The sequence below is a fragment of the Sus scrofa genome, chromosome 6 (assembly GCF_054392235.1).
Source record: "Sus scrofa isolate SSC_HxYL_T2T_F1_AM1 chromosome 6, Sscrofa_HxYL_maternal_Yorkshire_Landrace_v2.0, whole genome shotgun sequence".
In the NCBI taxonomy this organism is placed as follows: Eukaryota; Metazoa; Chordata; class Mammalia; order Artiodactyla; family Suidae; genus Sus; species Sus scrofa.
In genome coordinates this window covers 77,393,147-77,453,707 of record NC_139388.1, presented here as the reverse complement: position 1 = coordinate 77,453,707, position 60,561 = coordinate 77,393,147, and the positions used below count along the sequence as shown (strand labels likewise).

The 60,561-nt window shown below is 48.0% G+C and overlaps 2 protein-coding genes and 1 pseudogene across 2 annotated transcripts; all 3 read right to left on the bottom strand.

The window, feature by feature from the left end:
• Positions 1-23,377: 23,377 nt before the first annotated feature.
• Positions 23,378-28,460, bottom strand: LOC146402565 (melanoma antigen preferentially expressed in tumors-like). The gene is made up of 4 exons (XM_084965743.1): positions 27,521-28,460; positions 25,737-26,056; positions 24,727-25,281; positions 23,378-24,259 (listed from the first exon to the last, which is right to left on the bottom strand). Exons 2-3 carry the CDS (start codon positions 26,021-26,023, stop codon positions 24,837-24,839), a joined length of 732 nt encoding a protein of 243 aa, XP_084821869.1. The 5' UTR covers positions 26,024-26,056; positions 27,521-28,460; the 3' UTR covers positions 23,378-24,259; positions 24,727-24,836.
• An 11,992-nt stretch (positions 28,461-40,452) lies between these two features.
• Positions 40,453-43,579, bottom strand: LOC100625127 (melanoma antigen preferentially expressed in tumors-like). The gene is made up of 3 exons (XM_003356152.1): positions 43,281-43,579; positions 42,014-42,589; positions 40,453-41,011 (listed from the first exon to the last, which is right to left on the bottom strand). The coding sequence occupies exons 1-3, from the start codon at positions 43,577-43,579 to the stop codon at positions 40,453-40,455; spliced, it is 1,434 nt and encodes a 477-aa protein (XP_003356200.1).
• Positions 43,580-57,013: 13,434 nt separating this feature from the next.
• LOC100517101 (PRAME family member 27 pseudogene) lies at positions 57,014-60,197 on the bottom strand (annotated as a pseudogene).
• Between the last annotated feature and the right edge of the window lie 364 nt (positions 60,198-60,561).

The window sequence follows — 60,561 nt, the reverse complement described above, 5'->3', positions numbered from 1 at the left end:
GACCCAGGGAAGAGCCAGTGTAGCCGTTCAAGTCTGAAGGCGTGTACTGCACCTCCCCTCTTGGGGGAGGGAGTAGTCAGTCTTTTTTTTTTTTTTTTTTTTCTTCTTAGGGCCACACCTGCAGCATATGGAAGTTCTTGGGCCAGGGGTCACATCAGAGCTGCAGCTGCCAGGTTACACCACAATCATGGCCACTCTAGATCCAAGCCACATCTGTGACCCATGCTGCAGCTTGCAACAATGCCAGATCCTTAATCCACTGAGCAAGGCCAGGGATCGAAGCTTCATCTTCAAGGAGACACTGTTGGGTGCTTAACCCACTGAGCCACAATGGGAACTCCAAGTCCTTTGTTCTATGAAGCCTTCAACTTATTAGGTGAGACTCACCCACATGATGGAGGGCTATCTGCTTACTCAAAGTCCACTGATTGAAATGCTGCTTTCATCTAAAAACACTCGCATAGAAACATCCAGAATAATGTGTTTGACCTCAGGCGTGGGTACCATAGTTTAGCCAACTTGACAAGTAAAAATAAACCATCACAGGCAGGTAGCATTGTCAACTCCCCTTTATGGATCCATTGCCTCTGTGTGGTCTTTGAGAACTCTTGATTTGTCCTGGGAATGACTCACTGGTGGATATAGCTGGTAAGTGATGGACTAGGCTTTGGCCACAGTGCTCTGACCACTGCATACCTTCTCTCCATCCAATTGCATTCCCTCCTCAGGCCAGTAGGAGCAGGCCTGGCAGGGGTGGCACAGAGTGGCACATTTCTGGGGCCCGTGTGCTGGGCTCCAGGAAAAAAGTAGCCTGTTCTTGCTGGATGCACCCAGGATGAATTTATTTGGAGCCTCAAATTCAACATTTCAGACCCATTTAGGAGCATCAAAACCACCAAAATACCTTGTTTTACTGGCTCGCTCTCTTTAAGATCTGTTGATAAGAGGGTTCTGGCAGCATCACACATGAATTCATCTCATTGAGAAGACAGAGTATCACCAGTACAGCCCTTGGACTGGGGCAATGGGCCCCTATTTTGGGTCTAGTTTTTTGAGGGGCCCTGTTCCAGCCCTCCTCCAGCTGTGCATTTCCTCTGGGGTGAAGAGTCAGTGGGGTCAAGGGCACACACCAGCCCAGAACCAGTGTCCTCTTCTAGGTACTGAGGACGAGGACCCCAGAATTCCCTGCACAAATGACCCCAGCCTTGGGGATGGGCCCCTTCCCAGCATCTCCCCTGCAGGGTGGACAGAGTGGCCAGGGAGCGGATGATGGCAGCAATCTCAACAGAGGCTGGATTTACAGGCTGGGGCATCCACACACGTGTACACAAGACCCCAGAGGCTCAGGATGGAGCCCGGGCTGGGAAGAGAAGGGGGGGGGGCTCGGATGGCTCAGCTCTCCCCACACTGCCATCTTCTCCTGGTGCAGATTTCTAGCAATTCAAGAATCATCATTTAAACCTGGTCTTCTGAGTCCCTGAGAAGGCATTTTTGTCAAGTCAGCCCGGAACATTTTCTTAGCAGTGTATCTTTATTTATGATCTATGAATGTTTAGATATGGGTGTGAGGAGGCTATCTGTATTCTTGTCCTGGCTTCGAAGATATTACACATAGGCCTGGATATCACAGCCAGACCAAAGAGCAGCCACACACCCTGGCTCTGGCCCTAAAACCAAATGCTACTTCTGCCCTGCAGGGCTGGTCCATAGGAGCCTTTATACAGAAAGGCTGAAAAAATGTAGGCACACTGATTGCCTTCACCAGTGATGGAGAGGCCTTGCATTGAGCATCCGTGCTTCTTCCTCCCCATCCGCCTTCTCCTCCCCCCAAAAATGTTATAGGCTTGAATTCTAGGTGCAGTCAGTGGCTGGATACTGGAGGCGGGTGGTTTTTCTACCTTTATTACATGTAACTGGACCCTGGAGCACATCAAGGTACTAAATTTCCCACCACCACCGACTGAGCTGGCCACAGGCCCTGGGCCTTGGCCATAAAATCCTTTTTAGTGGCCTCTAATGTCCTCGAGGGTTAAGTAATTTATTATTTGTAAAATGGTCTATTCCCGTGGAAACCTCCCCAAAGCAGACCCCCATGGGTTTCATTTGCCTGCAACCAACAAGGTAGGTTTGTTCTTTAAGACTCCAGGCTATAAACGCACATCCAAACTTTGCAAAGTTTTTCCACATAAAAGAATTTTTAAAAAGAAACAAGAACACTGTTCTCTGCTGTTTGCAAATGTGATCCATTTTCTGAAAACACGCCTTCCCAGGGTGTGAGTGAGTTATTATATTTTTGCCTTGGAGAAAGTATAACGTACTTCTCTGGTAAAACATCACGCCTGTGCTCAGGACTGTTAGTCCAGAACTCACTTGCTCTCTGGAGATCATTTGGTACCCAAGCTGGAAGCGCTTTTCCAGAACAGACACGCTATCCTCATTGGAGCCTCTGCCTGTGAATATTTGGAGGGAAGTAACCACTGGTCAGTGGCCCTGAAAGGAGCCCTTGGGGTGGAGGGTAAGACTGCCTGTCCCCATAGCCAATGCCCTGGGCTGTGCCTGGGACCCACCGGGAGCCTCAAGCCCTTCCCTGTGAACAGAGACACACTCACTTGTAGGCAGATTCCATTCGCACAATGAATCAATGGGAGGGGCGCCTCTCCCCTTCCCCAGAACCCTCCTCAAAAACGCTTGAGCTTTCAAAGAAGAGGGTACCATCCCAAGAAAACAGGATCAAAGCTCGAATCCCAGCATCAAATAAGAGATGCTGAGAGCCAGCCGTCTGAAGAGGTACCACGGGAACTCCGTTTCTATTTCTATGTGTTGAAATCAGCCCTGTCCCGCTGTCAGGGGCCTGACAGACCTGCTGCAGCTGAGGCTCGAGTCTACATAAATGTCAGAGGCCACTTTTGCACGCAGGTCCCGGGGCTTCACGCACTGGGAACGTAAATGAGGCCAAATCAATCCTCAGATTACGTTGTCCTGCTGGATCCCACTTGCCTGGCTGCAAGTCAGTCAAATATCTTCCTTCCCCCATCCCCCAACCCACAGACACTAAGTATTTCTGGGAAGGGGGAGTCTCTCTTGGGCTTAAAATCCAGTCTGACTTGGCATCCACCAAGCGTTCATTGTGTCTGCTGAGGGCTCAGGCTTGCCCTGGGCAGGGTGGCCTCCACCAGCCAGGGGCAGCTTCCTAGGGATCCCTCCCTACACCATTCCTGCCCTGTCCCAGGTGTTTGATCCCAGAGGGCTCACACTCGCCCTGCAGAACCACGGTGTGTTTCCCCCAGAAGCAGGGACAACTTCCTATGGTGGGGTCAGAGCAGACCCTGGGCCAGGCTGAGAACCAGACCCCTAAGAGCCTCCCACTTTCCCCATCTCTCCAGCCTCCCCTGACTGGTTTCCACTCAGGTTTATCAACCTGAGCACATAGATTCCCCAGGGCAGGGCTGCCCCCACCTGCAGCCATTGTAACCAGCTAGCTTCCCAACTGGATGAGGCTCAGGTTGGACAAGGATACAGACATCTAAGCCATTGGGCACCTGGGTTCTTTTCTGTTCGAGGGCAGAGGCTGCAGGTTCTGCTGAGGCTGGGAGAAACTCTGGGCTCTCCACCCACCAAGAGCTGCCCAGAGAAGGTGAGAAATGCAGGGGCAGGATGCCCCCCGCCCCCCAGGGGGCTCTGAGCCAGCACCATGGACCTCTCCCCAGAGATGCTTCATGAGGTCAGAGCCAGTGGGTCACCATCACTAAACACCAGCCCTTGACCAGGCCTGGCAGACAGGAGCCCTCAATTGTTGCCTGGACAGGGGAACACACAGACTTTCCCATCTGAAGAGGGTCACACCTGTGGGCTCCCTTAAGGAAGAAGGGAAGGGAGGGAAGAAGCAAAGTCCAAGGGAGTGAGGAGGCAGGCAGAGTCCAGGCTAGAGTCCACGTTGGCTGATGGCACTAAACTCACAGCCACTGAGATGGTCCTAGCAGAGTATTTGGGAGTAGTATTACCAGAGTATTAAAATAGCAGAGTAATAAAACATTCTGGCACGTGAGTACCAGGGTATTCACATTCCAGCTGGGGAGCAACCAAGCTGGCCCTGGCATTGTGGGATGCTGCTGGGAGTGGTCCCAAACTTTGCTGACCTGCTCCCCAGCACCTCCCTGCCCCTTCTCCATCACTCACACCTTTAAGCCATTTTGCACTCCTTCAGTCAAGGGCCCTTGCAGCTGGCTGTCCCCTTAGCCTGGGAGGCTCCTCCACTAGTCTTTGCTCCTTCTTGTCATTCAGGTCTTAGCTCAAAGGCTTATTTCTCAAAAAGGCCTTTCCGCTCATTCCAGCTGAGGAAATCCGCACCTGTCACCCTCCAATGCCTCCTCGCCCTGTTTCATTCTCTTCACAGCACTCATTGTGTGGGCTTCTTGGGTTTTGTCTGCTCTTCTTTAGGGATTGTAAACTGTGAAAGCAAGGTCCATGCTTGTCTTATTTACCTTGTGTGCCCAGGGCCTAGATCTGTTGTGGGCTTGACAGGAACCTTATAAATATTTGTGAAGTAGATGGATGAGGTAGATGGGTATGTGGATGGGTAGATGGATGGATGGATGGATGGATGGATGGATGGATGGATGGATGAATGGATGAGTGGATGAATAGGTGAGCAGATGGTTGGATGGATGGATAGGTGGATGGATGGGTAGGTAGATGGATGGGTAGGTGGATGAATGGGTGGGTGGATTAATGAGTGAGTAGGTGAGCAGATGGATGGATGAGTGGATGGGTGGTGAGCAAATGGATGGTTAGATGAGTAGAATGAAAAACTTCCACCCTTTCTAAAAACTTGAAAATCACTCATAAAATGTGAGGCACACAACCAATGAAGAATGCACAAGTCATAATGGGTATGTTAAAGGGAAGTGCATCTTCACCTTGCAGAGGGCACAGTTCTGAGTCTTGGGCTGCAGTAATGTCAGGAACCCCTCATGGCGTTTCCTTCCTTCGCAGTTGCCCATCCTGGTTGTAACTCTGAAGCCTTCTCCTCTGCCCAGTGTGATCTGCTGATTACAGATGCAAAACTCCAGACTTCACCCCTTGCCTTTCGTCTGAGAGCTGGGAGAACAAGCCCCCCTCAGATCACCATGTCCTGTGGGGCAGAGGCTGCGGCTGCCTCCTCTCCTCTTTGGCCCCTTCCTGGCGTTCTCCTCTCCTTGGCACGGCCAGCCTTGGCATCAGCATCTGGGTACTGAAAGATTTCCATTCATGACCATCTGATCCCTAATTATTTCTGTTAATTACTTGGACAGCTTTCCCAGCAAAAAGGACTCAGGGAGGGGAAGAAGGAGGTGTTATTCACCTGTCCTTGTCCACCACCTGCCTTGAGAGGGAGGAGGCTGTGTACCATTCAGGTTATTCGATTTTCCAGAGATTTGCGCTCAAGGGAGGTCAGCCTGTCACTTTGATGAGTTCCCTCTAAAAGCTTATTCTCTCGCTAATCCTGAATCTTCTAAAGTGCTTGATTGCTTGTTGAGGGGAGCAAGTGTGATGGCAGGAGAGGGTGGGGAGAGGCAGCGCAATGTGGAATTAACCGCCTCAATTATTCTGGTCCCCACCCTCACTCCCACATCCAGGGAAAGGCCTGCACGGAGCCACTCCGCCTGGAAGAGAAGTCCAAGCAGGGCATTAAACGCCTGCAGCTCCCACGCCCCTCAAACCAGCATCAGACACATCGTCAAACCCTGCTCCTCTCTGGTTCTAGGGAGAGTGTAACAGGCTCCCAGGTCATCTGGCTTTGCACTTTCCCTTCATTTCCCCCTACTTGCGCTGCCTAAATCCTCCTTGTCCTAGATGATTCTTAACTGGGACTCACTCATTCATTCAACACTTGTTAAGTGTTTCCTCCGGCCCCCCCGTACAGGACATACAGCAACGCAGGACCAAGAGGCTCTCATCACAGGCAGTTTTCCACTAGATCATAAACACGTGATCGTAACAATGTGATGAGTTAGACCAGGGAGTTTTGGTGCCTGGGGGGCCCAGAGCAGGGACCAACTCAGGGTGAGGGGTCAGGAAAACTCGTGATCATAACAATGTGATGAGTTAGACCAGGGAGTTTTGGTGCCTGGGGGGCCCAGAGCAGGGACCAACTCAGGGTGAGGGGTCAGGAAAACGGTCCTTAGTGAGATCTAACAAGTCTGTCCAAAGCCCCGCACAGGGAGAGGACCAAACCCTAGTGGGCTTCTAGAAGTGTAAGACCATGTCCCTAGGAAGACCCCAGTGGCCCCCCAACCATCAAATGCCTGCCTGGGAAAGCTCTATGCCGGGAGAATTTATCACTGTTCCAGCCAACCCCTGGCTGACATAGACCCCAACCTCCCTTTCTTAGAGATTTATTAAAAAGGGCTTACACTTGCGAACCCTTCCTCTGTCCCTTTGAGGTGTATATGTAGGTGTATCCTACAACCCAGGGATGTCCAAGCCCTTCGCAAGTACAACCTGGCCACCTATCCCCAGTGACAGACTGTGGCACTAAGTGAAGTTTCTCCTGCATCTGTCCAGCCTCCTTCCTTCTGACCATTCAGTTTTGCCCAGCTGGCACTCAGCTTGCCCTGCAAACTCCCTGCTGGGCTGGTTCAGGGCTGCCCAGCCCTTCTTGGGGACCAAGCGCATGCTGCTGCCTCATGGCTTCTTTGTTCCCATTTAAAAGATCAAGATATCAGGAGTTCCTCTCGTGGAGCAGTGGAAACTAGTATCCATGAGATGTGGGTTCAATCCCTGGCCTTGCTCAGTGGGTTGGGAATCTGGCATTGCCATGAGCTGTGGTGTAGGTTCTCCAAGTCTGTTTGAGCTCCAGCCATCACTTCAGCATCCTAGCCAGCAAGGAGAAAGACCAGAGGAGAAGGACACCCCACCCCTCTTGAGATTTTTCCAGAGGTTCCACACAACATTTCTGCTTATTTCTTAGTGGTTTGAAATTGGTCTCCAGGTCATAACTGCTTTAAGGGAAAATGAAGTCATTTAGTCATTCTAGGTAAAACATTGTTTTATTAGTGGCAAAAAAGGGGCAGGGGAATGGGTATTGGGAGGTAACTGGAAGTCTCCTTCTACATGAGTTATATATCTATATATTTGGAAAATCTCTCCACCACCCCCAACAGCTTCAGTCTTGCATGCGACCTGGGCTGAGCAGAAAATGCGTATGTTCAGAAATCTGTATTTTCAGATTTGCCTACTGGCTAAAATGCATTTGTAACCCTGACATCAAGACTCTTGGCACTTCTGCTGTCATTCACAGACGTGCCTGTGCTCAGAGAGAAGAAAACCTTGAGTCACCCAATGTGTGTCCCCGCTCAGGTCAAAGTGACACCCTGTGTTCTCACCTTTGGATGTCTATGTGGTGCCAATTTTTGCACATTTTCTTGGTGATTTCACTGTTTAAAGTGGCGAAGGGCTGTCTGGTGCCCCTGAGCACGCAAAGCCGGTGAGGTGCCTGATGGGGAAAGCACGTGTCAGACCTTTGATCAGGCCCGAGTATCAGTGCTGGCGGCCAAGAGTTCAATGTTAATGAGTCAACTATACGTAGCAAGTAAAGTGTCTTTAGACAGAAACATACATCCAACAAGGTTATGTATTGATTGATTGATAAAAATGTGACCCAAGGCTCAAGAATCCTAACCCTGTGTTTTCCCCCATCTCTCCCCTGTGGCGGGGTGGGGGTGGGGGAGCAGTGGTTCAGTATTGGCCAATTCAGCGTTCAGTGACTGTATAGAATGTTGATTACGGCAAATAACTACACACCCACATCATATAATGCAACATTCCTGTGAAGGGAGGATCATTAAACTAACTCATTGGACAGATGTGAAAACCAGTTCAGAGAGGCTGAGTGACTCCTGCAAAGCGGCACAGCCTGCAAACTTGCCGGAATTCAGTTCTGTCCAACCCCAGTTCTCCCTCTTGCCCCGTCCAGGCTGAATAGAGTTGGAGTACAGCCAAAAACCAAGCTGGAGATGGCAGGGTAGAAAATTATGCTCAGAGAGGTCATGCATCCAGCTCTGCGGAGCACAGGAGCCCAGAGACCCCACCCCATTCCACCCCCACCCCAGGCCCCACAATCTGCAGAGGGGCCTCAGGAAAAGTGAACAGGGGTGCTGCCTGGGGCCTCCAGGGCTGAGCTGTGGAGTGGGCGGGTGTGGACTGTTCTATATAACTGAGGATTGATTGCTGCTGTCTGCCTGCCCTCTGTCTGCCTCACAGACAGACGACGGCCATCCTCCATCCTTACATAAGTCTGCAGCGGGCAGCCTCCCTGCTCCCCGCCACTGCCCTCCACCCCGGGTGCTGGCCAGCAAGTCCCTTCCCATATGGGCCACAGTGGAAGGAAGAGACATTCACCTTTGGAAAAATTTAAAAACTGCAGTCAGTGATGGAGCAGCTTGCATTGTTTCCTGGGGAAAAGAAGACCCAGAGGAAACCTTGAGATAGAAGCAAAATTAGCATGGCTGTGGGACGCTCAGAGGCAAAAAGAAGAAAATAAGTATTTCTAATCCTTGGCATTTTACCCCCCAAGTGGAAAGGGCAGCCTTGCCCACTAGGTTTCCTGCAGGGTTTGATCATCAATGATTGGCGATATGGTGGGGTCCAGGCTGGAGCATCACTAGGAAGGTTTTGCAAGGAAAACCCCATTCCTGGAGTTCCCGTCATGGCACAGTGGTTAACGAATCCGACTAGGAACCATGAGGTTTCGGGTTCGGTCCCTGCCCTTGCTCAGTGGGTTAGGGATCCAGCGTTGCTGTGAGCTGTGGTGTAGGTCGCCGACGCGGCTTGGATCCTGCGTTGCTGTGGCTCTGGCGTAGGCTGGCAGCTACAGCTCTGATTCGACCCCTAGCCTGGGAACCTCCATATGCCGTGGGAGAGGCCCAAGAAATGGCAAAAAAACCAAAAAAACCAACCAACCCACCAAACAAACAAACAAAAAAACCCGTTCCATCGGGGCTCCAATCTAGCTCTGATTGTTAGAAGCCACTCTTGGGGGTGGGGAAGGGCGGGGGAGTAAAGGACTAGGAATTCACAGGACTTTCCTTTCTGTAAAGGCAATCAATACTTGAGGCTTTTTGAGCCACATGCTGCCTCTTGGTATAACTTTCTTGGTTTTCTTTCTTTTGTTTTTATAACTCTTTAGAAATGTAAAAAACCATCCAGGCCAGATCCATGAACAGATGTGGCTTTGATTTGGCCTGTAGGCCATAATTTGCTGACCCCTGGCTTAGAGAATAAAGTGTAGTTGGAGCCTGGCGTTCAAAGTCCCCTGTGAGCATCTCCCAAGCCCTTTTTTAAGCCTTATCCTGTTGCAGCAGCTGCCCAGCAGCCCTGTGCTGCAGTGTATCAGCTCTAGCGACAGCCCTGTGGCTGCAGTGTATCAGCTCTTTTACCCGGCGAGAAACCAAGCAACCACTTGGCGAGTTGGAGAACTCAGGTTTATCACACCAGCAGGCTCAGAGGAGATTGCTCTCTGGAGTCTGAGCTCAGAAGAAGGGTTTCTCAAGGCTTTTATGGGCTACCTCTTCCAGGTCCATGCTTGGCTGGTCGGACCAGAGTGAGGTCAGGCAAGGTAGTAGATGCGGAAACAAGTTTACAGAAGCAAGATGTGTGGTTGAGGGGTGGTTAGGGCAGTTGGCTGGACTTGGCTTCGTCATGATGGCCGGGGTCTCTCCTTTCTACCTTTTTATCAGGACATTTTCTCCTATAATCCTATATTAGTGTCCTTCCCTTTACTAAACGTCAGCAGAACCAGAGCTCTCACCCTGGACCACCCAAGCCCTCTGCCTATGCAGCACCCCCTTACACAGTTCCTTCCTCTGGAAAGCCAGCTACCAGCCTCTTCCACCTGTTGAAATCCTACATCTCAAATGCTGTCTCCTCTACGAGGCTTTCTGGATCCTCCTCTACAGGGTGTGTTGTCTACGTCTGTGAATGCCTTTTCCCAGAGTGGTGCAGTGCACAACCTGTACAACAAAATGTGGCAGCCTGTCTTGCCCGTAGATGCAAATAACCTCTCCCTTCTCTGAACTTAAAATATATATGGAGTTCCCATTGTGTCTCACAGGGCTAAGAACCTGATGTCTCTGTGAGGATGTGGCTTCTATCTCTGGCCTTGCCCAGTGGGTTAAGGATCTGATATTGCCACAAGCTGTGGCATGGTTTGCAGATGTGTCTCAGATCCAGTGTGGCTCTGGCTGTGGCTTAGGCCTCAGCTGCAGTTCTGATTCAACCCATAGCCTTGGAAATTTCATATGTCACTGGCGTGGCAGCAAAAAAATAAAATAAAACATACGTATTATGTTTTATATACATTATATATTATATATGTTTTAAATTATAGATGACATGTGTTTTATTTTATAAATGACATATGTATTTTATTTTATATAAAAACATATTTTATTTTATATATAAAACATACATATGTTTTATTTTTTACATAAAATTTAAAAATATATTTTTTAATGAAACATTGTTTCTATCTAGATTCATAGTTTTCCACACATGGGTGTTCAAATCTCTAGCTTTTCTTTCTTTGACTACACTATATTGTTGAGTTTACCTCCCCCCAAACTAAAAAAAACAAATGTACCTGCAATATGTTCACTTTGTTCTTTTCCACTTTCCATGTGGCAGATAGAAGTTCCCGAAAATGGCTGCAGTGCCATCTCCCACCCTATATGGCCTTCTGCATGATTTTGTCATGCCTCCATCAAGAGGTGGGGTCTGTTATATTTGTGGGGAGAGGGGTCAGAGGGGGGGTGTCTGGAGACAGCTCTGAGGATAGAATATGGGCAAGCAGTCATGCTGGACTAGCTCCTGGAGAGGAGCTTAACTGGTCTGGCAGGTTCTGCTTCCTGCCCCTTTGGAGCAAACCTCATATAGGAAGTTCAGCTCCTCCAGGGCCACTGGTGATCCTGGGCTGGTAGGGAGCTCAGTCACTGGTGGGTGAAGGGCCACATGGAGAGAGAGGACAAGGCCAGGGGCACCAAGGGGCCAGACAGGGGAAACAAGGAGCCACCTGGACCTTCCAACCCCATGGACACCTGGAGATACCAGGCCACAGACACATGGCCTCAGGTGAGCTGATCAAATCTCCCCAAGTGAGACCGGAAAACAGAGACAGCGGTTCCCATGTCACTCACCTGAATTCCTGAACCATGAGCGTTAAAACATGGGCTGTTGATTTTCCATCACTGAGTTTTAGTCTGTTACACAAACACAGCCAGCCAGAACACCCCATCCTAACCTGCGCCAGCATCATCTCTTGGCCTTCCGGAACCGATTAACTGGGCTCCCCTCCAATCCATCCTCCACCCAGGCGCCAGAACCATCTTAATCGGATCACACCTCTTTCCACTTAGGGACCTCAAAACCTTGCAAAGCTTTTCCATTAGTCTTAGAGCACATCTGAACCCTTTCCCGTGGCCTCTGAGGGCTGGTGAGGCTGCTGCCTCACCAACCCACCTGCCTCATGCCAGGAGCTGCCCCAGCCAATCTTAGGTGGGGAATCAGACCTGACTTGCTAGGCGCCACCGAAACTCTAATCAGACTTACACTCTAGAAGGCGGATCCCGCCCCCAACAGTGAGCAGCCTTGGTGGCCAGCTACACAGTTATTTGTTGTGGGATATTTTTTAAAACTTCCCTTCACACCCTATCCCAAACCATTACCCACATTCCTAGAGAGATGGTCTCCCCCTAACCCTTGAATACTGACTTAGCCCAAGAAGGAACCTGTGCTAAAAATAGAAACCACCCCTTTGCCTGTATAACTAATTGCTCCCTAAGCAGCTGGGAGCACGAGTTCTCTCTCAGGGCTCCAGGCCAGTCTGTTGGGCAATAAAACTTCCTTAAAGTCTCAGCGCTCCAGGCTCCTGCCACTTCTTTGATTTTCCTTTCTCACAGCCACATTCTGCTGGGTCCTAGAATATGCCAGCTCTTTCCTGTAGCAAGGCTTCTGTACAAGCTCTGCCCCTGGCTGGCCTGGATTGCTTTTCCCAGGGGTTGAGAGGGCTGGCTTCTCATCAATCAGCTTGAGCAGCACCTCCTCAGAGAGCTTTGCCTTGGCCACCAGATCCAAATTCGGTCCTCCCGCCAGCCCCATCACGGGGGCTCTGCCTTTGTTCCCTATCTCTTCTCCTCTGAGTCCTTGCCCACAACTTGCAAAGGCTTTGATTTTTATTTGCGGATAGTCAGTCTCACTCGCTAGAATGTAAACCCGTGAGCACAGGACCAGCATCTATCTTGACCATCTGCAGCCCCAGGTCCAGCCACAGTGCAGGGCAAAGAGCTCAGTTTGTGGAACGAGTGAATGAATGAACAACAGTCTGCAAGGGCTGGCTCTGCCCTAACGCGTCTCCCAAATCCACAGGACTTGGCAGGTACCGGACTCTCAGCACATATTTGCTGAACAAATGTGGTGATGCCCTCATAGGGGTTCTACGTGTGCCCCTTACGGTGGGAGCTGGGTGGGCCAAGCAAGGGGGAAGTGGAAGATGAGCCCTGTAACCCGAGAGGCCACCCTGCAGTCTTCAGAAGGGTCCTAGGTGAGGGGGCAGAGAACGGAAAGTAGTGATGCCAACAGGGATGGAGAAGACACAGGTAATTGTAGAAATCCCAGTAGCGGATCAAAGACAGAGATGGAAATCTAGGGGACTTTGGGAGATCACTATAAGTTAATAAATTGCTCAAAAAAGCCATCAGAACCAGGCAGGCTTGCTTGACTAGTGGAAGTGTGAGAATTGCCCCAGATTGTTGGGTGGGGGATGGGATGAGGCTTGCTTTCAGATTCAGACCAAGGGCAGGAGTGTAAGGAACGCCCTTCTGCAGATTTGAATATACACCTTACTGGACACCAAGAAGGAGCTGCTACTCCCAGAAAGGAAGAAGCGGGCTTTTGAACCCCCACTCCTCTTGGAAGATAAAACTGTAGCCCACTGGATCCTCAGGGCAGAGCTTCTGGGCCTGCTTGCTTGCATCTCTCACAAGCATCCTATCTTAATAAATCTATTTCTTGCCTATCACTGTCTCTCACTGAATCCCTTCTATGCAGAGGCATAAAGAATCTGAACCTCAGTAAGTCCAGACTTCAGGTGAGTGCTAATTTAAAATGTGGGTTCAAGTCCCAGTCTGAGTTTGGGCTGGGTTCAGGCTGTGAGTGCTGTCAGTTTCAACACTGCCTCCAGCCAATGAGCCCTGAGGGAGATGAGTGAGAGAAGGATGATGTGACCAGCCGAGGCCACTCTCAAAACCCATACGGTGACAAGAGTAAGGCAGGCAAAGGCTTTGGCCCCAGGTCTCAAGCCAAGCATCCACAAATAATTGCTGAATTCAAAGTTCTTGCATCATCCTGGGCTTGGCCATTCAATCAAGGTTGACAGACAAGAGAGAGCCCAGTGGTGGGGGGCCCAGCCCCTCCCAGACCCCCAGGTTTCCTGGGGGAGAATGTGGTCTCTCCGAATCCCTGACCCACACTCCTTCCCCTTTCTCCTTCCTCCTCTACCTTTCCTCTTTTCCTTTCCGCCCCCTCCATCACCTCCACCCTCATCCTCAAAGCCTGCAGCTCAGCCCGGGTGGGTCCATTCACAGGGAGATGGGGCCCTGGAGTGCCCAGCTGTCCAGAGATCCAAGCCACAGTCTCCCGGCCCAGCAGTATCGGAACAAAGCCAACATTTGGACCTGTACTCGCATCTTCTCACTCTGCATCTTCTCACTCTGTTCTGAACGTGGGGGCTGGGAAAGAGGCGTGACCCCTCAAGTTACCACCCCTCAAGCCTCAACAGCAATAGCATCAGCAATATGCATCGGGCATCTGCATGGGCCAGACATGGAGTCACTGCTGTGTCAACATTGATGAATAAGGCAGGTGAGGTCTCATGCGCTCCTGGAGCCAGTCGTCCAGAAGAAACTAGAAGGCACATCATTTCAAATTGTGATGTGTTTGTTCTGTGGAGGAAACCGTCATGGTGAGTGATGGGGGATCAGCAGAGGTGGTCAGGGAGGTGTCTCCGAGGAGGTGACATTGAAGCTGAGACCTAGAGGATAAGAAGGAACAGGTCTAGCAAAAGGAGAAGGGGGAGGAGAGGATTCCAGACTGAGCAGAGAAGTCTCCTTCCACTCCCCCGACCCGCCAGAGCCAAGGTCATACAGCCCATTGAAGCTGCCGGCACCAACTCCCATCCCAGTGTCCGGCAGTGGGAGACTTTACCCCAGAGATGGAACGGCCACCTCTGCCTTGCTTGGAGGTGAGTTAAAGTCCCCTGGCGCTGCTGAGGAAGGTGATAGCATTTTGATTTATCTCTTGCTGACATTCCTCCTGGTCGGTGATGAGGCAGCACCTAAATAGACCTGAAATGCATTTGGAGACGCCAACCTGTTTTCGTATTTACTTGGGAAGCAGAAGCTGCTCTGCACAAAGAAGAAACTATGTGACAGCAAAATGAATTGTTGAGAAGCTGAAAGGCTTGGGCCAAATCTGTCTGCAGAGAATGGATGCCGGACAAGCTGCCGGTTTAATGCCCTTATTTATCACACTGACCAGAGTCTCTTTAAGACAGTCTTGGTGAATAAATCAATTTTGAGCTTATCAGCAAAGCAAAAAACAAAACAAAACAAAACAAAAACCAACAACAAAAAAACAAACAAAAAAAACCACAACAAAAAACCCTCAAACCAAAAAAAAAATCTGCTGTTCATTAGTCCTTTATAATGTTTCTTGATTGTACCAGAATATAAATTTGAACCTCCAGGGGTATCTGAATTAGGCAATATTAGGTGTTTTTCTTTTTCTTTTTTCTTTTTTTAACCTTTCCCTCTGACCTTAGAAATGGCACCTGCTTCCTGAAAACTAACTTTCCCCTTTGACTTCCCTGCAAGACCCTGGCAGATAAAATCCCTTTTACGTCTTCTCTTTCTCCTCTTTGTCTTGCTCAGTGTCTTGGATTTTCTACGTTGTCCTAAATAGAGACAATCGCCAGGCAAACTCAAGGATTCAAATCAGATGAGGTGAATGTGTAGGTTGTGTAGGTTGTGCTCTGGGCTAAACAATGGATTCAAAACAATGCACCCCTGCCTCCCTTAAGGAAAGCACCAAAGGAGAAAAGGTAGTCAATCTTTAAAATGCCCTCTCTTTTTGTTATCATCTTTTTTTTTTTTTCTGGAGGAACAGGGGGGTCTTTTGAGGATGAAGCCTTTTCCGAGAAGTTCGGGGCCATCATTAAAGCCAACGCGATCTCTGCCCTCATTTTTCCCTCCTGGGAGCAAAGAGCGATTTGAATTTTCGAGGAGGTTGAGCCCTCTGTCTGTAACCACATCAAAGTGGGTCACAGATCTGCTCTAACAGATTTTGCCATCAAATGCAAAGCTGGCACCAGGCCCGACCCACGGTGGAAAGTTAATAGATTATTTCTCATCCTGGAGTCTTTGGATTGCGAGGAGCTGCTGCGGATGGGAAAGCAGGCCACGATGTTAAGTGGCAGGAACACTGTCATGTTTTGACAGCGAGTTAACTTTCAGACAACCTCTCCCGGTGCCCGCTCATGAATATGGATATGTTTAAAGAGCAGTTGGGTGAGAAGCAATTACCTCCAGAATTTGCTCCTTTTCCTTAAAGTATCTTCTTGAAAGGCGGTCTCCCCTTTGCCCGGCTCTGCTCTCTCCTAAGGGCTGAATGCCCAGGTCTGCAATTCCTGGAGCCGTATTGACTGCTGGTATTGTAGTCATGGTCTTTTTTCCCGCGAATCTGATGTCTAGGTTGGTCACCCAGCAGCACCCTCATCTAGAAGCAGGTTTGGCTAGGAGTAGTGGAGTCCCATTCAGACCCCTGTGCTGGGCGTACCCCTTCTTGACTGCTCTGAGGGTTGATGGCCAATGGGACTCGCTTCTGCTTCTTCTAGAGAATCACCCCCAGCAGCAGTGGAGCCCTCGTGGCAACCTGCCCCCGGCATCCCACAGCCGTAATGCTCTGACACAGGAGAGCAGAAGGCGGCTGCCTGGCCTCCAGTTGGGAACCACGCTATGGTACATGCTGAGCCCCAGACCCATCACCATGGGGTCAGGCAGAATTCAGCTCCAGCTGCGACCACGGCCTTGCTTGGCTCCTCCTCTTGCCTTGTCCCATGTCCCTCATGCTCTTCTCCTGCAAGCCTTCCCCAGGTCAATCCTGAGTGCCTACCTCCCTATATCACTCTCTGCTTTTAGTAAACGGGACCTAAGCAATTTGGATACAGGTGCTCAAAAGGCACCAACAAGGCACAGTGACCAACACAGATAAAATCCATCCTCATGATCTTGGCAGAAGGGCTCTTGCATTTGAGGCCATGGAAGCCGACCATGAACATCGAGGGCATTTCTCATCCCATGGGTGGATTGCAGGTTGCAGCTGCGATGCTCTTCACGTGGGGAATAAGTGCTGTTCTCAGAAGGAAGCTCTTTACACTAACGGCTACACAGTAATATGAGACTGAGCAGGTCAGGAATGGACATGCTGGAGGGTAGTAGCAAGAGTAACCAACAGCCTAGGGAGGTGAAAAAGGGCCTCTCCAACAGTGCTTGCACATTTGGGGGAATATATTCAGTAACAGTCTGAGACCCTCAGATTGTACCCAGCCCCTGATATCTCTATGGAAATCTCCATCATGTTATTATATTTGTATGTTACATAGGTTAGACCTAAGATAAACCTTCTAACTTATGGTAGCATTAGCTGAATCCTTCAACGTCGCTTGAGTTAACTGGTGAGTGTTAAATCTTATAAGTTCAGAAAAATTTTTTTTAATAAAGAGCATCCAGAAACCTATAGTAAATATAATTCATGGCGAATCAACAGAAGCAGGGTAGGCTGTTTGTTATAATATGTCTTTGCTACTATTCAATGTTGCGCTAAGGCTCCTGGCCCATTTTACATGAAAAGGAAAAAGAAATAATAGCTATAAACATTTGAAATGAATAATGTAGATAATATGATTGTCTACATAGAAAATCTAAGAGAATCCACTGGTAAACTTTTTTGAACCAGTTTATCAGTCAGCGCAATGGGCAGGTACAAAATTAATGGACAGAGATCGGGACCTCTCAGACTTCCGATCTTTGCCCGAATACCTAAGTGCAAATTTAGAAATGCTGGATAAGCTATAATACAAACTACTTTTAATGCATAGCTGAGCCCATAAGGGGGGTGAAAAGGGGAGGATTTATTTATACATTGGAGCAAAATGAAGCTTCAAACTAGAGTGGTGAGAACGTGAACCAACATAATGACTTCTGGGGCCAAGGAGATGTAGAATAGTGGTCACTATGAGCCCTGGAACCTAGGAGCCTGGGTTTGAAGATCCATGCAGGGGATGAGTAGGAAATTAGCCTGCAAAAGACAGGCAACTGGAATTACTACCACTGCATAAACCTGGACCATTAAGATCTTATCAGAAGTAAAAGGATGTATTCTAAAGGTCCACCTGCCACTGTCAGGATGGTTCTGGGTTGGGAAACATTGCCTCCCCTGATAAATTCAATCATCTAGCCTGTTCCTTGGGTAGGTTTGTAGCCTATTTTATATTCACTATGTGGCCTACCAAGATGGGAAAAGGTAACTACAGTTTGTCCGATGCCACCGCTATCACTGGGACACTTGAAAAAAAGCAAGAGAAAAATGACCTTGGGAGATGATCCAGTAGTATGAGCTTTTTATAAAAATTCCCACAAATAAAGCCCAGTGAAGATGAGCCCACAAACCGAAATTATAACACTCATTCTAAAATATCCCACCAAGTACCAGGGTCAGCAAACCACAATAAGCAGGAGGATTAGAACCCTGGAAACTGCACATAGAGTAATCTGGAAAAGGGTCTCAAATAAGATAGTAGAAATGAATTAAAACCTAAAGGATGGACTTGGAGAATAGACTTGTGGTTGCCAAGGGGGAGGGGGAGGGGGAGGGAGTGGGATGGGTTGGGAACTTGAGGTTAATAGATGCAAACTATGGCTTTTGGAATGGATTAGCAATGAGATCCTGCTGTGTAGCACTGGAAACTATGTCTGGTCGCTTATGATGGAGCATGATAATGTGAGAAAAAAGAATGTATACATGTATGTATAACTGGGTCACCATGCTGTAGGTAGAAAAAAAAATTGTACTGGGGAAGTAACATTAAAAAAAAAAAAATTGCAGTTCCCATCATGGCTCAGTGGTTAACGAATCTGACTAGGAGCCATGAGGTTGTAGGTTCAATCCCTGGCCTTGTTCAGTGGGTTGAGGATCCCGAGTTGCTGTGAGCTGTGGTGTAGGTCGCAGATGCATCTCGGATCCCACATTGCTGTATCTCTGGCGTAGGCCAGCAGCTATAGCTCCGATTAGACCCCTAGCCTAGGAACCTCCATATTCCATGGGTGCAGCCCTAAAAGGACAAAAGATAAAATAAATAAATAAATACATAAAATTAAAAAAAAAAGCCAAACAAAAAAAAAACCCCAAACAAACCAAAAAACCCTAAAGGATGGCGTTCCCAGAGTGGCTCAATAGGTTAAGAACCTGATGTTGTCTCAGCGAGGCAACATCTGGCTCAATCCATGGCCTTGCTCAATGGGTTAAGGATTTGGCATTGCTGCCAGCTGCCTTGTAGGTCCCAGATGAGGCTCAGATCCAGCATTGCTGTGGCTGTGGCTGTGGCCAGCAGCTACAGCTCTGATTTGACCCCTAGCCTGGGAATTTCTACATGCCATAAGTTTAGCCATAACAACAACAATAATAACAAAAATCAAAAGCTTAAAGTGTACTAGTTTTTAAGAACAAACACATTTAAAAAAAAAAAAACAAAAGCAAACAGAATTCTTTGAAACTCTTTATCTAAGAGATAAAAACTAAAAGTTTCTCACAATTGGTGAAAGACACCCACTCTCAGATTCAGGAAGTCCAATAAGGAGTTCCCATAATGGCGCAGCAGAAACGAATCTGACTAGGAACAATGAGGTTGCAGGTTCGATCCTTGGCCTTGCTCAGTGGGTTAAGGATCTGGTGTTGCCGTGAGCTATGGTGTAGGTCATAGATGTGGCTCAGATCCTGTGTTATTGTGGCTGTGGCATAGGCTGGCAGCTGTAGCTCCGATTTGACCGCTAGCCTGGGAACTTCCATATGCCATGGATGCGGTCCTAAAAAGGAAAAAAAAAAAAAAAAAAAAAAAAAAAAAAAGTCCAATAAATCCTGAGCAGGATAAAGGACAATAAATCAAGACCTAGATAAAATATATGAACTCCACAACACCAAAGGCAAAAAGATTATTTTAGGAGCGCTGGAGAGAAAAAACAAGTAGCTTCAAAGGAATGACAATTTGCCTCACAGCTCGCTTTTCAACCCCACCAATGGAAATCAAAAGTTCTTCAAAGAGAAATATTATCTCCAAATCGCTAAGAATGTAATTGTCACCCTTGAGTTCTAAATTCAGAATGAGGTGGAATAGGAGTTCCCACTTTGGCTCAGTGGGTTAAGAACCTGACACAGTGTCCTCAAGGATGTGGGTTTGCTCCCTGGCCTTACTCAGCGGGTTAAGGATCTGGCAGTTGCTGAGGCTGTGGCATAGGCCAGCAGTTGCAGCTCTGATTTGACCCTTAGCCTGGGAACTTCCATATGCTGCAGGTGCAGCCATAAAAAGCAAAAAAAATAAAAAATAAAAAATAAAAAAATAAAAAAGAGAGAAAAGAAAAAAAGAGGAGAAGGTGGAATAAAAACATTTTAAGATGAGGATTGAATTTCCCTCTTTTAGCTCTCTTCCAAAAAATTACATCTATAAAAAAGGTCTGAGATTCAAAAAGGAATGGTAAGTAAAGAAATTTAAAAACAGGCCCTTAATCTAAGCAAAAGTCAACTGTGAAAAACAGAAATAATGACAAATTTGTGGAACAAAAATAAAGGATAATTAAAATCCTAGCTAATAATGTAATGTAAGAATGGAGAGGACACTGAAGTTTTTCTCTTGTTTGGAAGGAAGACAGAGACACTAACTTTATATTTTGCTTCTTTTCTTCTCTTCTCTCTCTTCTTTCTCTTTTATTTCTTCTTCTCTCTCCCTTCCTACCTCCTCCATATTTCAGAATTGAACTATTCTAGATTCTTTGTTCATGGCTCATTATCATAATCAGTCCACAAGAGGCCCCTCTCTTGCAGGTATACTTGTGTACGTCTGTACATATTCCTTTTTTTTTTCTTTTTAGGGCTGCATTCACGGCACATGGAAGTCCCCAGGCTAGAGGTCAAATTGGAGCTATAGCTGCCAGCCTACGCCACAGCCACAGCAATGCAGGATCCGAACTTCCTCTGTGACCTACACCATAGCTCATGGCAACACCAGATCCTTAATCCACTGAACCAGGCCAGGGATCGAACCCTCAACCTTATTGTTCCTAGTTGGATTCGTTTCCACTGCGCCAGGACGGGAACTCCTGTATGTATTCCCTTTTAGTCCCCTTATCCACTTTCAGTCCCCTCCCCATCATTGATAACTACTGTACTCTTTGACTGAGGCTTAAATTTGCATGTGTCTTTATAGAATACAAAGTGTATATTTATTTTAATTCACATACATAGTATAGTATACAGTGCTACACTGTGACCCTGCAATTAACGGCAGAAACACTTTGGAGGGTGAACAGAAGTATTTTTTTCTTTCTTTCTCTCTTTCTTTCTCTCTTTCTTTCTTTCTTTCTTTCTTTCTTTCTTTCTTTCTTTCCTTCCTTCCTTCCTTCCTTCCTTCCTTCCTTCCTTCCTTCCTTCCTTCTTTCTTTCTTTCTTTTTTCTTTCTTTCTTTCTTTCTTTCTTTCTTTCTTTCTTTCTTTCTTTCTTTCTTTCTTTCTTTCTTTCTTTCTTTCTTTCTTTCTTTCTTTCCTTCCTTCCTTCCTTCCTTCCTTCCTTCCTTCCTTCCTTCCTTCTTTCTTTCTTTCTTTCTTTTTTTTTTTTAGGGCCACACATGCAGCATGTGGAGGCTCCCAGGCTTGGGGTCCAATCGGAGCTGCAGCTGCTGCTGGTCTACACCACAGCCACAGCAATGCCAGATCCAAGCAGCGTCTGTGACCTACACCACAGCTCATAGCAACGCCAGATCTTAACCCACTGAGCGAGGCCAAGGATGGAACACACAACCTCATGGTTCCTAGTCGGATTTATTTCTGCTGCACCATGACGGGGAACTCACCACTTTGAAATGAATGAATAAATGAACTGTGATATATTCAGAGAACTGAATGTTATCAAACTATGAAAAGACATAGAAGAAACTTAAATATCTACTACTAAGTAAAAGAAGCCAATCTGGGGACATCCACAAGGAGGGGAAAATAAGGAAAAGACCCATTTATTGAGCTCTTCCTGTATGCCAGGTCCAGTGCCAAGCCCTGAAGCGGATCATCTCAATGGATCCTACAAATATCCCATAAGTTGGATAATGTGTGTCCAACATTATCTTCATTTCAGAGGGGAACTGAGGCAAGAGTTCTTACCCTTCTCTCTAACCCGTCCATCCCAGATCCAATAACAGCATCTCCTGAATCCTTAGCAGAGAGCCTTCCCATGATGGCCCTGTATTGACGGTCACGGTGATGATTAAATTTTCGTGTGAACATTGGTACACAAAGGGATGCCCAGATGGCTGGAAAACTATTCATTCTGGGTAAGTTGAGAGGGTGCTTCTGGAAGAGATTAGCAATGGACTCAGTAGACTTAGTAAAGAGATCTGCCCTCAGCAATGAGTGTGGACATCATCCAGTCTCTTAGGGGCCAGGGGCAAACAAGGAGGGCAAATTTTCTCCTTCTCTCTCTTCTTGTCCATGGACATCAAAGCTTCTGTCTCTTGAGCTGAAGAGTCTAGGGCAACCCCAGTGGTCCCCTGGTTCTCAGGTCTTAGGTAGGACTCAGACTTGGAGTTACGTCATCAATTTTCAGTCTTAAGGCTCAATCTGAGTTTTACCACTGGCTTGGCAGGTTCTCTTGCTGACAGAACGCAGAGTGTGGGACTTCTCAGCCTCTGTAACCGTGCAAGCCCATTTCCAGGACACACCTCCTCTAATATATACCTCCATAGGCAGGTGACCCTGGAAACACAACTTTGAATTACTCAGATTCACTTCCACATATTTTTCAAGATTAAACATAGTTCTAAGGATCTGCAATGAATGGAATTGGAGGATGGGGAAAGATGATATGAAGGGCAGCCCATGAGTTCCATGGGGTTTTTCTTTTATTTTTATTATTTTTTAAACTTTTTTATTTTTGTCTTTTTAGGGCTGCATCTACGGCATATGGAGGTTCCCAGGCTAGGGGTCAAATCAGAGCTGCACCTGCTGGCCTATGCCACAGCCATAGCAAGGCCAGATCTGAGCTGCATCTACAACCTACACCACAGCTCATGGCAACGCTGGATCCTTAACCCACTGAGCAAGGCCAGGGATAGAACCTGCAACCTCATGGATATTAGTCAGGTTCGTTACCGCTGAGTCACCATGGGAACTCCTACACGGGGTGTTTAGACTTTGCAGAAGACAGCACCCTAACCTGGCATGGTGTCCAACCATCACCTGTACCCTATTGTTTACTCAGGGAAACCCTGACTAACAGGGTGTCTTACTGTAGGTAAGGAGGTCACATGTACCCACAGGTGTCTTATTATACATCCTGATTATGTGATATCTAAACGTGCTATACTATTCTTCCCTGATGAGAGAGACAAGACGTGTTATGGAAATAATGTCAATCTCTCACTAACATGGTCTCCCCCCAAAAGGATAAAAATTTTTTAAATGTTATAGGAATACTAAAATCTTGTTAAATGCCTGCAATATTTTACTATTTTTCTAAAAGGAATTTGGGTATTTATACTGGCCACAACTGGATGAATTCAGGGAAGACCACTACCCACCCAGGACAGGTATGGATTGGTAAGGACCAGAGTCTCCAGTTTCTCTGCAGTGTGGACAACCCCTTCCAGAATAGGGGGAGGCTTGCCTTGTGGAATGAAGCCCTTTCCCAGCACAGGCAAAGCCAAGAACTGAGAATTACGGACCCACGGGAGAACCATGAGGGATGCTCATGTCCAAGGTCATGGCCTGGGTCAGCAGCAAGGACCCCGGCATGAGCTCTTCACTCCTATGGCTCACTGACCGCAAGTATGTTCCCCTTGATATGTATGAACCCACTGAACAGCCACAGAAATAAGAAGGTAGGAAATGTGGGAGACAGAAAAAAGAACTGGTGGGAATGGTAGCGTTTCAGATCCTAGACAACTCAGCATCTTTTTCTTCATCAGTAGCTGTTGATGCCTAATGTGTAAACTGAGAAAACAAGATAATATATCATGGAGGACAGCCGTTCATCGACAGTGAGTTTCCTTTATTTCTCACCATGTCTTCGCAACCATCCATCCCGGGATAATTCCAACACGTGCATCTCATAAAGAAATTAAGGTTTATATTTCTGACTCTATAGGACACATGTCCCCGAAAGTTCAGTCACCTCCCAGAGTCTGTGCTTCTCCAGCAAACCTGCACCCCACTGGATCACCCTTCCCTTAGCTCATTCTCACTGAGCAGATGTCTGAAACCATGGGTCTCTTTTCCCTTCACAATGGACCTGTGTCCTAGATGTCAGTTTCCAAGTGCCCAGAAGAAAGCTTTTGACAGATGGAACCAACTAGAAAGGGGTATATTCAATGAATTCCAAGTGGGCGTATTTGTTATAGGCATAGGGAGCACAGGGGATGGAGTTAAGCCAGATGGTCCTCGGACGTCCTAAGTCTCTCAGAATCTCCAGCAGCTCAGCTCTAATATTGGCCAGCCTCTCTTTGAGGGGAAGGCCCTGGGAGCTGTAACTCTTCCGAGGGGCAGGATAAAATGCTTGACGTAAACTGGGCAGTCTGGTGGTACTTTGCAGCATCCTGCCCATAATGGCCACGGAGAGGAGGTTCCCACACAGGCTGATGGACCTGAGCTGGGAGCAGAGGCTCAGAGCCGGCAGGACAGACTCAAGTTGGGTGTCCGTGATCCCGCACTGATTTAAGTCCAGGTCCTGCAAGGTGACTGTGACTTTCTCCAGCAGAACTTGAAGAAGCTCAGGATTGAAGTCAGTCAGTGTGATGCCACCCAGATTCAGGCGCTTTAGCTGACTGATGTTCGGACACTGGGACAGATGCATCAAGTCTGATTCCGTAACCAGGCAGTGAGTGACTGCAAAGTTGTCCAAGGGGGTTGTCAGGCACCTGGGGAGAAACTGAGCAATTAGGTTGGGGAAACAGGGGAGAGAGATGACTTCCAGGTGAGAGACAATGTATTCAAGGTCAATGTCGTTTGGACAACCCAAGAAAGGTCAATAGCCAGAATGCCCAGTCTCCTTTTAGGCTGAGTCGGTTTACGCTCATGGAGCACAGGGCTTCTCTTCTGAAATGCTCTGGTCTGATATGGTTTGCTCTCCTCACAGCCTCTTCGTTTACCTACTTTCCCAAGTCATTTGAACACAGATATTTCCTCCTAAGGTAGGAATCACGGATCCTTCTTCACTAGAGCCCAATCTCCTTGTCTACAGCTTCCTAGCAGGTGTTCCTTTCTGGAGCCTCTATCCCAGTTTGTCCCTCTCCCTTGCTGTGTGTGGCTGCTCTCCCACACTGCAGAACAGAGCAGCAAAGGAGACAGTGCATTTGACCTCGTACTGTTATCAGGCCATCCTCACCTGAGCAACTGGTCCAGGCAGCCTTCGAGGAAGAAGGAAGATTCCAGATAGAGATCCCGGAGGTGCTGCAGCCTGAGGAACGGAGAGGTAAATTGGACGACAACCTGTTGTTACTGCTCCTCGGAGGCTGACATGAGGCATCTCTGCACATTGCACATCTGGCCCAGGAGAGCAGCAAACGTGGAGAAGGTGGATGGATGCCAATTACAGATCACTTCCACCTCCTGGATACAGTCCAGCTGGATCATACTGAGAATCTTCTGAGTATTTTCCGTGGGTACTGAAAAAATCCTCAGCTTCTTACAGCACAGGTGTATGGAGCCTATTCTCTGCTCCACCCAGCTCATGAGGTAGGTGAGGAACCCATCCAGGGTTCCATCACTGATGCAAAGTTCTATGAACACCTCCAAAGGGGCAAAGGGATGCCCTGTCCCTGAACTGCCCTCAGGCACTGGTGCCCTCAATGAGTCTGAGGACACGTGGACATTGGATCCAGACCACATACTCCAGAAGTCCTGGCTAGTCATCCTTAAATCCAGCACCCACAGTTTGCACCTACAGTGGGAAAACAGCAGATTGGTTGGGATGGTTTCAGATCTGCACAGAATGAAACCAGTCTTAGAATTTAAGCCACACTCGGACTTGCCACCTGTGCTTCACTTTACTTTCCTGGCCATTACCTGCTGCCTCGGGCTCTTCAGCCTCTCTGCCTTGCCTTCCTCCAGCTCCTTTTTCCCTTCCATCCTTCCTGGTTCTCCACTTCTAGTGCCTCTAAGCAACCCAGAGAGGATGCTGGGACATGTCTTTTTCAAGCTTCCCTGCATCTTAGGCACTCCCACACTTCTGGAAGGCATGTTGCAAAGTGACCTCAGCCATGGCCAAGGCTCTGTGCTTCTTCACTGGCGCCATCAGTAGCCTCTGTTCCCTGCCATTACCACCCACTCTCCCTGACCCCTGCAGTCTCTTCAGGGATGCCCAGGATCCTACCATGCTACCCGGATCAGACTCACCTGGGGTGAACCCTCTGGGCAAGCAGGATATCCAGCCCATCCAGCACGGCTTGTAAGGTTCCCACATGAGACACCTGCATCAGGCCTCCCAGCGGCAGGTGGACAAAGGGCCAGGCTTGCACCATGGCCTTCAGAGTCTCCCTGTGATTCCCATAGAAGGCATCCATGAACAGTGGGGGGAAGAGCTCCGTGGGCAGATACTCCAGAGCAGTGATGGCCGAAGCCTCATCCTTCAGCAGGTTCATTCCTGCCAGGTCCCGCAGTCTCAGAGGGTTCCAGACACTCATCTTGACTCTTCTCCAAAAGGAATCCTATGGAAGCTTACAGACAACAAGGCATCTTCAGGAGGTCAAGCACGAATCCCTTTCATTGTCTCCCCACCCTTCAGGGGACCCAACTCAGAGCCACAGTCAGGGCTCAGGCAGGGCCTCAGTTTACCTGAATTCCACTTTGGGCTCCATGGGCACAAAGTCACAGCTGTGCCCCTGTGGGCACCAGAACAAGCATCTCACATGTACTGAGGAGGATAAAACCCAACCACTAATCCATCCCTTTCCCATCACTGCATCACTTAATTATGTTGTACTGGGAAGTGGGTACCACAAGCCTGAAGGCTGAGCCCAATATTTTTGGCAAAACTATCTTTTTAGGGCTGGACCCAAGGCTTATGGAAGTTGCCTGGCTAGGGGTCGAATTGGAGCTGTAGTGGCCAGCCTATGCCACAGCCACAGCAATGCCGGATCTGGCCCACACTGCAGCTTATGGCAAGGATGGACCCTTAACCCACTGAACAAGGGTAGGTATTGAACCCAAGTCCTCACGGATACCTTTTGGGTTTGTTACCACTGAACCACAATGGGAACTCCATTTTTTTTCTTTTTTTCTTTTTTTTTTTTTTTTTTTTTTTTTGGTCTTTTTAGGGCCGCACCCCTGCACACGTAAGTTCCCATGCTAGGGGTCAAATTGGAGCTGCAGCTACCAGCCTATACCACAGCCACAACAGGGTGGGAACTGAACCATGTCTGTGACCTACACCACAGCTCGTGGCAATACCAGATCCCCAATCCACTGAGAGAGGCCAGGGATCTAACCTGACTCCTTGTGGATACTAGTCGGGGTTCGTTACTTCTGAGCCACCCGATGGCAACTCCAAAGGAACTCTGGTTTTGGAAAAACTTTTTTGTGTGTGTCATTTCTTGGGCCGCTCCCTCGGCATATGGAGGTTCCCAGGCTAGGGGTCGAATCGGAGCTGTAGCCGCCGGCCTACGCCAGAGCCACAGCAACGCGGGATCCGAGCCGCGTCTGCAACCTACAGCACAGCTCATGGCAATGCCAGATCCTTAACCCACTGAGCAACGCCAGGGATTGAATCCACAACCTCATGGTTTCTAGTCGCATTCGTTAACCACTGCACCACGAAGGAAACTCAATTGGAAAAACTTTTAAAAAGACCCTCACTTAGGGCCCTAAAACTAGGGAAATGAATGCCACTTACATCAATTAAATATTTGTCATGTCAAGAAATAAAATTCCAAACAGACATCTTTCTTTGAAAAGATCTCCTTGGTTAAAACATTAGAAATGGTATAAACCAAAGCACAAATCTAAATATTTGGGATTAAGTCAAAACTACATTGGAGGCAAAACCAAAACCTTCCATAAGTACATCTGACAAGAAACAAATTTTTAAAAATTCTCCTTCCATCCTGAGTTGCATGAAAGCATTCAAGACCAGCTGACCACGGGTAAGATGAGGGTGCCCTTGGCTGAGGTCGGCAACTTACCAGCTGTGATGTGGTTGGTGGGATGCTCAGACCTGGTGGAGAACTCAGGAGGTGACTCCAGAGGAAGAAGTTGCTGGAGCCCCTCTTTGGTGCCTGAGGCTTTTTCTAATCACATCTTCACTCTTTCCAACTACTCACTTCCAATCAGAAAGCACCACCTGATGAGATTCCAGACTGTTGATCAGGTTAATCCTGATTGTATCTTTGTCCATCTGGAGAGGAACTGATTGAATCAGATATTTGTTCATGAAAGAGAAAGAATGAGGAATGGGAGTCAAGGACTCATTCATTGATTCACTACACAAACACTGAGTTGTCTCCATACCCATAGTTATAGCGGTGGGTGTGAGACACCGGAGGGGTTACTGTTTTGTGATATTGGAGAGAAAAAACAAAACTTGAAAGCGTCATTGTTAGGGGATCTTTGGCCATATCAAAATTATCGAAATGTCTCAGAATTAAAACAGTTCATGAAGCCAGTGGTGTTGTCCCCAAAAGAAACAGAATACACGTGTTCATGTAACAAGTGTTACTTAGGTGTAACGTCGGCAGCAGAGGAGGAGTCCCTATTGTGGCTCAGCGGGTTAAGAGCCTGACTAGCATCCATGAGGATTCGGTTGGATCTCTGGCCTTGCTGATTTGGTTCAGGATCCGCTGTTTCCCCAAGCTGTGACATAGGTTGCTGACAGGGCTCAGATCTGGTGTTGCTGTGGCTGAGGCACAGGCCGGCAGCCTCGTCTCTCATTTTTCCTCTAGCCTGGGAACGTCCATATGCTGCAGGTGCAGCCGTAAAAAGAAAAAGAAAAAAATAAAAGAAGAAAGAAAATGGGGGCGTGCAGACGTGGAAATGATTGTCTTGAAGGATAAAGTTTTTTGCTTTTGTTGTTGTTGTTGTTGTTGTTGGCTGTGGTACAAAGCGGCTTGATGCAGGATCTCGGGTCTGGGGAAGAAAAGGAAACGGGAAAACATGAGCCTGGTCAGAGAGCAAGGGCATTGCTTTGGGGGATGTGGTTGGTCCTCTAGGCTTAAGTCAAGGCTTCTCTGAAGGAGGTCAGGTCAAAATCACAGTGAGAAATGAGAGTGGGGGCCAGGCATTCCTCAAGAGACCCTGTGAAGGACCCAAGACCTTGTAAAATATGGGGATACATTTTCCCCTGGGGCAGGAGGGTGATGAAAAGAGTTCTCTCTGAATGGAGATTAGACAGTAAAGGGACCCCGCTAAGAGGAGGCAGCGTCATTCTTCAGGGCGTTTCCCCCGGAAAGATAGGATCGGCACAGCAAACTGAATGAAAAGACTGAACCTGAGAATGTGAGTGGAGGGAGCGCCTGTGCGTCCTGGGAAGGGAGACAGTTCCCAGTCTGAGAGCTGCTGATGAGGGTGCTGTGGGGTCTCTGGGAACTCGGACCCAGAGGGAGAAATAAACACGGGGCAGTCGCTCAGAAGTTCGGCATCATCAGGGCAGTGGCTGCCAGACGCTATCCTCTAGATTTCCCCACGGAGGATGCTCCTCAGGGGGCATGAGCCCCAGCCATTTTCTTTTCTCTCTCTCTTTTCCTTCTTTTTTTGTTTTTTAGAGCCACACCTGCGGCATATGGAAGTTCCCAGACTAAGGGTCAAATCCGAGCTGTAGCCACTGGCTGACACCACAGCCACAGCAACGTGGGATCCAAGCCGAATCTGTGAGCTACCCCACAGCTCAAGGCAATGCCAGATCCTTAACCCGCTGAAAGAGGCCAGGGATCGAACTCGCATCCTCACGGATACTACTTGGATTCAATGCTGGGGAGCCACCATGGGAACCCCAGCCCCAACCATTTTCCAGGGGGTCTTGGGAACCCAATGACTGCAGTGGGAACCCAACCCGCTGACTGCATTCCAAGTATGTTTTGATAATTTCTGTTTTCTCAAACTTAAGTTCAGAGTTCCCGTTGTGGCTCAGCAGGTTAAGAACCCAGCTAGTATCCATGAGGATGTGGATTCGATCCCTGGCCTCACTCAGTGGATTAAGCATCTGGCATTGCCCTGAGCTGTGGTGTAGTTTGCAGATGTGGCTTGGATCCTACATTGCTGTGGCTGTGGGGTAGGCCAGCAGCTATGGCTCCAATTTGACCCCTAGCCTGGGAGCTTCCATAGATCACAGATGCCGCCATAAAAAGAAAACAAAACAAAACAAGAAAACAAAATGAAAAAAAAAAATCTTAGGTAAATTCAACAAACATTTTGATCATGGTGATGCCATCAGGCACAGAAATAAAATTCTTGGTTTTCCCTTCACATGAAGCACTGTTCACCAACGCCTTTCCTGCACAACATTCAGAATCTTCATTTGATATTTAATCACCTGCCTCATTCAGGGATGACTCCAACCCTGTTCTGGATCACAGGGAGGTTTTTTTGTTTTTTTGTTTTTTGTTTTGGTCACTGGTCTTTTTAGGGCCGCAATCGAGGCATATGGAGGCTCCCAGGCTAAGGGTTGAATCAGAGCTGTAGCTGCCGGCCGACACTACAGCTACAGCCACGCCAGATCTGAGCCACATCTTCGACCTTCATCACAACTCACGGCAACGCCGGATCCTTAACCCATTGAGTGAGGCCGGGGATAGAACCCTCGTCCTCATGGACATTAGATGGGTGGGTTAACCACTGATCCACTATGGGAACAGGGAGACTTTTTGGAAGTTCAGGATACAAAGATAGTGAGACCCTCTCTCTATCCTAAGATTATCCATCCCCCTCCCCCCAGTCAAAGTGATTCCCAAACAACTCTTAGAAAACCACTGGCCACCAAGGCTAGGATTCTGTGATGGCTGTTCTCCATCTTGGTCTCTTCCTGGAAGATTCCTTTCACCAGATTTCTACCCCTGGCACGGCCTTTGCATGAACATGGATTATCTGAATTGTACACAACAGATTCTGAGTTGGGTCAACAACACCTTCGTTAATGAGGTGCCAGAGAGTGAGATTAGGAACAGAGATAATCACAAATATCTCTGTTTATTAAATGTAGACTCAGTGAGCAATGGTGCAGCAGTTTTTATCCACAGTCTCAAATAACCTTCACAGAAAATGAGATGTTCTTAGTTCTTTTCAGAGTTCCCATCATGGCTCAGCTGTAATGAACCCGACTGGTACCTGTGCGGAGGCAGGTTCAATCCCGGGCCTCACTCAGTGGGTTAAGGATCCCACATTGCCCTGAACTGTGGTGGAGGTTGCAGGTGCAGCTTGGATCCCACGTTGCTGTGGCTGTGGCATAGGCTGGAAGCTGCAACTCCAATTCCTCCAACCCCTAACCTGGGAACTTCTGTATGCCATGGGTGTGACCCTAAGAAGACCCCCCCAAAATATATATATATATTTAGAAGTCCTCTGCTTTTTTCCCCATTTTTAGGCTGGTGATCCAAGGTCTTATTCACTTCCCCGTAGCGAATAACTGGTACATTCCCTCAGGGGAGGGGCTCAGAAGGACCCCAGGTTGTCAGAAAACCTAAGTGTGAGGAAGGACTGACGGACAGACCTCACGCGAATGTCCGTGGAAATGGGGAGACTGCCGAGTCCACGCTGGGGGTGTCTCTACGGGAGCCCAGCTTTCCTGAGATCCAAGGAGGCAGCAGGAGTCCATGTGTTGGAAGGTTCTAGAAATTCTAAAACCCTGCACTCCCCCCCTACCCCCGGAGGCAAGGGGACCTCCTCTGTCCACCTCCACGCAGAGCCACTTTACTCAGGGGACACGCGGGGCATCAAGGAGGAGGGAGCACTTGTGCACACAGGTGCCATCCTTCCCGCCCAGTTCTGGGCCCAGCGGGACTCCCAGGGTCTGGTGAGAAGCCTGCATTTGGCATTGCTGCCCTGTCCCGGCCGCCCGTTCTCATGCCCTCCTTTCCTGCCCAGGTCCGAGCAGCCCCCCTGAGCCCCTTCTCAGTCTCAGGATCCCAAGTGCGATTCCAAACCATGGGCTCCCAGGTCCCTACTCAGGGGTTAGAATGTTTCTGAGCATCGGGTTCTTTCTCCCTGCATGAGCTGACCAGGCAGTGCTCTCTTTCATCACCTCTCCTGGAACCTGGAGCCTGGCTCAGGGCTGGTGTTTCTGAACCAGCTTTGGGACCACGTGTCCACGTGTGCAGTAAAGCCAATCTACCGACACCAGCTTGTGGTGAAGGAAAGTGCAGTGTTTAGTGCCAGCCGTCAAGCCAGGAGTCCAGGTTACTAGTGCGTAAAGGGCCAGAACTCCCTGAAGGCCTTCAGGGAAAGGTTTTTAAAGTCAGGGTGAGAGCAAAGGGTTGTGGGTTGTGTGATCAGCTCACAGACTTTCTGATTGGTTGTTGGTGATGTAATCTGATGTCAATATCATCAACCTTCTGGAGTTCCCGTCCTGGCTCAGTGGTAACAAACTCCACTAGTATCCATGAGGATGCGGTTCTATTCCCGGCCTCGCTCAGTGGGTTAAGGATCTGGCATTGCCGTGACCTGTGGTGTAGCCGGCAGCTGAAGCTCCGATTCAAACCCTAGCCTGGGAACTTCCAAATACCTCTGGTGCACCCTCCCCCGCCAAAAAAAAAAAAAAAAAAATCATCAACTTTCTGCTTCCCATCCATCATCAGGGGTCTGTGTGCTTTCGGGCAGCTTGCAGTTAAGTTTTCAGTACCTGCAAAAGATCAGGAAGGATATGGCTCAGAACATTCTCTCCAGCTCTCGAGGAGGAACTAAATGTCCTTGACTGTGCTTGATGGCTAAACTATTATTTTTTCTGAAAGTTGATGATTTTCCTTTCTACATTTTCTCGCTTCTCTGATGAAATTTACTGTCTGGAACGTGGGGAAAGCCGAGGAGGTTAGAGTTTCTCTACAGACCAGACTCAGGCAGAGGTCATGTATGGGGAGGTCTCTTCCAAGAAGTCCTCATGGGGTTCTGCATGGTTACGGCAGGTGTAAATCAAGGCATTCTTCTCCAATTCTCCTGAGCTATTCTGGACAATTTGACTGAGCTAAGGCACAGAGTTCCCCTGCTGCACTTCTGGATCCACAGGGCACCCGGGGATGCTGGAGGGCGACCCCTCCTGGGTTGCAGAGGAGACCCTGACTCTTCTGGTCTTCCTAGAGGTGACAGCTGATGGGGGACCCTGGAGACCGGCCCCCCTCTGGGGCTCTCTCGGCTCAGCCTTTGAGCTGACAAAGTTTTCCTCAGGCTCAGGAAGTCTTTTTTTCTCTCCCAGTTCAGATCTCTTCTTGCCCTGAAATGTCTTGCCCTCTGTGTCTTTTTAAAAGTCCAGGTGTCAGAGTTCTCGCCATGGCACAGTGGGTTAAGAATCAGACTGCACTGGCGTGGGTCACTGCAGAGGCAAAGGTTCAATCCCTGGCCCGGGACCTTCCGTAGGCCAGGGGTGCAGCCATAAAATAAATAAGTAAATAAATAAAGTCCAAGTATCTGTTAGCCCTCCTTAGCCCCTCCAGCACTCAGTAGGCTCTGGTTCCAGTTTCCATCCACTAGTATCTCACTATCAACGGGGAGCTGTTGCTCTTTCTTCTTCATCATGGGATGACCATGTCCCCCTGCGTTCAGGCAATTCTGTTGAGGGACAGGCTTGTAGAGATGAGGTGGGAGGGGGTCTGTGACTCTCTCCAGGTGGGACTGAAGGAAGAGAGGGAAGGGCAGGGGATGTCAGAGGAGCCGGTGTGGAGCCTAGAAAGAGGGAGGGGGTGGGAAATGGCAGCCAAGCAGGAGATTTTACCCTCTGGCTGTCACAGGGCTTTGTCCCTTTAAATGTGGGGACTTGTGTCTGAGGCTGCTGGGAACAGTGAGGGCTTGGATGTGGGGCTGTTGTTTCCCAAGGGACTGGCTTTGTCTGCCCTGACTGGCATCAGGCTCCAATGGCTGCCCCCCACCCCCACCCTCGGGGCACAGAATCAGACTCATGGAGAGTCTGGAGAGAGAGAGGGGAGTATTTATTCAGGATGTAAAGCTGAGGGGCAGCCTAGCTGGGTAGGAGAGGGTCCCCGCCTTGGCATCAATGCCAGGGAATGGGATGCCCTTTGGAAAATTTGCAGTTTAGTCTCCTCACCCATTACAGACTCCAGAATTTGAGAACTGTGCTTTTTAGGAGAAAATGACAAAGAATGAGGTCTGGCACTGTGTCCTCGTCATCCACGTGACCCCAAATGCTTCCTTTTCTCTGTGGGAAGGTCATAGGAGATGAACATCAAGCCAGGACCCACTGGCCGTCTGGCACAAATGAAGGAGGAGCACAGAGGCCTCAGGGACACTGGCCTCTCTCTTGTGGGAAAAATCCTCTAATGTGAAGGCTGAGGACTGGCAGGAGCCCTTGGGGCTGGGGACTCTGGTCACCTTCCCTGGGACGTCTCCACACGCGCGACACCCCTTAATACCCAGTACTGCTCAATATTGCCCCTTGCTCCTCTCTCCTTGGTTTCTTTAAAAGTATTTAAATTCCTTCCCCCTCCCCCTTCCTTTCTCCTTCTTTCTTTCTTTCTTTCTTTCTTTCTTTCTTTCTTTCTTTCTTTCTTTCTTTCTCTCTTTCTCTCTCTCTTTCTCTCTCTCTTTCTCTCTTTCTCTCTCTCTTTCTCTCTCTCTTTCTCTCTCTCTTTCTTTCTTTCTTTCTCTCTTCCTCTCTCTCTTTCCTTTCTTTCCTTTTTATAGCAGCACCTGTGGCACATGGAGGTTCTCACACTAGGGGTCGAATCTGAGCTGTAGCGGCTGGTCTACACTACAGCCATAGCAAGGCCAGATCCCAGCTGCATCTCTGACCTACACCAGAGCTCAGAGCAACATCGGGTCCTTAACCCACTGAGCAAGGCCAGGGATCAAACCTGCATCCTCATGGCTATTAGTTGGGTTCTTAACCCGTTGGGCCACAAGGAGAACTCTGTTGGATGTCTTAATTATCCTGATCTTGGTCATCACTTCACAATGTATATATTTATCACATCATCACATTGCACACTTCAAATACCTACAATTATAATTGCCAATTATTACTCAATTAGAAAGTGCATTTACTGAGTATCTTGGGTGTGCCAACTGCTATCCCGGGTTTCAGGGAAATATCCAGGGACATGTTATCTTGTATGTATAGACCTTACATTCCATGACCTTACATATCCACTCATGTTATCTTGTATGTATAGACCTTACATTCCATGGAGGCAACCAAAAACACATAATTGGAAAAATGCTTTTTTTTTTTTTTTTTTTTTTTTTTGTCTTTTTAGGGCCGTACCCATGGCATATGGAGGTTCCCAGGCTAGGGGTCAAATCAGAACTGTAGCCGCCAGCCTACACCACAGCCACAGCCACACCAGATCTGAGCCGTGTCTGTGACCTGCACCGCAGTTCATGGCAACCAGATCCTTAACCCACTGAGTGAGGCCAAGGATCGAACCCACCACCTCATTGTTCCTAGTCAGATTCGTTTCCGTTGCGCCACGATGGGAACTCCCAAAGAAAAATAAATTTAATACAGGCAGATCTGTACCTAACCTAGACCACAATAGCTCAGAACAAGCCCCTTCACCCCCAAAATGTGTGACTTCGGTATGCATATTATTTTGTGCTGTAGGCAATCAACACTCAGCAGAGAGAAACAAAGCACACCTTTTCTCTCTCTCTCTCTCTCTCTCTCCTCCCTAAAAGAATTTAGAAAGGGGGCCTGGGCTAGAGAGAGCGCTATGACCAAGGGATAATTTTATCTGAATACATGTCTATACAGCAGGACAAACATCTAGTTACCAAATAGCTGGTCTTCGCTAAGCCACCCTTCTCACCTTTGCCCCTGGTCCCTATCACATTCTATGGCCTGAAGTCACACATAAGCCTCAATTGCTTGGCTTCTCCTAGGGTCTTACTGTGCCCAGGGCACTCCCCAACGTTCCCATTTAAACTTCCTTTTTTTTTCCTCCCTCCTGTTAATCTGTCTCACGTCCACTTGATGAGGAGAGCAGCTGAAGAACGTGGAAAAGTAGCAGAAACAATATTCCTCGCCAGTAAACAACAAAAATGAATGTGCAACTGAAACCACAACACAATATGAATAATCAAAAGGAAAAACCATGGTAATCCCCTGACCTTTAAAATATTTAAGAACTCTTTTCGCTGTGGTTATAAATAGATAGGTAATGAAAACTAGTGCTTAGGACACTGCACTTTAAAACACTGAGAATTAAAGTGTTTTATTCATTTGTAAGACACTTATCAAGAAGACTGGGAACAGTGACTGCCTTCTTCTCATGGCGTAAGTGTAGCAGCCGGGAGAGGGCAGCTTTTCCGCGTTTGGTAAATCGTCCTTCCCCTCTCTAAGTGTGGACGGCCTCTCACACCTGATCCTCTGTCTCCGTAATGTCCCAAATTCCACGAGGGTTCCGTGAATGCCACTTCCTCTGGGGCTCCTTCATCCTTTTCCTCACACCCTTTCCTTTTTCCTGCATCTCTGGGAGATAAGGGTGTGAACCTGGCAGGTACAGGGACCGTAGGGAGAGGGTAGCCTTTGAGCTATTCGAGATGTGGTGTGAGGAAGTGGATGGAACAGGGTCTGCATTTACATACTGTTTCTCATATGAGGCACCTCACCGTGGTCTCCCCTTGCAGACTGGCTCCACTGAAGGAGAAAGGGTGCCGATCCGCAAGTCCCGGAACAGCGGAAGGGGAACAGCCATACCAGTATTATGTGGTGTATCTGACCAGTGCTGGTTTCTGTTTCTGGGCCGAAACTCAAACTCACAGGATCAAGACAGGGATCAAGAATCCTGCGAATGGGGATCAAGAATCCGGCGGACTAGTGAGCTGGGAGGAGTTTGCTTCCTTGGGCTGGGGGGCGGGGCAGAGCGTGGTGGCCACACCCACTGGCCTCTGGAACTCTGGGAGGGAGAGGGTGAGGGGTGGGGCCAGGACACACCCCGGTCTGCAGTACGGGTGACCATTCCCCTCTACCAGGTGCAGAGTCAGGAGCCAGCGGGCTCTGGGGTCCTGACACATTCCTGGGTCCCCACTCCTGCGAAGTCCCCCAGAACCTACCTGGTTCTGAGATTCATTATGGGGGCCAGAGACACTTGGCAGCAGGGGAGGGGCCTGTTGGGAAAAGCCGGGAGGAGGTCCCTCTGTCCCCTTCCACTCCTCTGAGTGCACAGCAGGTTTCCCTCCCTCCAAGTCTTCCTGGGTTTCTCGGGGATGGGTGCAGGACTCTGGGGGTCAATATCAGCTTTTTTTTTTTTTTTAATGATACTGCTAATATATATATATATATATTTGTTCTTTTTTTTCTGCCATTTCTTGGGCCGCTCCCGCAGCATATGGAGGTTCCCAGGCTAGGGGTCGAATCGGAGCCGTAGCTGCCGGCCTACGCCAGAACCACAGCAACGCAGGATCCGAGCCGCGTCTGCGACCTACACCACAGGTCACAGCAACGCCGGATCTTTTAACCCGCTGAGCGTGGCCAGGGATCGAACCCGTAACCTCATGGTTCTTAGTCGGATTCGCTAACCACTGAGCCACGACCGGGAACTCCAACATCAGCTTTTAACAAGTCTCTAAAGGAGCGCTTTGTCCCGTGGTCTCAGAGTTTCCCATCCCTACCCGTTTGGCTGGACTTCTCAGTTGCAATGGTCAGCCAAGGACATGAGCACTTCCTGCTTTTTTCTGTCTTGAGCCCACCCCGTCTGGAAAGCCATGACTGCTACTTACATACACAGGAAGTGTTCCCCATTGCACACGGACTCTCCCATAGAACAGCTGATTAAAAACCTCCAGTTTTCTCTCCTGGAAACTGCAGACTTCAGCCTTTTTTAGCCTCCTCTCTCCTGCACTCATTCAGCAAGTTCTCTCGGAATCCAATGTCCTGTCCTCCAGCCTGGCTTCCTCCAGGCCTCGCCCCTTGCCCAGCTGTGCAGAGGAGCTTGAGTTTCCTGCCACCAGGGGGCACTGTGGGCCCAAAATTTGCTGCTGCAGATGGTCCTAAGTGAGAGGTAGTCATGGTCTTGAACAAGAGGGAAGCTGGAGAGAGGAGGCTGCAGCTGCCTTGGGGACCCTCGCAAGTTTGTGACCTGTTGTGTGTTTCAAGTCCTCCTGGCTGCTGTTCCACTTGAGGTTTCAAAGCCAGGCCCCCTAACCAAGGTCTCAGGTCCAGAAGAGCAAAGGCATGAATTTCTTTTTAAAAATATTTATTTATTTATTGTGCCCTTGAGGCATGTGGAAGTTCCCAGGCCAGGGATCAAATCTGAGCTGCAGCTGTGACCTGTGGCAACTCGGGATCCTTAACCTACTGAGCTGGGCTGGGGATCGAACCACCTGAGCCACCACAGAGATAACACCTGATCCTTAACAAAGGCGTGAGTTCTCTTTTGATTTCACTGGGGTCACTGTGGGTCAGGTCAGAGTGTCAGGAGGGACTCTTTTCTCATATCGTAGGCTACAGGGTGGCAACTTGAAAGCCAAATATGTCCCACAGAAATGTTCTGAGACAATGTTTTAAGAAATATAATTTGTGGCCGGAGGCTAAAAATCTACATCACAATTTACTCTATAATGTCCGTTAGGGAAAACGTAAAAACTGTAGCAACACTGAACCCACATCCCTAAAGGGCATCACTTGGCGTGAAGTCAGAGGCAGCATCCCTGAAGCGGGGTCCTGTGCCTTCTAGATCTCACTGGTCCTCTTCTACAATCCTTCACTCACCCCTTGGCAGGTCGTGGGTTCTGTAGGGTTCCTCTTTCATGGAGGAAGATGCCAGGCAATTTGACCTTAAGGTTGAGGTTTGCACCAGCGAGAGAAAGACACTGTTCTTCCCCTCCTGCAATGGGCAGTGTGTGGGAAGACCTCTGGGTAGGAGTTGGGGACCTGGGTTCCAGAAACATCCTGCACCCAAGCTTCTCCTTCTCCAGTGGCTATGGGAACACTAGTTCGGGAACAAAACGACCTTCAGTACAAAAAGCATCTCATTGGATTCTACAAATATCCCATAGCTGGGTTTGTATTTCGATCTTCATTTCACAGGGACACAGAACTCTTGCCTAAGATCCCCTCTTCCCAATATCCCCTCCCTCCCTGAGCCAACACCAACAGCCCCTGAATCCTCAGCAGGGAGCCTTCCTGTGAATGCCCTTTGTTTAGGGTCAGTGTGATGCTTATTTTTGTGTGTGAACACTGCTGTTCAAAGGGATGCCCAGAATGATGGTAAAACATTAATTCTGTGTATCCCTCGGCAGGTGTTTCTGGAAGGGATTCGTGATTGAAATCAGTAGACCGAGTGAAGAGATCTGCCCTCAACAAGGAGGGTGGGCATCGTCCAGTCCCTTGGGGCCTGAATCAAACAAGGAGGGTACCTGCTCACCTTCTGTTTTTGCCCATGGACATCAAGGCTCTTGGCTCTTGAGTCTTGAGACTTCACACTCTGAAACTTACACCACTGGTCTCCTGATTCTCAGGTCTTTGGCCTTATGCCTTGGTCTGAGCTATGCCACTGGCTTTGCAGAACCTCTAGCTGAGATATAGCAGAGTGTGGCAATTCTCAGCCTCCGTAATCACGCAAGTCAGTTCCCATTATAAATCTCTAATATATACTTAGATATGCAGGTGACCCTGGAAGCACTGGTTTGAAATGCTCAAGTTCATTTACACAGAGAAATTTTTTAATAGTAAATACGATTCTACAGGAACTTCAGCTGATGGAATCCAAGGAGGTGGAAGAAGTGAGGATACCATATGGAAGGTGGACTCTAAGTTATTTGGGGATTTTCAACTGGGCAGGGGGAAGCACCCAGCCCACACTTTGTCCAGTGAACATCTTTATCCTGACGGTTACAGAGGAAAACTCTGACTAACAGGGTGTCTTACCACAGTCAAGGAGGTCGCATACACCCACAGGTGTTTTGTTATACATCCTTATTATGTGATGTCAAAATGTGATTTACTAATCTTTCCTTATGGAGAGAGACAGGGCGTGTTATGGAAATAATGTCAATCTCTCATGGACATAGCCTACCCCTAAAAGGATATAATTTTTAAAATGTGGTATAGGAATACTAAAACCATGTTAAATGCCTGTACTATTTCAGTATTTTGCTCAAAGCTACGTGATTGTCTTTACAGGCCACAATAAATTTAATTCAAAGGACAACTACCCATCCATGATGGGCCTGGGTTGGTGAGGATCAAAGGCTCTGCCTGATCTGCAGTGTGGACAACACTTTCCAGAACTGGGGGCCTTGCCTTCTGCACTCAAAACCTTTCCAAGAACACTCAAGCCCAGGCAAGGAGGAGAATGGACCCACAAGAGAAGCATGAGGAATGCTCACATCCAGGGTCATGGCCTGAGTCAGCCGTGAGGGCCCAGGAGCTCTTCACTCCAACGGCTCATTGGTCCCTGAGTATGTTCGCATGTTCTGTGCACTAACTCAATGAACAGCCACGGAAATGTGTAAAGAGGTAAGACGTGTCCCAGGCAGGGTAAAGGTCTCGCAAAAAAGGTAGAGTTTCAGATCACGGACAACACAGTGGTTTTGTTTGTTTGTTTTTCAAGTAGAGATTGCTGAGGGATAAACTGAGAACACAGGATAATATACCATGGAGGACACCGGCCAATTTATGCAGAGGGTTCCTTTATTTATAACCGTTTCTTTACAACCATCCACCCAGGGATCATTCCAACATGTGTGTCTCAAGAGGGAACTTCCCTTTAGAAATTTAGATTCATATATCTGACCCCACGAACACAGGTCCCTTTAAATCCCAGCACCTCCCCAAGTCAGCAGGGTCCCCTGCAATCCTGCACTTCCATCTGGGCTATGTTTCATTTTCTCATTCACGGTGACCTGATATTTGAAGCCATGGGTCTATTTCCCCCTCCTGATGGAACTAAGTCCTAGATTTCATTTTCCAAGGGCCTAGAGGAAAGTGTTGGATGGAAACAACCAACTAGGCATGGGGCTATCAGCTGTACACAATGCGCTCTGCATGATTGACTGTGTCATCCCCACAGTGAGGACAGGGGCTGTAGCTAATCCAGATGGTCCTGGGTCGTCCTAAGGCTCTCAGACTCTCATAGAGCTCAGCCCGAACCTGGGCGAGTCTCCCTGGAAGAAGGGTACCCTGAGAGCTGAAACTCTCCCGAGGGGGAGGGTAGAACTCTTGGCATAAACCGGGCAGTCCTGTGGTGCAGCCCAGCACCTTCTGCACGATGGCCAGGGAGAGGAGGTTCCCCCTCACGCTGAAGGAGGTGAGCTCTGAGCAGTGGCTCAGGGCAGGCAGGATGGCCTCCAGTTGGGAGTCCGTGATCCCACAGAGCTCTAGGTCCAGTTCCTGCAGGGTGGATGCCACTTTCTCCAGCAGACCTTGCAGGACGTCAGGACTGAAGTTGGTCAGGGTGATGCCACTCAGATCCAGGCCCTTTAGCTGACTGATGCTGGGGCACTGGGACAGGTGGGTCACGTCTGATTCTGTAAGCAGGCAGTTGGTTATTGCCAGGTTCTCCAAGGGTCTCATTAGGCACCTGGAGAAAAAACAAAGAATTAGCTCTGGGAAACAGGGGTGGAAGCTGACCTCTAGTTGGAGAACAAGTGATATGCTTAAGGTCAAGGTTATTCTGACCATCTGATAATAATCAATACCCAGAATGCCCCATCTCATTTTAGCCTGAGTTCGTTCTCCTTCCCTGTGTGGCTGGGTCACGTTCACGGAACAGTGAAAGCTCTTTTACTCATCTGTCGAGCAGAGTAGAACTTATTTCATTGAGGACGAATGAAGACAATGGAATGTCTCGAACATTCTCAGAGGAGAGTTTGGCATGTTGTTTCAATCAAGTGTGAAAATCACTGAATTTTAACATTGAGTGGAAACATAAAATGCTATCCACTCAGGCTTCCTTCAGCCAATACTTTGGCCCAGACACTCATATCTCAGGCCAGGGGAGGCTCTCCCTAGACAACCAACCTGGGCAAGATCTTACAACATCAATTGGGATTGCCAGTCTGAGGGGCTCACTTACACTGGCAGATCACCTGCAAACCTTCTACCACTTATTAGTATCCTTTTTGCTCCCTCTCCGTTACAATCATCTCCAGAATCCTGCATTTACTATGTATTCGTTACCTTATCAACAGCACTAAACAGCCTTTGACAGAGGAGGAATTTGAGATAAATTCATCGTGGTCACTGAAATGGTGAGCCCAGAACATCCCTTTAGTAATGCTCGGGTCTAATGAAGTTGATCCTCCTCAATTCTCCCTCCACTGACCTATTTTCCTGAGTCATCTGAACACAGACATCCTCCTAGAGAAGAAATCACACATGCCTCCTCACTAGATCCCAACACCCTAGTCTATTACTTCCTAGCATGGTGTCCTTTTCTAGAGCCTTGATCCCGCTTTGTCCCTCTAACTTGATGTGTGAGGTCATGTGATACCACACTTCAAGACAGAGCTGCACAGGAGACAGAGCCTTTGACATTCTGGTGTTGAGTTCTCGGTCACTCGGCCAATGGGACCACTCTCACCTGAGCATCTGGTCCAGGCAGCCTTCAAGGAAGGAGGGAGATTCCAGATGGAGATCCCGGAGGTGCTGCAGCCTGAGGAACTGAGAGGTAAATTGGACAACATGCTCTTGCTCCTGTTCCTCAAGTGCAGACACGTGGATGGGGGAGACATAGAGCTTCTGCACATTGCTCATCTGGCCCAGGAGAGCAGCAAACGTGGCCAGGGTGGACAGCTGCCAGGTGCAATTCACTTCCAACTCCTGGATACAGTCCAGCTGCACCTGAGCCAGGACCGTCATAATATTTTCCATAGGCATTGAAATAATACTCAGTTTCTTACAGCACAGGTGTACCAAACCTTTTCTCTCCTCTATCCAACTCATCAGGTAGGTGAGGAAAGGACCACTCATGATTCTTTCATTGAGGTAGAGTTCTATGAACACCTCCAAGGGAGACAAAGGATGCTCTGTCCTTGAACGGTCTTCATTCAGTGGTGTTATCAGAGAGCTCGAGGAGTTATGAGCCTTTTCTCCAGACCACATACTCCAGAAGTCCTGGCTAGTATTCCTGAAATCTAGGACCCGCAGATTGCACCTCCTGTGAGGAAACAACAAATTGCAAACCACATTATCAGAATTCAAACAACACTCAGACTTCCCACCTGTGCTCTTAATTCACATTCCTGATATCAGGTGCAGGCTTGCCCTCTTCTTCCCTCTCTGCCTCACCTCCACCCATCTCCTTTACCCCTTCTGTCATTCCTGGTTCTCCACTTGTACCACCTCTAAGCATCCCCAGGAGGAGGCTAGGACATGTTCTTTTTCAAGCTGCTCTGTATCTTAGGTACTCTTTCAGTTGCAGAATGCATTTCCCAAAATGACTCAGCAATAACCAGTGCCTCTGAGCCTCCTCATTGGCATCATCAAAAGCCTGTGTTCCAGGAGTTCCCACTGTGGTGCAAAGGGACTGAGGGTGTCTCTACAGTGGCAGGGACACAGGTTGGATCCCTGGCCCTGCTCAGTGGGGTTAAGGATCCCTTGTTACAGCAGCTGTGGCATTATGTTGCAACTCTGGCTCCAGTTTGATCCATGGCCTGGGAACTCCATGTGCTCTGAGGTCGCCAAATATATATATATATATATATACATACACACACACACACACACACACACACACGTATATATATATAGAAAGCCTCTATTCCATCCCTTGGCCATCCACTCTCCTGATCCCAGCATTATCTTCAGAAATGCCCAGGATCCTACCATGCTGCCTGGATCAGACTCACCTGGGGCGAACCTTCTGGGCAAGCAGGACATCCAGCCCATCCAGCATGGCTTGTAAGGTTCCCACGTGAGACATCTGCATCAGGCCTCCCATCAGGCCTCCCAGAGGCAGGCGGACAAAGGGCCAGGCTTGCACCATGGCCTTCAGGGTCTCCCTGTGACTCCCATAGAAGGCCTCCATGAACAGTGGGGGGAAGAGCTCCGTGGGCAGATACTCCAGAGCAGTGATGGCCGAAGCCTCATCCTTCAGCAGGTTCATTCCTGCCAGGTCCCGCAGTCTCAGAGGGTTCCAGACACTCATCTTGACTCTTCTCCAAAAGGAATCCTGTGGAAGCTTACAGACAACAAGGCATCTTCAGGAGATCAAGCATGAATCCCCTTCATCTGTCTCCCCCCACTTCAGGGGACCCAACTCAGAGCCACAGTCAGGGCTCAGGCAGGGCCTGTTTACCTGAATTCCACTTTGGGCTCCATGGGCACAAAGTCACAGCTGTGCCCCTGTGGGCACCAGAACAAGCATCTCACATGTACTGAGGAGGACAAAACCCAACCACTAATCCATCCATTTCCCATTACTGCATCACTTAATTATGTTGCACTGGGGAGTGGGTCCCACAAGCCTGAAGGCCGAGCCCAATCTTTTTGGAGAAAAGTTTGTGACCATCCCATGGAGCACAAAACTGTGGGAACAGGAGCATCAAATAGCACAACACAGGCTCCATTCTAAGCTCCCACAGTTAACAGGGGTGGGAAAGATTAAGGAGGTAGCCCTAAAATGAATGTCATTTGCACAAGCTAATTTTTTTTTTTTTTTTTTTAGGGCTGCACCCATTGCATATGGAAATTCTCAGGCTAGGGGTCGATTTAGAGCTGTAGTTGCCAGCCTGTACCACAGGCACAGCAACAGAATCGTGTTTTCAATCTACACCACAGCTCATGGCATCGCCAGGTCTTTAACCCACGGAGCAAGGCCAGGGATTGAACCAGAGTCCTCGTGACTATTTTCTGGGTTCATTGCCAGTGCACCAGCACAGAAACTCCCAAACTAAATATTTTCAATGTCAAATCCTTGGAGTTCCCCCTGTGGAGCAACAGGATTGACAGTGTCTCTGCAGCTGCAAGTATGTGGGTTCAATCCCCAGGCTGGCACAGTGGGTTAAATATCCACCCTTGCAGGTCACAACTCCAGCTCTGGAGCTCCATACGCCATTGGGCAGCCAAAAAAGAAAAAAAAAAAAAAAAGGGAAAGAAGGAAACCAAAAAGAAATAAAACTCCAAACAGAAGGTTTTCCCTAAAAATAAAATCTAGTTGCCTAAGATATTTAAAAATGATATAAAACAAAGCACATGGCAAAATATTTGAGGTTAAGGTGAAAAACTAACTACATTTAGAGGCAAACCCAAAGTTTTACAATTATATATCGGAAAAGAGTGAAAATGGAAAATCTCCCTGCCATCCTGAACTGCAGGCCACCATTCAAGACCTGCTGACCTAGATAGACTGAGATTGTCTTTAGCTGAGGTCAGTAACTCACCCGCTGGGATGCTGGGATGCTGGGATGCTGGGATGCTGGGATGCTGGGATGTGGTCGTGGAGTGAATACTCAGAGCTCAGGCCAGGTGGAGAACCCAGACAGTGACTCCAGAGGAAGAAGTGTCTGCCTCTTTCCTTTGCTGCCTGAGGCTTTTATAGAGCTTTCTGATCACATCATCTCCCTTACCAGCTACTAACCTCCAATCAGAAGGTGCTACCTGATTGGATTCCAGGTCAACGATTAGGTTATTCCAGATTGGATCTTTGTTTCTGTCCAGATGACTTGATCAAATCAGATGTTCATTCTTGAAAGAGAGAAAATGGGGGAGGGGGGCACGGATTCAGTTTTACTAATACGGAGAGTTAGAGCCATGGCTGTGAGAGGAGGAAGAGAGGGTTGATTCCTGACATTGGACCTAAAGAAACCAAACTTGAAAGCGTCATTATTGGGACGTCTTTGGATAGATCAAAACAATCAAAATGTCCCAGAATTTAAACAGCTTCCAGAAGATGGTCGTGTCTTTCCCAAAGGAAACAAAATAAACTCCTGTCTGTATCAAGCTGTCACTTAGGTGTTACATCGTCAGATCATGAGCCTATTTGGGGAGCAAGGGAAATGCAACTGGGGATGTTGTTGGTCCTCCATCCTCAAGTCCAGGCTTCTCTGAAGGAGGCAGGGTCAAAATCGCAATAAAGAGGAAGGACGGAGGCTGGGCAGTGTGGAGCTGGCCCTTCCTAATGGGACCCTGTGAATGATCCAGTCAATGTAAAATATCTTTTTTGTTTTTGGTCCTCTTGGGGAAGAGGGAGACTAAAAGACGTTTCTCTGGGTAGAATTTAGAAATTAAAAAAGGAGTGGCTCAGTGAAGACAGGGTCATCACAGAGGGTGTTTACTCCCTGACAGTTGGGATCCGCAAACTGGCTGAAAAGGTGGAATCTGAGAATGTGAGCAGGGAGAGAGGCATGAGCCGTGGCAAGTCCAACATTCCCAAGTCTGAGAGCCATAGAAAGGGCCACTGCGGGCTCTTGGGGAACTTGGAGCCAGGGGAGAATTTGAAGTGGATCAATCACAGATAACCCTGACCTCATCATGGCAGCTGTGAGCAGTGAACATTTTCTTTTAGGTTCTCACCAAGGATGCTTCCAGATGGCTGGGTGTCTCGGCATCACCCCACTGCCCTTTTCTTAGTGTGTGTGTGTGTGTGTGTGTGTGTGTGTGTGTGTGTGTGTGTATTGGTCTTTTTAGGGCTGCACCTGCAGCATATGGAGGTTCCCAGGCTAGGGGTCAAATCGGAACTATAGCTGCTGGCCTGCACCACAGCCACAGCCACCCAGGATCTGAGCTGCGCCTGCGACCTACACCACAGCTCACGGCAACCCCAGATCCTTAGCCCACGGAGCAAGGCCAGGGATCAAACCCACAACCTCATGGTTCCCAGTTGGATTTGCTTCCACTGCGCCATGGCGGGAACTCCTTTCTTAGTGTATTTTGATAATTACTGTTTCCTCAAAGGTCGGTACGTTCAACACAGATTTTAATCAAAGTGACGCCGTTAGGTACAGCCACAAAATTCTGTTTTCCTCTTCCTATGAAGCACTGTCCACAAATACCCACAACGTTCCCCACACCAAATTCAGGAGCTCTGTGTTTGAGGATGGGCCGTGTTCAGGGAGGTCGCCCACCCTGGGCTGCATCACACGGAGATTCTCTTGATGTTTCCTGACACAAAGAGAGCAGGTCCCTCCCTCACCTCCGAGAACTCTCCATGCCTTTCTTCCTTCCCTTCACTGTGAGGCGCGAGTCATTTATGTCTAAAATTGCCCACGAAGGCTAGGAGCTTTCAAGACGGTTCTGCATCTTGGTATCTTTCTGGAAGATTCCTTTCACCGCATTTCTACCATGGGTATAAAGGGTATGTGTATAAAGTTGGGTTGACCTGGATGGTACTCAATACCCAAGCCCCCCATCAGTTTATTAATGAGCTGCAGCAAGTGGGGTTGGTGCCAACAATGACCATAAACCTCTCCGTCTCTTCAGCACAATGTCGGAGAGCCACGGCGTCTGCACATTTCCTCCACGATGTCAAGAACCTTCACAGAAGATGTAGAGCTCGCTGTGCTTTCCCCGTTTTTGTCCTGCCGGGCCTGGGTCTGGGCTTGGAATTGAAACCTGCCCACTTCCCCGTAGCGAATAACTGGTCCATTCCCTCAGGGGAGGGGCTCAGAAGGACCCCAGGTTGTCAGAAAACCTAAGTGTGAGGAAGGACTGACGGACAGACCTCACGCGAATGTCCGTGGAAATGGGGAGACTGCCGAGTCCACGCTGGGGGTGTCTCTACGGGAGCCCAGCTTTCCTGAGATCCAAGGAGGCAGCAGGGGTCCATGTGTTGGAAGGTTCTAGAAATTCTAAAACCCTGCACTCCCCCCCTACCCCCGGAGGCAAGGGGACCTCCTCTGTCCACCTCCACGCAGAGCCACTTTGCTCAGGGGACACGCGGGGCATCAAGGAGGAGGGAGCACTTGTGCACACAGGTGCCGTCCTTCCCGCCCAGTTCTGGGCCCAGCGGGACTCCCAGGGTCTGGTGAGAAGCCTGCATTTGGCATTGCTGCCCTGTCCCGGCCGCCCGTTCTCATGCCCTCCTTTCCTGCCCAGGTCCGAGCAGCCCCCCTGAGCCCCTTCTCAGTCTCAGGATCCTAAGTGTGATTCCAAACCATGGGCTCCCAGGTCCCTACTCAGGGGTTAGAATGTTTCTGAGCATCGGGTTCTTTCTCCCTGCATGAGCTGACCAGGCAGTGCTCTCTTTCATCAACTCTCCTGGAACCTGGAGCCTGGCTCAGGGCTGGGCCACCCTTCCACAGGGATCAGCGGAAATCAAGGCATTCTCCTGAGCTATTCTGGACAATATGATGAATCTAAGGCACAGAGTTCCCCTGCTGCACTTCTGGATCCACAGGGCACCGAGGGATGCTGGAGGGTGACCCCTCCTGGTTTGCAGAGAGGGACCCTGACTCTTCAGGTCTTCCTAGAGATGTCAGCTGATAGGCTGCCCTGGGGACCAACCCCCTTGGGGCTATTTTGACTCAGCCCTTGAACTAATATAGTTTTCCTCAGACCCAGCAAGGCTTTTTCCCCCCAACTCTTCTCCCTTGAGATGTCTTGCCTTTTTATTTTTTTAATTTTTTTAAATTTAATTTTATTTATTTATTTTGTCTTTTTGCTATTTCTTTGGACTGCTCCCTCGGCATATGGAGGTCCCCAGGCTAGGGGTCGAATCGGAGCTGTAGCCGCTGGCCTATGCCAGAGCCACAGCAACTCGGGGTCCAAGCCGCGTCTGCAGCCTACACCACAGCTCACGGCAATGCCGGATCGTTAACCCACTGAGCAAGGGCAGGGGCTGAACCCGCAACCTCATGGTTCCTAGTCGGATTGGTTAACCACTGCGCCACGACGGGAACTCCGTCTTGCCTTTTTAAAAGTCTGAGTGTCTGTGGCAACTGTCCTTGTTCCCTTCAGTATTCAACAGGCTCTGATTCCACTTTTGATTCTCTAATATCTTTTCCTTTCTTTTTTTTTTTTTTTTTTTTTTTTTTTTTGGTCTTTTTAGGGCTACATCAGTGGCATATGGAAGTTCCCAGGCTAGAGGTCGAATTGGAGCTACAGCTGCCGGCCTCCACCACAGCCACAGCAACGTGGGATCTGAGCCTCATCTGCAACTTACCCCATAGCTCGGGGCAACATCTGATCCTCAACTCACTGAGCAAAGCCAGGGATCAAACCCGCATCCTCATGGATACTAGTCGGGTTCCTTACTGCTGTAGCACCACAGCAACTCCCAAAATATCTTTTCTAAACAAGAAGCTGCCACTGTTGCTTCCTCATTGAGAAGTATTTGACGACCATATCACCCCGGGTCCAGGCCATGAATGCCAGGGACAGGTTTGCTGTGACACCGTGGGTGGGGCGAATGTCTGGGCCACTCTCCAGGTAGGATGGGGCCATAGGGACTGAAGGAAGGAAGAGGGAGGGGGCAGGGCATATCCAGAGGAGGTGATGTGGGGCCCAGAGTGAAGGGAGAGGAGGAAACGGCAGCTGAGCAGGAGGCCTTGTCCTCTGGCTTTCATAGGGCTGCATTTCTTCAAGTCTGAGGGCAAGTGTTAGGGGCCCTGGGATTCGGGGGCTGTGATTATTACCAAACCAAACTTGGGGCTGCTCACCAAGGGCAGGAAAGCCAATCTTTGGACACCAGGTTGATGAAGAACAGTGCAGTGTTTTCTGTAGGCCAACCAAGGAGTAAGGGTGGCTAACACTCTAAATGACCAAATTCTGTGATGACTTTCAGGACCAGTTTTTATTTTTACTTTTTCCTCTTTGGCCACCCTTTGGCATATGGAAGTTTCTGGACCAGGGATCAGATCTGAGCCACAGTTGCAGTGCTACAGCTGCAGCAACCCTGGGTCCTTTAACCCACTGGGCCAGGCTGGCAATCAAACCTGTTTCCTGGAGCTGCAGAGATGCCCCTGATCCCCTTGTGCTGCAATGGGAACTCCAGGAAAGCTTTTTTTTTTTTTTTTTTTTTTTGTCTTTTTTGCTATTTCTTTGGGCCGCTCCCGCGACATATGGAGGTTCCCAGGCTAGGGGTCGAATCGGAGCTGCAGCCCCCTGGCTACACCAGAGCCACAGCAACTCGGGATCCGAGCCGCGTCTGCAACCTACACCACAGCTCATGGCAACGCCGGATCGTTAACCCACTGAGCAAGGGCAGGGACCAAACCCAAAACCTCATGGTTCCTAGTCAGATTCGTTAACCACTGCGCCACGACAGGAACTCCCAGGAAAGCTTTTTAACAACAGGGTGAGAGGCAGTGTTGTGGGATGTGTGGTCAGCTTGTGGACATTCGTCTGATTAGTTGGTGATGAGAAATTTGGGATTCAACATCATCAACCTTCTGCTTCCAACCCAACTGGGTTCTATGTCAGCATATTTTTTCCACCACGTGGAGGTTTCAGTATCTGCCAAAGAGCTCAAAGGATGTGGCTCAGAATAGAATATTACCTATAACTCTTGAAGAGAAACTAAAGGTCCTTGAGGAGTTCCCACTGTGGCTCGGGGGTAACAAAACTGACTCGTTTCCATGAGGACACTGGTTCGATCCCTGGCCTTGCTCAGTGTGTTAAGGCTCCAGTGTTTCTGAAAGCTGTGGTGTAGGTCGCAGATGTGGCTCAGATCTGGTGTTGCTGTGGCTGTGGCGTAGGCCGGCAGCTATAGCTTCGATTCGACCCCTGGCCTGGGAACCTCCATGTGCTGTGGGTGCATCCCTAAAAAAAAAATGTCTTTGAATTTGTTTAATGGCTAAACTGTTATTATCCATCTTGCTTGCTTGTCTTTGTTTCTGCATTATCTCATATTTTCTAATTAAATGTGTTTTTTAGAACTGAGGGAAGGTCGCAGAGGGTAATGGGTTTCTACAAACAAGAGGCAGGCAGAGGACATGGGGAGATCTGTTCCAGAAAGTTCCATAGGGTCCCGCCCAGTTACACTGTCATGTACAAGATGCATATTCAAATGTATTGACCACGAGTGCTATTTTTTCCATATCCAACTTATTTATGTTATTGAAAGACAGCTAATGTTGGTTTCCCCAAATTGCATTTCAGGGAAAAATAACATTTGGCTCTAATCCGATGTTAAAGACTTCCACGTACCGTCGCTTATAAGCATTTGCTGCCACTCCAGGCTTCTCGTTCAAGTTGTGGGACCACAGGGTGATAGAGACACTGTCCCTGCCCTTTATGAGATAACCTCTAACAGGCCAGATGGCCAAGGAAAAAAGGAATGCACAGCCTTATCATAAGATTCGGCCTTCTCACTCCCTGGAATCTGCCACAATGAGTATACACCGAAGGTGAATACAGAGGTTTGTCTCACCAGAGCCAAGGAAGAAATGAAGCTATCCTTCAGTACATGAAGGAATAAATAAGATGTGGGATGTTCAGACAAAAAATGTTGTCAAAATGTGAAAGGACATGGAGGAAATGTGAATGCCTATTGTTAACTGAGGAGCGACCCTGAAAAGGCCACCTACTGTATGATTCCATTCAACTATATAACATTCTGGAAAAAGCAGAGCTCTGGGGAAAAACGAAAGGATTGGCTTTCTGTTAGGGGTTGGGGTTAGGGAAAGACAAATAGGTAAAGAGGATTCTTAAGGTTTTTAAGGATGACACAACTCTGTGTGATACTACCACTTTACATTTGCAAAAACCCATAGTGCTGACAACACCGAGAGTGTCCTTTGTTGTAAACTATGGAATTCAGGTGATCATGATGTCTCTGCGTATGTTCATGAATTATAACAGACGAGAAAATTCAGCAGGGGATGCTGAACGCCAGAGAGGCTGCGCATGTGATGGAGGCAAGAGATTTAGATGGAAACTCTCTCTACTTTCTGCTCAACATTACTGTAAACCTAAAACTGCTCTAAGAAACAAAGTCTTTTATTTTATTTATTTTATTTTATTTTATTTTATTTTATTTTATTTTATTTTATTTTATTTTATTTTATTTTATCTTTAGGGCCTCACCTGAGGCATGTGGAAGTTCCCAGGATAGGGGTCAAATCAGAGCTTCAGCTGCTGGCCTACACCACAGCCACAGCAACTCCAGCTCTGAGCCATGTCTGTGACCTCCTCCACAGCTCACGGCAACACCAGATCCCCGAGCCACTGAGCAAGGCCAGGGATTGGACCTGCATCCTCATGGATACTAGTTGGATTCGTTTCTGCTGAGCCACAATGGGAACTCTGAAATAAAGCCTTCTTTCAAAAATACAATTGTAATCCTTCCAGCTCTAAAATTTAATTATTCTAAATTTTTTAAAAAGAGAAAAATTCTTTTTCATTGACATTTTGACATTTTTTATTTCAAAACATTATTTTTCTTCTGTATTAAAGGATAGTTGATCTACAATGTTGTGCCAATTTCTGCTACACAGCAAAGTGACCCAGGCATACACATATGTACATTCTTTTTCTCGTATTATCTTCCATCATATTCTATCCCAAGAGATTGGGTATAGTTGTCTTGCTATATAGTGGGGTCTCATTGCTTATGCATTCTAAAAGAAAATAGTTTGCATCTACTCATCCCACACTCCCAGTCCATGCCACTCTCTCCCCCCTTCCCCTTGGCATCCACAGGTCTGTTCTCTATGCCTGTGAGTCTTTTTCTGTTTTGTAGATAGGTTCATTTGTGCCATGTATTGGATTCCACACATTAACGATGTGATATAGCATTTGTCCTTCTCTTTCTGACCTACTTCGCTTAGCATGAGGATCTCTAGTTGCATCCATGTTGCTGCAAATGTCATTAATTCTTCATTTTTATGGCTAAGTAGTATTCCATTGTATATATGTACCCCAGCTTAATCCATTCATCTGTCGATGGACTATTAGGTTGTTTCCACATCTTGGCTGTTGTGAATAGTGCTGAAAAGAATGTAGAGGTGTATGAACCTTTTTTGAATTATAGTTTTATCTGGGTATATGCCCAGGAGTGGAATTGTTGGGTCACTTGGTAGTTCTATACTTACCTTTCTGAGGAATCCTCCATACTGTTTTCCCTAGTGGCTGTACCAATTTATATGCACACTAACAGTGTAAGAGGGTTACCTTTTCTCCACAGCCTCTCTAGCATTTGTTATTTGTAGGCATATTAATGATGGCCATTCTGACTGCTGTGAGGTGGTAACTCATTGCAGTTTTGATTTGTATTTCTCTAATGATTCGTGACACTGAGCATCTTTTCATGTGCTTACTGTCCATCTGTATGTCCTCTTTGGAAAAATGTCCACTTCGGTCTTGTGCCCATTTTTTGACTGTGTTTTATGTTTTTCTGTTGTTGAGTTATATGAGCTGTTTGTATATTTTGGAGATTAAGCTCTTTTCAGTTACATCATTTGCAAAGATTATCTCCCATTCTGTGGGTTTTTTGTTGTGTTTATGGTTTCCTTTGCTGTACCAAAGTTCAGAGTTTAATTAGGTCCCACTGGTTTGTGTTTGTTTTTACTGTCATTATTCTAGGAGGTGGACAAAACAAGATATTGCTGCAATTTATGTATGTCTATAGACTAACAATGAAAAATCAGAAAGAGCAATTAGGAAAACAAACCCATTTACCATCACATCAAAAAGAATAAAATATTTAAGAATAAATCTACCTAAAGAGACAAAAGACCTGTAGTCTGAAAACTGTAAGACAATGACAGACATCAAAGATGACACAAACAGATGGAAAGATATACCACACTCTTGGGTTGGAGGAATCAATATTCTCAAGATGACTGTATTACCCAAAGCAATCTACAGATTCAAGGGAATCCCTATCAAATTATCAATGACATTCTTTACAGAACTAAAATAAAGCATTTTTAAATTTGTATGGAAACAAAAAAGATTCTAAATAGCCAAAGCAATGTTGAGAAAGAAAAATGGGACTGGAAGAATTGGGCTCCCTGACTTCAGTTTATATTACAAAGCTGCTGTCATCAAAACAGTATGATACTGACACACAAAAACAGAAATGAAGATCGGTGGAACAGGATAGAAAGCCCAGAAATAAAACTCAGGCACCTATGGCCAACTAAATCTAAGACAAAACAGGCAAGAACACACAGTGGAGGAAAGACAGTCCCTTCCACAGTTGGTGCTGGGAAAACTGGATAGCTACATGTAAAACAATGATATTGGAAAATTCCCTAACACCATACACAAAGATAAGCTCAAAATGGATTAAAGACCATTAAATGTAAGGCCAGATACTATAAAACTCCTGGCAGAAAACATAGGCAGACTGTTTATTTAAAGTCAGTTTTAGAGTCTTATTTGTTTTGAGACTACAAACCAGGTTAAACATTTAAAAATATTCACATGCGTTCTTCAAAAGAACAAAATTGCCCTCGTAATTATGAAAGAACATATATTATTTAATATTTAGATAAATCACATCAGCTATTTACTCAAATAGCATGTATTTAAGAGCAGATTTTTTTTTCAAATTACTGAACTCTATACAGTTCTGCTTACAAAACTGCTTTATATTCCCTGGTCTGAGCTAGCAGCAGGTGGCCTAGGAGCCCTGAGGCCCAGAGTGTCTATCAGTAGCGATGAATCCAGTCTCTCCTCTGCCCTCCCTGCACTGGCTGCTAAAGCTGCTTAGGTAAATCATGATTCCTTGGTGGACACATGATAAGCTGTGTCCCATTTCTGGTCCTAGCTCTGCTCTCTTGCCTGCCCTAAGGAATAGAAGGTAAGTGTGAGGGATCAAAAATCCTAGGAGCATCGACTAGGAGGGAAATGAAAAGAAACAACACATTAATAATGTCTTGCCCAATGCCAGGTCTAGTGCCAAGCCTTCAAGTACATCATTTCACTGGATTCTACAAATAAGCCATGAGCTGGGTTTCTATCACTATTTTCTTTCTTTCTTTTTTTTTTTTTTTTTTTTTTTTGTATATTTATTCTCCCCCCCCCCCCCCGCCCCACTGTACAGCAAGGGGATCAAGTTATCCTTACTCTATCACTATTTTCATTTCATAGGGACATTGAGCTCTTGCCTAAGACCCCACCCCGTTCTCATATATCCCCTCCCTCCCTGAGCCAACACCACTAGCCTCTGAAATCTCAGCAGGGAGCCTTCCTGTGAGTGCCCTTTGTTTAGGGTCAGTGTGATGGTCTTTTTTGCATGTGAACACTGCAGTTCTAAGGGATGCCCAGAATGATGGTAAAACATTAATTCTGTGTATCCCTTGGCAGGTGTTTCTGGAAGGGATTAGCAACTGAAATCAGTAGACCTAGAGAAGGGATCTGCCCTGAGCAAGGAGGGTGGGCATCGTCCAATCCTTTGGGGCCTGAATCAAACAAGGAGGGCACCTGCTCACCTTCTTTCTCTTTTTGCACATCAACATCAAGGCTTTTGGCTCTTTTTTTTTGTCTTTTTTTCCCATCCTTGGGCCGCTCCTGCAGCATATGGAGGTTCCCAGGCTAGGAGTCTAATCGGAGCTGTAGCTGCCAGCCTACACCAGAGCCACAGCAACACGGGATCCTTAACTCACTGAGCAAGGCCAGGGATCGAACCCGCAACCTCATGGTTCCTAGTCGGATTCGTTAATCACTGTGCCACGACGGGAACTCCAAGGCTTTTGGCTCTTGAGTCTTGAGACTTCACAGTCTGTTTTTGTTTTGTTTTGTCTTTTTTTTTTTTTTTTCCTTCTTCTAGGGCCGAGCAGCATATGGAGGTTCCCAGGCTAGGGGTCGAATCGGAGCTGTAGCCACCGGCCTACGCCAGAGCCACAGCAACTCGGGATCCAAGCCGCATCTGCAACCTACACCACAGCTCACGGTAACGCTGGATCCTTAATGCACTGAGCAAGGCCAGGGATCGAACCCACAACCTCATGGTTCCTAGTCGGATTTGTTAACCACTGAGCCATGACGGGAACTCTGAGACTTCACACTCTAAAATTACATCACTGGTTCCCTGATTCACAGGTCTTTGGCAGACTTAGAGCTAAACCATCAGCTTTAAGCCTTGGTCTGACTTATGCCACCAGCTTTGCAGGTTCTCTAGCTGACAGACCATGGAGTGTGGAACTTCTCAACCTCTGTAACCATGCAAGTCAGTTCCCATCATAAATCTTCTCTAATATATTCCTAGATGTGCAGGTGACCCTGGAAGCACTGGTTTGAAATGCTCAAGTTCATTTACACAGAGAAAATTTTTAATAGTAAATACAGTTCTACAGGATCTTCAGTTGATGGAATCCAAGGAGGTGGACATGATGATACAACATGAAAGGCAGACTCTAAGTTATCTGGGGATTTTCAACTGGGCAGGGGGTAGCACCCAACCCACACTTTGTCCAGTGAACATCTTTATCCTGATGGTTACAGAGGAAAATGCTGACTAACAGGGTGTCTTACCACAGGCAAGGAGATCTCATACACCCACAGGTGCTTTGTTAAACGTCCTTATTATGCGATGTCAAAATGTGATTTACTAATCTTTCCTTATGGAGAGAGACAGGATGTGTTACGGAAATAATGTCAATCTCTCATGGGCATGGCCTACCCCTAAAAGGATATAACTTTTATATGTAGTATTGAAATACTCAAGAATCTGAAAAAGAATGGATGTGGGTCTACGTATAACTGGATCACTTTGTTGTGCAGCAGAAATTATCACAACATTGTAAATCAACTCTTCAACAAAACTTTAAAAAAAAGAAAAAACCCCCCACAGAACCATGTTAAATTCCTGTACTATTTTAGTATTTTTCTAAAGGGAATGTTGGTGTCTTTACAGGTCCAAACAAGATTAATTCAATGGACAACTACCCATCCATGATGGGCCTGGGTTGGTGAGGATCAAAGGCTCTGCCTGATCTGCAGTGTGGACAACACTTTCCAGAACTGGGGGCCTTGCCTTCTGCACTCAAAACCTTTCCAAGAACACTCAAGCCCAGGCAAGGAGGAGTATGGACCCACAAGAGAAGCATGAGGAATGCTCACATCCAGGGTCATGGCCTGAGTCAGCCGTGAGGGCCCAGGAGCTCTTCACTCCAACGGCTCATTGGTCCCTGAGTATGTTCGCATGTTCTGTGCACTAACTCAATGAACAGCCACGGAAATGTGTAAAGAGGTAAGACGTGTCCCAGGCAGGGTAAAGGTCTCGCAAAAAAGGTAGAGTTTCAGATCACGGACAACACAGTGGTTTTGTTTGTTTGTTTTTCAAGTAGAGATTGCTGAGGGATAAACTGAGAACATAGGATAATATACCATGGAGGACACCGGCCAATTTATGCAGAGGGTTCCTTTATTTATAACCGTTTCTTTACAACCATCCACCCAGGGATCATTCCAACATGTGTGTCTCAAGAGGGAACTTCCCTTTAGAAACTTAGATTCATATATCTGACCCCACGAACACAGGTCCCTTTAAATCCCAGCACCTCCCCAAGTCAGCAGGGTCCCCTGCAATCCTGCACTTCCATCTGGGCTATGTTTCATTTTCTCATTCACGGTGACCTGATATTTGAAGCCATGGGTCTATTTCCCCCTCCAGATGGAGGTAAGTCCTAGATTTCATTTTCCAAGGGCTTAGAGGAAAGTGTTGGATGGAGACAACCAACTAGGCATGGGGCTATCAGCTGTACACAATGCGCTCTGCATGATTGATTGTGTCATCCCCATAGTAAGGACAGGGGCTGTAGCTAATCCAGATGGTCCTGGGTCGTCCTAAGGCTCTCAGACTCTCATAGAGCTCAGCCCGAACCTGGGCGAGTCTCCCTGGAAGAAGGGTACCCTGAGAGCTGAAACTCTCCCGAGGGGGAGGGTAGAACTCTTGGCATAAACCAGGCAGTCCTGTGGTGCAGCCCAGCACCTTCTGCACGATGGCCAGGGAGAGGAGGTTCCCCCTCACGCTGAAGGAGGTGAGCTCTGAGCAGTGGCTCAGGGCAGGCAGGATGGCCTCCAGTTGGGAGTCCGTGATCCCACAGAGCTCTAGGTCCAGTTCCTGCAGGGTGGATGCCACTTTCTCCAGCAGACCTTGCAGGACGTCAGGACTGAAGTCGGTCAGGGTGACGCCACTCAGATCCAGGCCCTTTAGCTGACTGATGCTGGGGCACTGGGACAGGTGGGTCAAGTCTGATTCTGTAAGCAGGCAGTGAGATATTGCCAGGTTCTCCAAGGGGGCTTTCAGGCACCTGGGGGGAAAAAAAAAAACAACAACAACACAAGAATTAGCTCTGGGAAACAGAGGTGGAAGTTGACCTCAAGCTTGGGGCTCAAGGGATTTGCCTAAGGTCAAGTTTATTCTGACCATTTGATAATACCCAGAATGCCCAGTCTCACTTTAGCTAGAGTTCTTTCTCCTTCACTATGTGGCTGGGTCATATTCAAAGAACACTCTAAGCTCTCCTTCCTCATCTGTCAAGGAGATTAAAACTTATTTCCCTTCCCTGTGAGGATGAATGGAATGTCTGGAACATTCTCAGGGGAGACTCTGACAACCTTGTCTCAATCAAGTGTGGGCATCATGGACTTTTAATATTGAGAGAAAACTTAAAAAATGCTTTCAACTCAGGCTTCCTTTAGGCAAGGCTTGGGCTCCAGGCACCTGTATCTCAGCCCAGCGAGGCTCATGGGTGACATGCCTAGAGAACCAGCCTGGGCAAGAGCCTACAACATCAACTGGGCTGGCCAGCTTGCAGGAGCTCACTTACATTTATGGATCACCTGCAAACCACCTCCCACTTTTTTGCATCCTTGTTGCTCTCTCTCCGTTACCATGATATCCAGAATCCTGCATTGCCCAGTATTAGGTACCCTATCTGCAGCACAAAACAACGTTTGGCAGATGATGATTTTGAGATAAACTCATTGCAGTCACAAAATTGGTGAGCAGAGAACTTCCCTTTAGACCAGCTCAGGTGCACTCAGGGTGCTATGGCCATAGACCACAACTTCCTCTCCAACGCTTCCTTCCCTTACCTGTTGTCCTAAGTCATCTGAACACAGACATCTCTTCCTGGAGATGAAATCCCATACCCACCCTCACTAGATCCTAATCCCTGGGTCTACAGCTTCCTAGTATTCTGTCCCTTTCTAGAGTTTCTACCCCGGTTCTCCCTCTCTTAAGATGTGTGTGGTGATGTGATATCACACTTTAGGATTGAGCAGCAAAGAGCCAGTGCATTTGACATTCTCTTGTTGTGATCACTGTTCCTTGGCCAGTGGTGGCTTCTCACCTGAGCATCTGGTCCAGGCAGCCTTCAAGGAAGGAGGGAGATTCCATATAGAGATCCTGGAGGTGGTGCAGCCTGAGGAACTGAGAGGTGATTTGGACAACATGATGCTGCTCTTGCTCCTCACGCACAGACGCATGTATGTGGCAGAAAAGAAGTCTCTGCACATTGCTCATATGACCCAGGAAAAGAGAAAATGTGGCCAGGGTAGACAGATGCCAGGGGCAATTCACTTGCACCTCCTGGATACAGTCCAGCTGGACCATACTCAGAACCTTTACAATAGTTCCCAAAGGCATTGAAACAATATTCAGTTTCTTACAGCACAGGTGGATCAGACCTTTTCTCTGCTCTGCCCAGCTCATGAGGTAAGGGAGGAATCCATCCAGGGTCCTTTCATTTAGGCAAAGCTCTATGAATACCTGCAGGGGAGTCAAAGACTGCTCTCTCCTTGACCTGTCCTCAACCGTTGGTGCCATCATTGACCTTGAGTACATAGTGGCCCTGGATCCAGACCACATGCTCCAGAAATCCTGGCTAGTATTCCTCAGATCCAGCACCTGTAGTCTGCACCTCCTGTGGGGAAACAGCAGGTTGGTTGGTTAGGATGGTTTATGATCCATGCAGAAGGAAGCACAGTCTCAGAATCTAGGGAACAAACACTCAGACTTCGCACCTGTGCTTCCACTTTTTTACTCCCCTGACGTCATGTGCTACCTTGCCCTCTTCTTCCTCTCTGCCTCACCTTTCTCCAGCACCTTTTCCTCTTCTATTCTTCTTGGTTCTCCCCCTCTAGCACTTTTTTTTTAATTTTTTTTTTGTCTTTTTGCTATTTCTTGGGCCGCTCCCGCGGCATATATGGAGGTTCCCAGGCTAGGGGTCGAATTGGAGCTGTAGCCACCAGCCTACACCAGAGCCACAGCAATGCAGGATCTGAGCCGCGTCTGCAACCTACACCACAGCTCACGGCAACGCCGGATCGTTAACCCACTGAGCAAGGGCAGGGACCAAACCCGCAACCTCATGGTTCCTAGTCGGATTCGTTAACCACTGCACCACGACGGGAACTCCCCCCTCTAGCACTTTTAAGCATCCCTGGGAGGAGGGTGGGATCTCTTTTTTTCAAGCTTCCCTGCACACTCCTGCACTTCTGGAAGGAATTTCCCAAAGTGAGCTCTGCTATGGCCAAGGCCCCTGAGCTTCCTCATTGGGATCGTCAGAAGCCTCTGGTTCATCCAGGCTTATGACACGAGCTGTTTCTTCCCAGAACCTAGCAGGTTACTTATATCAGACTCACCTGGGGTGAACCTTCTGGGCAAGCAGGACATCCAGCCCATCCAGCACGGCTTGTAAGGTTCCCACATGAGACATCTGCATCAGGCCCCCCAGAGGCAGGCGGACAAAGGGCCAGGCTTGCACCATGGCCTTCAGGGTCTCCCTGTGATTCCCATAGAAGGCATCCATGAACAGTGGGGGGAAGAGCTCCGTGGGCAGATACTCCAGAGCACAGATGGTTGAAGTCTTATCTCTCAGCAGGCTCTTTCCGGCCAGGTCTAGGAGTCTGGGAGGGTTCCAGACACTCATTCTGTCTCTGCTCTGAAAGGAAACTGCCAGGGAACAAAGCATGAGCACACTTTAGACTGTCTCCTTACCAACTCAGGGCCAAAGTCACGGCTCTGGCTGAGGTGGAGGACCTTTCCTTTTCCCCAGTTATAGGCTGGGCTCCGTGGTCACAATGCTGTAACTCCTTCCCTATCGGCTTCAGAATAAGCATTCCACAAGCACAGAGGAAGAGGAAAGGCAACCACTAGTCCATCCATTTCCACCCACTGCTTTGCTTAACTCATGTTCCAGTGGTAAGTGTGTACCATGAGCCTGACTGCTGTCCGTAATCTTTTTTGGGTGAAATCTTTCAGATCATCACTCAGAGCCCCCAAACTATGGGTAG

Coding starts and splice junctions, on each gene's coding strand:
- LOC100625127 (XM_003356152.1), bottom strand. CDS start 43,579: ATGAGTGTCTGGAACCCTCTGAGACTGCGGGACCTGGCAGGAATGAAC. Junction 42,590..43,280: donor GCCCAGAAGGTTCGCCCCAG/GTGAGTCTGATC, acceptor GTTTCCTCACAG/GAGGTGCAATCTGCGGGTCC. Junction 41,012..42,013: donor TGCCTGGACCAGATGCTCAG/GTGAGAGTGGTC, acceptor TTTTTTCTCCAG/GTGCCTAATGAGACCCTTGG.
- LOC146402565 (XM_084965743.1), bottom strand. CDS start 26,023: ATGAGTGTCTGGAACCCTCTGAGACTGCGGGACCTGGCAGGAATGAAC. Junction 25,282..25,736: donor GCCCAGAGGGTTCACCCCAG/GTGAGTCTGATC, acceptor TTCCCACTGTAG/GTGCAAACTGTGGGTGCTGG.